Below are 72,089 nucleotides of genomic sequence, written 5' to 3' on the forward strand. Positions count from 1 at the left end.
GAAGGTTAGGAAGTGTGATACTGGACCTCACATTCCCTTTCTACCGGGGTGTTAATTTGGCCCTGGTGATATGTAGTACTTCGGATTTCTAATCAGCGAAACATTTACAGTGACTATGCTCGTGACAGTGATGCATAACTCAAGAATTTCACAACGCTATTTCCGCTCAGCGAATTGCTACTCTAACACAACATTACAATTCAACCGTTTACAGTCCCATCTCGTGGCTATTTCGTGCTGCACATTCTGATGTGATTAGTACATTTACAAAACACGAACGAGGCTGAGTAGCTATTTTCCTAAATACCAAATTATATCTTACAAAACGTTTTCGTTTAGAAGCAAAATCCCACGTTTAGAAGCCCTGTCATTTAACCTTTATATCCACTTGCAGCTCCTTTCTAATTCAAATGCTAGCGCTTACTCTGTTATTATTACATTTCGTCTCGAGATGCTGGGCTTTCTTGATGGAGCAAAAAATATGTGAGACTGTTCTACATTACGTTTGATTTTTCTTTGTCTGTGGTTGACGTGGGAATTCGATTACAAATAAAAAATATAGATTACAATAGACTGGTCTATACAAGGAAATTTTTCAAAAATATTATACAAGGTGGTCTGAAACAACGTGATCCGGGTATATGAGCATTAGAGGGTTGGTCATACTGATAAATAATTGGGAATAAATAATTAGATATCTCACGCTATCGTCATTTTATCAGCTTGTGAAGTTAGCTAGTGTCTTGTCCGGAGGAAACGGGTTCGATCCCATGCCAGGTCAGTGATTTTTACCTGGATCTGAGGGCTGGTCTGAGATCCACTCAGCCTACGTGATTACAATTGTGGAGCTATCTGACGATGAGATGGCGACCCGGTCTAAGGAGCATGCTGACCACACGACACCCCATAATCTTCAGGCCTTCAGGCTGAGCAGTAATCGCTTTGTAGGCGATAGTACGTCGGGGGCTGTTGCGCCAAGGGGTTTGGTTGTGGTTTGGTTTTTCTGAAGTTAGCCAATCAAATCGCTTCGCGGGCGACTTCAGATGGGTTTTGAGAGGCGGTGTTGCTAAATATTTACGTGGCGTATGACCGGCTTGAGACCGTCAATACAAGAAATGAACTTCTCCAGGGGAGGTACTTGAACAAGGACCTCCCTGTTGATAAGCTCGGGCCATAGTAAGCACGCTACGGTGACACTCGCCAAAACCCATGGTCTGTAGGTTTCAATGCTCATTTCTCGGCAATCTCTTAAGCCCAACCAAGCCACATGTTGATTCGGCAACACCACCTTGTGAAGCCCACTTGAATTCTCCCCGAAGCGATCTGATTGGCTAACTTCAGCAGCTGATAAAATGATCACGGCGCGGGATATGGACGTATTTTTTTTAAATTACATATTAGCATGACCAACGCTCTAACGCTCATTTACTCAGTTCACATTGTCTCCGACCAGCCTGTATGTATTGAGTCAGTCGAATGACTTGTTGGATCCTCAACAGGTGTACCATCAGCAGTTCCACACAGCAAGGCGTCACTCCATCGACGCGCTAGGGGCACGAGAAATGAGGTGATATAGTTTCCCTTTGAATTCCTCACTGAGCCGGAAGGTATTATTCCATATCAATGCGCAAACCCCACAGAAACTCGCAGATCAACCGCACCTATAGATGACATTTCCATACAACTCATCGCAGGGATTGGTTGCATAAGAAATGATATTACCAGCATTGCTTATTCCTCAGTCACTTCCATATTGTCAAAGCCAAGGATGAGACGGAGACAAATCAACATGAGTATACATATTTAATGGCACACACTCATGATGTAGTAACTATGTAATCATTAAGTCTTCTTGAATAATAAATAGGTACGTAACATCTAGGTTAAACACCTATGTTATATTAAATCAAAGACTTAAGAACATCTAGAAGGAGTGCAAAGAATAGGGAATAAGTTTGAAACATAGAAGGTATGCGAATGTTTTGTTCAAACTCTTCAGATATTTTCAGTCTTGAAAATACCCGTGATTCTCCCCAGTGTGTCACTGGACTGATCAGTTGTTCCGCCACACCTCCCCAATGCCACACTAAGGTTTTGCTGACAATATCAAAACTGAAAAGCATAGAGATGCTGATTACAACACGTATTCGCAAGTAGTGAAAGTGAATTATTGTTCAATTCCGAAAAAGAAAATTTAAAGCCAAAGACAGGCATTTATAATAAGCGGAGGTACATAATATCCTTCCTGGTGCACTGCCACTGAATGTGCTCCGAGTGAGGGTTGCATCAGTGTCTCATCGGTGCACTAGCTGGCAACGTCATGGAGAGGTGTGGAAATCGAACTCATCAGCCCAACGCCACACTGGGATAAAAGACCGGTAATATCACGTTTAAGAAAGTTAAAGAACTTGAATAAAATAAGGAAATATTCAATAAAATATAATTTTATTTGTTTCCAATTTAGATATTTTATATTTTATTTGAGGGTAAGCTCTAGTGTAGCAAGTATAATACAGTAGTGATATATCATCACTGCTGAGCTAAAACCACGAATGTGACAATGCTCTTTCTATCCATTATTTCCCTTAAGACTGGTCACGCCTCCCCGCCACATATTGATATGCAGTTCTGAGGTATCTGTGGAACAGCAGAGGTGAAAGAAGGTGCGGGGGTGAACAGGTCTCAGGCTACGAAATTAAAATTAATTTAAAATTTAACAAGGTTATATTTTCTTTTCAAAATCAGGAAATAACAAGCATGGCAGGTACAGAGTAGCAAGGCAACAAAAGTACAATTACAGTATTTACCGGATTTGGGCTTCGAACCCCGAACTCACAATTCTTGGGCAATAAGCCCCACTTTACTCCAAAATAAGTTTTAACAGAGGGGCAGAAAACCCCATTCATGCCCAGGAGCACTTGCTCCAAATTACACAGAAAAGCCTCCTCGAGGCATACAACACTCAATTTTCAAGAGAGCCACTCGCTCTCAAACTTTAAGCCTATCAAAGGCCACACCAAACTCCACCTTCAAGTTGTCCTCTAAGGACATAAACACAGGGGTAAAATACCCAACCTACTGAGGCCTATTAAGTGAGAAAAGGATAATTACATGGCCTCTAAAATACCAATTTGAGAGGAGGCGATCTGCACTCCTAATACATTTTGTTTAAAACCTAATCTGGCTCTAGGCCGCTAATGCAAGGGCTAATCCCATACTAAAGAGGTGACTTTAGAAAGAAACAATTTACATTACGTTAAGGAAGAATCAGTTGTGAAAAATAAGTTCACCTCAAAACAATATGAGTGGGAGCTCGAGAGGGTTAAGCACTCTCTATCCCAATATGTAGCTTTAAAAGAGAATAGAAGCTAAGAGACTTCACATTTTAGGGAAAGTTACATGGTGGAAACGCTTCGGACCCGCCCCGAGAGTTAAACTGCTGAGCTAGCAAGAAAAGAAGTTATTAAACGGCCATTACCTTGTTCTTGAACTGCTGCCCGAAGAAAGAGGCGCTTCCCGCCCCCTGCTACGTACTTTACACTTTGAAAGTTGGTACTGAAGTGGCGCAGAGACCCGAAAATCAGCAGTTTATATACTCTCGTGGAAAGTTCGAGGCGTTTCAGAAATGAGAACACCCGCCCACAAAAACTTTATTGGCTAGGGTTAAGCAAGATATTCAAGTTTGAGAAGATACACCTGATTGGTCAGAAATTAATTAAAGAAATTCGGGATTGGCTAAATTCAAAACCAGGGGAAAGAAAGGGTTATACAGCCACCTTAAACAATAACAGAAAGAAATTTAACAAGGAACAAACTTTTGAAATAAAAATTTCTCCAAAAAAACAGTTCTTTCACTTCGCACTAGGGTGCACCATTGTAGTTCTTCAGTAGAGTCCTCTAGAAGAGAAAGTTCACACCTCTTACTACAGGTAAAACAAAAATACATCGAAAACGACCCAGTTCAGAAACTCCAAAATTTCCAAGTAGTGACATCTTCTGAGAAACTTGAAAATTAACACCTTAGATAAAGTTCAGACTTCCTCCAGTAGGGGAGTTTCAACTGGCGCAAAGTTTGAATTAGCGGCGTGGAGGTGTACCGCCCGGTACATTATTTGTTTCCAATTTAGATATTTTATATTTTATTTGAGGGTAAGCTCTAGTGTAGCAAGTATAATGCAGTAGTGATATATCATCACTGCTGAGCTAAAACCACGAATGTGACAATGCTCTTTCTATCCATTATTTCCCTTAAGACTGGTCACGCCTCCCCGCCACATATTGATATGCAGTCCTTCTTAACAATTTTCGTTTGAGTTCATTTTCCTATGCGCGTGTGTAAAGGAAAATGAACCTTACTCTACAGTACTACATTAATGTATATATATTACATAATTACCCACTCCTACAGTATGATGTTTTTAAGGTTCATTTTCCTTTACACACATAGATAGGAAAATGAACTCAAGGAAAATAATTGTTCTGAGGGACTGCATATCAGTATGTGGCTGGGAGGCGTGACGAGTCTTAAGGGAATTGATGGATAGGAAGAACATTGTCACACTCGCGGTTTGGGCACAGCAATGACGAGGATATGTTCTTCAGTAAGACATCTCATTCCAACTCAGCGGTTGAGGTCGAGGGTGCCCTAATGCAGCCCTGTTTCTGCCCTCTCTCGCAGGAGTGTGACGATGGAAGAATGCAAGCCCTTGATTCCTGGCATTGCCTCCTTGCTCGATATGAGTGATTTAATTGTTTCTTTGCAAGGCAAACCTATGTTGGCCGATGCTGTATGGAATAGAATTCATGCTCTTAATATGGAAATGTTATTCTTTGTAAAACAAACACAGGAGAAATATTATGAGGATTTCCCATCTTTAAGCCATGTTGTTACACGGTTAGTTACTGTGAAGCCCTTAAACAATTCGACAGTTTAGAAATATTGAAGATATGTCAACTGAATTAAACGTATTTTGAAGCACATATTTGTACATTTTGAGTAGTTTCTGGCTAAATATCAAAGATAACTGATAAGGTTTCAGTATGACACAATGTTAAATGACAGATAATAATATTCCAGGTGGATTCCATGAATTTTATATGAACTTGGAACAAAAGTCATTGGTATGAAAATTAGTTAATAGGTCACGCCTATAAGAGTTGTCCAATGTTGTGTTGGAAGCAAATTTAGACATTTATATGATTATTATTATTATTATTATTATTATTATTATTATTATTATTATTATTATTATTATTATTATTATTATTATTATTGCTGGTGTCTTATCCCAATTTTATAGATCGGTTCTCGATATTTGAGTTTTACTACCAGATGCCTTTCCTACTGTCAAACTAACGTAAGGAATGTAATCACTCATGCGTGTTTCTGTGGTTATTAACAGTATGATGGTCTGTATGTAAAAGAAGAGAAGTGTTTCAAGGTTAGCACAAAACTCCAGTCCCCTAAACCATAAGGATTTAAAATCTTCATCCCGGTCGGAAATCGAACTCAGGACCCTGCGCATCGAAGACCACTTCGTTGAACATTCAGCAAAGGAGCAGGACTGTAATTACTACAGTATGCGACAAAACAAACGCCAATTAGTCTGTCTGGTTGTCAGATTCGACGTTCCGTCTTGGTCTACCATATGCGAGAGTGAATAGGATCTTTGCCGGGTGATCAATCGCAGATATTTAATTAACTTTTTCGTGTAAACACCAAATGGATCACCAGTGATATTTTACATGCTGACATCATACGACATGGAGTGTCTAATGCACTCATTTCCGCCATTAAAAATCCGACTACCTCTGTCGGTTTTGAACCACGAACTTTCGAACCGAAGACTGAAACTATAATTTATTCACAGAGGGAGATGAACTCACTCTAGGATGTTACTTCATAGTGTTCATATACGTCAGTCTCGTGTTGGTAGATTTACTGGCACGCAAAAATCTCCTGTGGGACTAAATTCCAGCATGTCGGCGTCTCCGAAATCCGTAAAGTAGTTATTGGGACGTAAAGCCATTATTATTATTATTATTATTATTATTATTATTATTATTATTATTATTATTATTATTATTATTAAAATGATACGACTAGATCAGTTCAAGTATCTGGGAGAAATTATAATGAAAAACCTCTCACGGAAAGAAGCCTTTACATTACGAATGAAGAAAATGGAAATGGCGTACCATTTAACCAAAGGCATCTTCAGCAATCTTTCAAAGCAATGCAGAGGCATTACTGCAGTGTCATCCGTCCAGAGGTTCAGAGGTTTTAAACGCTTCAGAATGTCTTCCAATGAACGAAAACGGCCTGATTGAGAAACTGGAGGCTAAAGGAAGGATGATTTTGAGAAAGATCTTAGGTTCCGTCAAAGAAAATGGGGAGTACAGAAGACGACATAACGATGGCATATTACCGATGTCATCCGGAAAAGAATAATTATCTTTTATGGGCAAGTAACACGAATGCACTCATCAAGACTGGCCAACCGCATCAGCCGAAGAAAATCAAAGGATCTTGGTTCATTGAGGTGGATAGAGACCTTGAATAAGTGGGAATCACACGCAATTTCATCCAGGAGCGTGTCCCATTTAAGAAGAAACTTCAAGCGTTCCAGGGTTTCCGAGATAAGTCAAAATTAAAAATTGGAAAGGCATGGACACAGGGGAGGAAAGAACGACAGCAAGAACGCAACTGGAAATATTGGGCAGAATCAAAGTCAGGAGTAACCAGTTGAAATGACGTGGTCCAAAGTTGGCCGAAATCATGGAACGAATTATTATTATTATTATTATTATTATTATTATTATTATTATTATTATTATTATTATTATTATTATTATTATATTACTTTGTTAAAATTCCTCTCCTCTTTTACAAAAAACAATGGAGCAACAACCTGCTAATCACGGTACTTAATCCTTTCTCCAAGTATTCTGTCTTCTGTCGCATTCAAACATGCTGCATGCTGGCCAGATTTGAACACCCCTAGCGGCGGAGAGCGGAGTTGCGGTAGCAGGGTGCTAATCGCCGGCTCCCGTGCTGTGTGCCCTGATTGCTCGAACTAGGAAAATTAGCCGCGCCAACCTCGCTTCAGGCAAGAGCTACCGCGGCTTCACAAGGACACTCGGAAAGTTAATAGCAGTTGTTAAGAGCTATAATTTATATTTCCTATTATGTACAACCAGCAATAGCTTGTTCATGATTGAAAAGGCTTCACCTCCGATCCAAATTGCGCTCGAGAATTCAACTTGTCAGTCATGTGAAAAGGATGAGTGATATGTTATGGTTGAAGGGAGAGAACGGTACTGTTGATTCAAACTGTTTCAAGTGTCATGCAATAGACTGTGTTTTAATATGAACAATGGAGTGTACAGAACGACTGTAGCGTGGAGTCCGATAAACCAGCAGTCTTCAGTATTTGGTGAAGACATACATACACACATACATGGGCTCTGTCGCCATGACCTTCCATTCTCGAGATAATAGGTTTAAACTTCGTCCCGTTAATGCGATTTTTGTTCCACATGTTGACTTAGCCGTGCTTTACTGCCGGGTGTCCCGGGGGCACCGGGTTCGATTCTCGGCAGGGTCGGGTATTTTAACCATAAATGGTTAATTTCGCTGGCATCCTCATCATGACACGGGCGTCAAATCGAATGACCTGCATCTGGCGAACCGAACTTGTCCTCGGACACTCCCGGCACTAAAAGCCATATGCCATTTCATTTTTTTTACTGCCGGGTATCCTTCCGTATGCCAACGCTATGGGGATGGATGCATTTAACCCTTACTTGTTTCTGTGGTGGTTGGTAATATGATGTGTTAAGCGAATGAAGAGGGTTGTTTGAAGACAAAAGAAAACAAATACTCAGTCCCCAAGCCAGAGAAATGGAACCCTGGAGTTAACTATCATTTTTGCTGCATATTTTGGGATTACTCAAAACGGACAATGCATGGCGTGAATGCTGTGTGATATTTTGAATATGCAACGTTATACAGCAGAAAAGAATTTAGGTTGCAGAGTCGTTTTAGAACCCTTCTTCTTGAAGTGCCATCTCCTCTCAGAAGGTCGGGTACCATAGAGATTCTTGCTTTAGATTATTCAGCACGACACAGCTCAATAGTGGAACACTTGAACGAAGTTTCCAGACTATCAGTCCAAGATATACGACTTCTTCCTGTTCTTCTTTTGCCTTGTATCTTCCCTTGAACGACCTGCTGCAGTCGATGATATTTCTGAGCTCGCATTACATCACCGAGACACTGCAGCTTTCTGATTTTGACAGTATTAAATATATCCTTTCTCTTCCCCATTCGCCTCATTACCTTATCATCTGTCCAATTCAAGCGCAGTATCCTTCTGTACGTCCACAGCTCAAATCTGCCCATTTCTCTTTTCTTTATGGTCCAGGTCTCAACTCCATAGAACAAGGTGGAGAAGGCGTGATATCTCAGAAGTATAATTTCTAATTTATTGAATGCATTTCTGGCTTGGTCGATCCTAGACTTTATTTCCTCAATACAGTTCGCATTTGAATCCCATTGTGTAGACTAAGAAGTTTCTATATCGATACCTTCGTATTCAGCTTGGTAACCCGTCTTCCGGCTTTGTACTGAAGTTTGATATTCAGAAGATTAATGATGTGTCTGATAAGTCTCGCATACATCAATAAAATAAATAATTCATCCTCATTGTTTTTATTCTTCTAGATTGTTAACGTGAATTTATTTTATATGGTTATGGATTAGCCCTTGTTTGATTAGCTGGCTACCGAGTCATTGATTGGCACTCAAACATGACTGGTCCTTAGATAAGAAAAGGACACTTGTTCAAACTGTGCAGTTAATCCCTACATCGTACAGCCTGTTAGATGAAGTTATAACCACCCTGGATACTGATCAGATTAATTCGAATAATGCCGTAAATTCGTGGGAGCATCACTGATCCACAAACAGATAGTAGATCCATCCAACATCACGTGACGCACACTGAATACGTCGCTCCGTAACTGTCTACTTCTTTTCTGTACACGGAATTCCTGTTACGAGTACTAAGTTATTTACCTGCTTTAGACAACCAGCACTTTCACTCTCTGTGAAGCTAAAGTGCCTGTGCAGGCTGATATTAAATTTGAATAACGTCTATCTACAAGAAAAGGATGGCTGGCAGCAGCAAGAAGCGAAAAATAAACATGAATATGTATTTTTAAATAACCCGCATTAACCCGCTAGGAATGAAAAGGTCTGACCTATGACCAGTTTACATTTCTATATTTCAAATATTGCTCAACAGACTGAGAGACGTTATGTTTATAGGGACTTTTGAGACAAGGTAATGAGCAATTCCAACATTTTATTCTGAACTTCTTCAATAACATTTTTAATTTACAAATGAAAAGCTAAGGAATTTGATTTGCTGCTGTAGAAATATTGTTACACTCTCATCATTATTATCATTCCTACTTTTAATATACCTAAAGGCAAAAACGATTAAACATACTCTGAATTTTAGAAAAGCGTGAGGCAACAGCCCCGAAGGGCCATGGTCTACCAAGCGACCGCTGCTCAGCCCGAAGGTCTAAAGATTAAGAGATCTCGTGTGATCAGCATGACGCCGTTATTCTTGGATTTCTAGACCGGGGCCACCATCTCACCTTCTAATAGCTTCTCAATTGCAATCACGTAGGCTAAGTGAATCTCGAACCAGTCCTCATATACAGGTAAAAATCCCTGACCTGGCCGGAAACCGAAGTCGGGACCCCCGGGTAAGAGGCAGGCAGGCTAATTGAATATATTAATACACTATCAAAACTACCATCATCTGTAAAATTTAAACAATATCTCGAAGTTGATAATCAGCTTTAATTTCACTTCATGTTTTCACATTAAAAATGAAGAAAGCGTTGACATTTGTATTTCAAGGAAGTCTCACTATTAGCTGATATATTTAAAATATGAAGCTCAGTTTGACAAATACTCGTGTTATTGTTATCGTGGTTTTCGTAAAGTTAAAAAATATACTACATGTCACTATTTGCTTTCGTTGCCGCGTACTGTGTGATGACCTGGATAAAATAGTGTGTTTATTCATGAATTAATGGGGTAGAACTTAGAAACAGTCGTGACCAGTGATATATATCATCCCACCATTCGCCTCGAACTGAAGTGGGAATCCACTCTGGATGACGTCAGGTTACGATTTTTATTATTAAAAAAAAAGCCGATTTTGGTTAGCTATGGACCACGCCAAATGCTCTTCATTTTTCAGTTTTATTTTGCACCAGTGTTCCTTTATTCTCTTTAATACTGCTTATTTCTTTCCTTTCATCCGTTTAATGTTGTTTTTTATTGGTCGCTGTTTCTGGTTTCTGGAACCACTGTAATATTTGTGTTTCGGAATGTGGTTTTGACGTGGATGTCATCTTCGATGATGTTCATTACTTGTAGGCCTTTCTTCTTCTTCTTTTCTTTTTCTTATTATGATTCATTCCAACGAAGGCTTGAATTCTTTATTTTTTCCGGTCAGTGTACCTATTTTTATTGCTGTTATTTTTAGCTTAATGGCCTTTACCGCTCGGAATGTCCTCGGAAATGTTCGGCTCGCCAGATATATAGCTGCTATTCCCTGTACTTCCCATGATGTGGAGGAGCTACATGTACAGCTGTTGTGAGAGTGTTGTCTCTTAGTGGAGGTGTGATTGTACGGGCTAGGTATGGGAAGGAATCGGCCTTAGCCTTCGAGCTGAATACTCAAAATACGTTTCTATTTCTTCTTCTTAATATATTATTTATTATTATTTATTATTATTATTATTATTATTATTATTATTATTATTATTATTATTATTATTATTATTATTATTATTATTATTATTATTATTATTGAGGCGTGCTTAGCGCAGCAGCTTAGCCGCGCTGCCTTTCCACTCGGAAGGCTCCGGCATTTACATTGTGTTGAAATGAAAAATTACGGGAAACCATTTTTAGTATGGCCGACGGAGTGATACGAACCGGTGGTCACGTACGAACCCACCTGTCTCCCAAGTACAGAGCTACCAACCTATTGTGTTATAATGGTTATTGAATGTTGTACGTAATGGATATCTATTGAAGTAAATTGGTATATTTACAAATAGTCACCGAGCGAATTATCGTGTGGCTGTGGTTGCGTAGCTTTGAGCTTGCATTCGGCGGATGGTAGGTTCGAATCCCAACGTCGACAGCCCTGAAGATGATTTTCCGTGGTTTCCGATGTTTACACCAAGCAAATACTGGGGCACCACCTTAATTACGGCCGTGGCCACTACCTTTCCAATCCTAGCCCTTTCCCTTCCTTGCGTTTTAGTGTGACGTTAAACCATTAGCAAAAGGAAAACACAATTAGCAAACTAAATAATTAGATAAATATATAAATAAATACTATATGAAAATGTGTGTTTAGAGCAATTTTAGCTATTGGTTCCTTTGTTAAAACCAACCAAATCCGATGGCGCAACAACCCCGAAAGGCATGGCCTACTGAGCAACCGCTGCTCACCCGAAAGCCTTTATAGACCGGGGTCACTCTCTCACCGTCAGATAGCTCCCGAATTGTAATCACATAGGCTGAGTGTACCTCGAACAAGCTCTCAGATCCAGGTAAAAATCCCCGAGCTATCCGGGAATCGAACCCGGGCCTGCGGGTAAGAGACAAGCACACTAACTCTATACTGTGGGGCCGGCATTTCTTTCTTTGCAACTGTTTATTGTAGGTATTAAAAAGGAATTTTTGATCTCTTGGATAATATTATTTGCTTTACGTCCCACTAACTACTTTTTATGGTTTTCGGAGACATCGAGGTGCCGGAATTTATTCCCGCAGGAGTTCTTTTACGTGCCAGTAAATCTTCCTACACGAGGCTGACGTATTTGAGCACCTTCAATAATGACTGAGTCAGAATCGAACTTGCCAAGTAGGGGTCAAAATGCCAGCGCCTCAAACATCTGAGCCAATCAGCTGGATAATACTAACACTAGAATCATTCGTTTTACGGTGTCTCTCTAAGTAGGCTAGCTTCAGTTTTAAACCACTGTACAAATGCAGCCAGGCACGCCTCTTCCTCCCAGGTCTAATTCCGCGTCTGGGAATTTGTTCCGGTGCTACTGGAAAGGAATGAAATGTAGGTCCGGAAAATGAGCATACCTTAATAAAATGTTACCACAATGATCTGTGAAGTCAAGCTTGACGTGTTCTCTGCTTATAATAACGGGTTAGAATCCTCAGTAAGCTTGAGGCAACCATGAAATGACTCGACTGCACCGTTTAACACGCACGACCCACCACCAAAAATGAAGAGAGCAGTGTTGTAAACTTTACTCTAAGGACCTTTGGGCTATAAAACGAACATTTTTATTAGCATTTCAATCCCATACCAATTGTATAAAAGCATGTTATTTCGAATTATGACGATTTAGTTAAACGTATATATAAGAGAAACTAGACTTTTGCTCTCAAAACTCACGCCCATACAATTAAATCCAAGTAAAACTAAATATAGGTATCAATTGACTACGTAATGTTAGTGTTAGCCTCAGGAAATTCACGAGGTAGCCGGTTGAAATTCTCAAACTAATTACACAGCGTAATAACTTTAATTGCAATTGTTCATGGAATGTACATACCGGTACTGTGGATTCTTCTGTTTCCACACCCTGACGAAGGAGTTTTATCATTATCTTCTTAGACACCCTTCTGCTTCTCTAGTCCTCAGTAATCGACTGATTTAATGTCCAAGATAATCCACTCTCCACTATTCGATTAATGTTATTGTAGAGCGCTACTTCAAAGAGTGAACAATGACATACTCAATACATCTGTAAATTTTAATCCAAAAAAAGAACAGGCAAACGTCCGCCGCGTATTGGGGCGGAGAACTTGGTTTTTTGACATAATTTTTTTTTTTTTGCTAGTTGTTTTACGTCGCACCGACACAGATAGGTCTTACGGCGACGATGGGACAGGAAAGGGCTAGAAGTGGGAAGGAAGCGGCCGTGGCCTTAATTAAGGTACAACCCCAGCATTTGCCTGGTGTGAAAATGGGAAACCACGGAAAACCATTTTCAGGGCTGCCGACAGTGGGGTTCGAACCTACTATCTCCCGAATACTGGATACTGGCCGCACTTAAGCGACTGCAGCTATCGAGCTCGGTTGACATAAATTATGGTTGTGCATATTTAGGTTTCATTACGAAAGATTCTGTTTATTGGAGTGGAGAACAATGTCGTAACGCTTAACAGGTGCCGCAATAACATGTTTTTTAATTATTAATTATTTTATTATTAATTGTTTTAATTATTAATTCGCTTTAATTAGCCTGCCTGGGAGTACGCACGAATCGGGAAATAATATTTACATTAAACACTCTGCTTTAATTTGCTTGATTTTATATTCAAGTTACAATACTTCTGCATGTAATGTAAAAGGAAATACTTCGCATAAAAGGACGAGTAAATATGGTTTTCAACAACCACTTCCTCATATCTCTAGGTGTCCTGAAGTTGCGAAAACCAGCTCATCTGTAGACTCTTACATCCTATCATCTTCTATTCGTTTCGATTTTGTCATCAGTAAATAATTGCCTTGGGCAGCCCACAACACTTCGTTTGGAGTTTTCGAACTAATATTTCTTTTGTTTTGTGAAACAAATCCATCTGCTCTACGATAAGAATCCATCATTTCTCTGAAATGTGAACGGAAAAGAGTGAAAACCTGATTCAGCTTTGGAAGCTTATTTTCTGGGCAACCTGTAAGTTCTATTAATAATTCTGTGGAAATGTTCTAACTTGTCTTCCGTTTTCTTGGCGTAGGAGGTACGAGTTATATTCAAAAATTCATAATTAGAGAAGAGAATAAAAGTTTCCGAACCGGAACTTGAAACAATACAACGAAAATGACTTAAAGAAGCTGACGGGTTTTAAAAGAAATTTCTCAGAATAGTACTAAAATATTGCAAACTTTTACTTTTGCGTTTCAAATTTAGAGAAGTACTTAACTTTTTTCTTTGCAAGTGGTTTTACGTCGCACCAACGCAGATAGGTCTTATGGGGACGATGGGATAGGAAAGGCCTAGGAGTTGGAAGGAAGCGGCCGTGGCCTTAATTATGGTACAGCCCCGGCATTTGCCTGGTGTGAAAATCGGAAACCACGGAAAACCATCTTCAAGGCTGCCGACAGTGGGACTCGAACCCACTATCTCCCGATTACTGGATACTGGCCGCACTTAAGCGACTGCAGCTATCGAGCTCGGTATAACTCAATTTTTAGGGTAGTTATTCCAATATTCTTCATTCGATATTCCTCTTTGTAATTAATAATACCCTTGAACTAAAAGTGATTCGGCGTATCCACGTATGGACAAGCTGATTAGTTGCTATATTTGGCTCTACATATTCTCAGTTATAGACCTAAACCTGAATAAAAGGAAAACTAGCTCTTCTTTGTCCGATATTGTGTTGAGAGTTGGTGGTGATTATTGTTTCATGAGGAAGTTCAACAAGACAACCATCCTCCATTAACACGAATCCTAGGTTAAAAAGTGGAATGGGATTACCACTTCGAAAAATGGACGTATCTGCAAAAGGAAGACAAGGACCACGCAAAGTATGAAAATGGACTCCGTTTGCTTCACTGACACACATGGATTTTATAGCAACGATGGGATAGGAAAGGACTAGGAGAGGGGTGGAAGCGATCGTGCCCTTAATTAACGTACAGTACCAGCATTTAACTAGTGGAATAATGGAAAACTACGAAAAACCATATTCAGCGCTGCCGACAGTCCGGTTCGAACCCACTATCTCCGAATTGCAATGAAGGACTACCTAGACCTATCATCGGAATCAAAAAATAATAAGAGTTGACCGAGGGAGGTCGGATAGAACAGAGGAACGAGAGGAGCCTGGCAGAAGTAAGAGGAGATAATGCCAGGACTAGAGATGGTCACTATCGACTGATAACTATCGAACTAGTCGATAGTTTAAACTATCGTAACAGTCGACTGCTTTAAAAAACTAGTCGACTGAATTCAGTCGCATTCCCGTCACGGATCTCCCACGTTTTGTTCTCCAGTCAGCACTACTAAACAAGTCGACTGAATTCAGTCGCACTCCCGTCACAGCGAATGGAACTATCGGTTTATGGTCACTTCGGATATGTAATTTATAATATGTTAACTTTATAGGTACCTACTTAATATGGCGATTTTCTCAGTAGTTTATGTGCTCTTTATTTCGTTGCATATTTGTTTATATTAATTACGTTATTCATTTATCATAACTATAATAATAATCTAGAAAATATAGTAGTACAATAGTGTGTTTGGCTATTCTCAAATATATCTCGATTGTGTACTAGCCTACAGCAACAAGTTTTACATATTATTGTTAGCATTGTTCAGGGATAGAGCCTCATTGTCGTCTTTCTACGTTTCACTGTCCATTTAGCACCAAGAAAGGCCATTCGTATGATGTTGGTTCGTATTAAGGGCATCTCTATATTTGTGTACGGACGACTGCGTAAACCGGTTTTTAATCTGGGCAACTGTGAATTCCTCGATAGTGTGATTATATAATCCGGGATTGGAGTATGTGCCCAAGGTTCAGTACTATTGTGGCATTTGCCAGGAAAACCCCCATGGAAAACTGGTATCCGCTGTCCGTGAATGGAATACGGAACTGGGATATCCAAGTGGTGCAGCTTCTTATTCCTAATGTGGAGCGGAGTGGACTTCTCAGCTGCGATCGTGGGTCCCTTTGAATAAATTTGTAAGTCACTCAATATAACATTAATTTTTTTCTAATGGGTGTCTATACAAGTGATTTCTAATTATTGGTAAATTGCGTTAAATTGAGTCAAATTCGTAAAAGTACGACTCTCCACTTTTGATACGGAGAGTTTCGACTGGAAACATTGGAATATTTTTCATTGAATGACTACTTGTGTGATATGAATACTTTCATTCGACTGAAATCATTCGACTGTTCAGTCTTCTCAACAGGAAGTAATGAATACTTTTGTTCCACTGAAAACATTCGACTATTCAGTCGATAGTTCGAAGGGACTATCACCCGAGTAGTCGATAGTGGTTTTCAGTCGATAGTGCCCATCTCTAGCCAGGACTCCTGTAAGGCCCCCGTGGTCGCCAGCCTAAGCTCACGTGATAGAGCCGATGGACCCCTTCGAGTCCCCTCTTATGACAGGCAGAGGACACTGTGAATGTTATTCTACCGCTCCCACCCACAGGGAGATGTTGCGTTGAGAGCAGGGTATGCATTCATTCTGTTCAAACTTAACTGGCAACATTGAGTTGGCGAAATATCACTAATCTATTATTTAAAGGGTGAGTTTTATTTTGTCGAATTATTTTTAAAGGCTGATTTTTGCGATTCTTCAATTATTTTTTTGTCTTAGAAAAGGTGCCATCTATACACGCTCTCAACCGTGAGATACCGGAGATGCCTACTTTGAATGGCCTGCCTTTCCCCATTTAGTCATTGCACAGCATTCACTGCTATTTTGAAAATGATAAATGGTGCAATTCCAGACGGCAGTTCTAGCCTTGCGATTCTGCGGACCATTTCTCAACTATAATGCTCATGTTCGCACAACTCCAGAATTGCTCTATAAACTACTTTGAATGACATTTCATGTAATGTTACAGCTGATGAAACATTACTCCTTTCACGCGTACTCACAGTACACCACTCCTCATCTCAACACCTGTGTCGTTCCCCTAGCGTTGTCGTTTAAGGAACGCGTAATTCAAGCATTATTGATTATAGCTCCCTCTGTGAATCAGTGGTAGAGTGACGGAATTTGGATCGAAAGCTTACGGGTTCAAATCCGGTAGAGGTAGTCGGATTTTTGAGGGGTGGGAACAGACCATTCTTAAATCGTATGACGTTGGCATGTAAATGATCTCCAGTGACATATTTGTGTAATTATACGAAACAAATTAATTGAAACTCAACCATAGATCGCCCAACAGAAATCCGATTTATTCTGCCGTCTGTTAGAGGGAAACTGAACGCCCAAACTGACGCACAAGCAGCCAGGATGGCATATTATTGAAATGTCTTCACATAGCAGCTGAGTTATTATTATTATTATTATTATTATTATTATTATTATTATTATTATTATTATTATTATTATTATTATTATTATTATTATTATTATTATTATTATTTAGTCATTTATTTATTAGTCCATATAACCCTCAGTATTCTTTCTTCCCCCGGACTCAGCGAGTGACCCCACCTCCACCGCCTCAAGGGCAGTGTCCTGGAGCGTGAGACATTTGGTCGGGGGTACAACTGAGGTGGTGGTGGTGGTGATTATTGTTTTAAGAGGAAGTACAACTAGGCAACCATCCTCTATATAACACTAATCAGAGAGAAAAATGGAAGGGAACCGACACTTCGAAAAATGAAGATATCGGACAAAGAAAGGCAAGGGCCACGAAGGGCGTGAAAATGAAAGACTCCCTAGCCCTCGCAAACCTAATAGCGTCGGGGTCGGAAAAGAACAAGAGTTGACCAAGAGAGGTCGGATAGGACAGATCAAGGTGAGGAGCCCGGCACAAGTAAGTGGAAGCAATGCGAGGACTCAGCTGAGGGCCCCGTGGTCGCCAACCCACGCTCCAAAGTTCAGAGCCCTTGGGGCCCCTTTTAGTCGCCTCTTACGACAGGCAGGGGATACCGTGGGTGTTATTCTACCGCCCCCACCCACAGGGGAAGTACAACTGAGGAAGAGGAGGACCAGTACCTCGCCCAGGCGGCCTCACCTGCTAATGTGAACAAGGGCCGTGTGTGGGGGTGGAGGGAGAGATTGTAAGGGATATACAGGGAAGAGGAAGGAATTGGGCGTGGCCTTAAGTTAAGTACAATCGCAGCATTTGCCTGGAGAAGAAGTGAGAAACCACGGCGAACTACTTTGAGGATGGCTGAGGTGGGAATCATACCCCCTCTACTCAGTTTAACACCCGAGACTAAGTGGACCCCATTTCAGCCCTCGTACCACTTTTCAAATTCGTAGCAGAGTTGGGAATCGAGCCCGGGCCTCCGGGGTTGGCAGCTATTCACACTAACCACTACACCACAGAGGCGCCTATTATTATTATTATTATTATTATTATTATTATTATTATTATTATTATTATTATTATTATTATTATTATTATTATTATTATTACAGTAAAGTGATCAATTCATTTTTAAAACCATGTGAGTTCCAAGTCTGGCCCCTTGTTTGAATGGCCTTCGGTTCATAGGGCCCGAGGTTCGATTCCTGCTTGGCAAGGGTTTAAACCGCGCACGGCTAATTTCTCTCGTTCGGGGTCGGGATGTTTGTATAAATACACTTTTCTTCATATGCACGCACTGCAACAGATTACCAAGCTCCTCAGAAAAGTGCAATACTGAACATATCCCTCCACATAAGTTTGGACCGAGCTCGATAGCTGCAGTCGCATAAGTGCGGCCAGTATGCAGTATTCGGGAGATAGTAGGTTCGAACCCCACTGTCGGCAGCCCTGATGATGGTTTTCCTTGGATTCCCATTTTCACATCGAGCAAATGCTGGGGCTGTACCTTAATTAAGGCCACGGCCGCTTTCTTCCCAGTCCTAGCCCTTTCCTGTCCCATCGTCACCATAAGACATATCTGTATCGGTGCGACGTAAAGCCAATAGTAAAAAAAAAACAAAAAAAATTAGCTTGGCGTAAGGAGGGGTATGCGGTCGTAAGACTGGGCCAAATCCATGCCAAGTGCCGATTCCAATAGACTGAGATAAGGTCAGGAAGAAGAAGCAGAAGAAGGATCTCTAAAAATAAATGTATGTTTTACTTCTACTTTATGAACCGGGCGTTTTAGAATGCGGTTTGGGGCGCGCAGCTGTGAGCTTGAGTCCGCGATATAGTGGGTTCGAAATCCACTATCGGCAGCTCGGAAAATAGTTTTCGGTGGTTTCCCATTTTCACCCGAGGCATATGTTGGGGTTGTACCTTAATTACGGCCAAGCCACTTCCTTTCCACCCCTAGGCCTTTCCTATCCCAACGTCGCCAAAAGACCAATCTGTGTCGGTGCGACGTGAACCAAATTGTAAGTTAAGAAAGAAGAAAATACTTTACGAAAATAATTTTCATGTCATACGGTATAATGATCTTGGAAACCACAAGTTCGTATTTTGTCCCAATGATTATTTATTCGGGTATCCCGAAAGAACGGCAGGGATGCTTTTATGAAGATATACGTAAACACTATCTACTGAAACATATTCGGACATGTAATCGAAATTGTCCTTCAAGTGTTCTTCATGTAGTGAACATTGAAACGTGACCTTTATTTTAGAGCGATATCTGCAGTACAGACCATCTATCAGACGTCGGAAAGTCTCCAGGGGAATGCCAGACCTTTCTTCTTCTTGTTATTGATGTTAGTTGTTGAGTTCTCGAGTGAAGATGCCATTCTAGTTCATGCTGCATCTGTTCGATAGGTTTGAGGTTGATTTTGTAGGCTGGCAACATTTTATTGTCCAAAAGCCACTCACGAGCGGATCCCACTTCATCGCAGAGAGCTTATCGTGCTGAAAAGCACAGTGATCGGATCACGTCTGAACTGTCTTCTACTGTAGACAACATACTTCAGGTAAAAACGCCCTCAGTTACTTTGACATACTATGTGGTATTGCGAAAGGACCAAGTCGCTTCCATGTAAGATAAAACGATTTGCTTTACGTAGAACTGAGACCGATATGTCTTATGGTGACGATAGAATAGAAAAGGGCTAGGGGTAGGGAGGAAGTGTCTCTGGCCTTAATTAAGGTACAGCTCTGGCATTTGCCTGGTGTGAAAATTCGTTACCACGGGAAACCATCTTCAGAGTTGCGAAGAGTGGGGTTCGAACCCGATATCTCCCGAATGCAAACTGACACCTACGTGACTCAAACCGCATAGCCATTTGCTCGGTCTCCATGAAATACATCCCCATCACCTCACCTCCACTAAATTTGGGTTAACTGTAGATTTTTACAGACAATGACGTAAATTAGGAAATAACCTAATTGTCTGCTTTCTTCTAGCCTATAACGTCAATAACCGGGAATTTTGGTATTTGTTCAAAGAGATTAGGCTATCCTTGTAAATAGCAAATGAAATGAAGATATTATAATACATTGCCCGCATAATGAAGTCAATGGCTAATTGCAACTAGACAGTGTTGGTAAATAATGAAAATTAGCACATTATTTTTTCAAATACTATTCATTTCTTTTGTATGGCATAATAACAATTATTTTCAGAGCACGTACCACCATGACACTTCCTATGATTGTTCTCATCCTGAGTAATATAGAATCTGTTATTTTTCCACGTGTTTTGTAGTATGCAGTGCGATTGTTAGTAGACAGTGCTGAAGTAAATAAAACTCTAGCTTAAAAGTTCTGTTGTCATTGTTTTATTACATGAATTAAACATAGTGACAAGTATGTACTTCCTAATTTACGTTAGTATGTTTCACGCTTTAACAAAGTACACAGCATTTACTAATGCCAGCTCCTAAAGTTACGAGAGTTTAGCACTGGTGTTATTTGCTTGCTCTCAGGAAAACAGAAAAATGAAATAATGGTTGGTAAATAATGCTTTCGAAACTGGAGAAGCTATGTTGCATGGGTTGTATATAAGGCTTTGCGCTGTCATAAGGAAAAGCAAGAAGGATATACGCTCTCCTGAACATTCGAGAAACACCATGTTTTCTGACCCCCATACGATTGACAGTAATCGTTGAAAAGAGAAGGACTTTGAAGGAATTTCTGTGTCTCTCAACCTAATGTCGCTGAGGTTTGGAAAGAACAAGAAGGTAGGTCGGATTGTAAATATGAAAGAGGGGACCCTGACAGGAGAAATAGAATCAGTGTCTAAATTAGAAAGGTTTCGCGGTCATTAAACCACGTTTTGAAAGTTTCCCTGATTAGAATGGTTGTCCTGCATTGCAGCAGCGTCTAACATCAATATTACACACACAGACGGATCTTTCTCGGAATGGTCAGCTTAGTGCTCTTCAGATCAGAGATCCCCGCCTTCGATTGACAGCCGGCTTCGAGGATAATTTCCTTGATCCGGGCACTGCGTGTTTGTACTATCCCCAACATCGCTGTAACTCACACAACACTATCCTTTACAACAATAACACGCAGTATCCCATAAACCGTAGATGCCGCCCACCCTCGTTGGAGGATCTGCCTTAGAAGGCTAGAAATAACCACACGAATTTATGTGTATTATTATTAGTAGAGCTTGGGTGTATAATCAGATATAGGTTAGAATGCAAACTAACTGAAGCGAATAACAAGTAGGCCTATTCTCTAGACAGCACAACGGTTATCCTATGAGTTTTAAACAAACATAAAGGGTTCGTCCATTAAAACGCCTAGAATTTATGTAATCCTCTCTACATGGCGGAATAACGGGCTAGTCGAAACTTCCTAATAACCAAATTAGGTTACATTCCTTTACTATTAAAAACACTCAGTACCATTAATGGTGTCCTCCTACGACGCTTTTCCCTCACAGTGCTGAGGTCGTGTGTGTGATATACTGAGAACTTGTGAATTTGCCAAGTTTTACTGCGGATACCATCCCGAAAGCCATCCCTGTGTGGATCGATGTATTTTTCTGTTACGGTTCTGTATATTATTATTATTATTATTATTATTATTATTATTATTATTATTATTATTATTATTATTATTATTATTATTATTATTATTATTATTATTATTATTATTATTAATTCACGATTTAGTTCACGTATCTGCATTCGAAAGATGCTGCGTTTGAACCCCACTGTTGACGGCGTGAAGATGGTTTCATAGTTCCTCACTTTAACACTAAGCAAATGCTGGGGCTTACCTTAATTAAAGCCATGGATTATTCCTTTCTGGATCTATCCTTACCTAACCCACTGTTGCAAAAATTATTATTATTATTATTATTATTATTATTATTATTATTATTATTATTATTATTATTATTAAAGTTACCGTGTTTTGGTAGATCGCAGAGGTGAAGTAAGGTGCTGGGTAGAATGGGTCTAACTACAATATCAAAAGTTAATTTAAAACTTTAACAAAGGTTATGTTTCTCTTTAAATCATAAACTTAACAAATTTTTCACTCAGTGAAATAATGAAGTTACAGGTACAATGACCATTTCAAGAACTGGAAAATCCAAGATCCAGACCTTTAACAATTTTGGGCTTCAAGCCCCTAGTTTACAAATTTACAATTTCGTAAATGAGGTATAATTTAGGCAAGGGTAGAAATCCCCCAATTCAAGAGCACTTTGCTCCAAAAGTTACAATCTCTTAGCCTTCCAGAGGCACCCCTTACTGTTATAGAAAACTTAAAAAAGAGCTTACATGCTCTCCAACATCAACAAATTTCTTACAACCTAGTCAAGGCAACATTACATAAAAAATCTTACATTCTCTGGCCTCTCTAGGCACAATTTACAATTGAAATTACTTTTACACAGGGGTATCTGTTACTGAAACCACTGGGCCTTCGTGGGAAAAGAACAGGTTAGATTACTGGCCCGAACACAGAATGAATGGAAGCGAACACTTTCACTCATAGATAATGAAGTATAAACTCCTAACTGGGCTCTCGACCCGATTACACAGGGGCTAATCCCAGGCTACTGAGGTGACTCGAAAGTTTAATTTAATGCATTACAGGAAAGAAAAACAGTTACGAAATCGTAGTCACCTCAAACCAAGTTGAAGGGGAACTCGAGAGGGTAAGGCACTCTCTATACCCGATTTTCAGTCTTAAGACTTTATGAAATTTTACAACACTGACCGAAAGAAAGTTTACATTTTAGAGAACAGGAGGTTACATAATTAGAAATTAGGACCTCCACCTCGTGTAAGTCTGCGAAGGTAGCTACAGAAAAATAAGTCTCGTGGTCATTACCTTAGTTGCTGGACTGCTTTGTGAAGAATGAGGCACCCCGCCTCCTGTCTTAATACACACACATACTCAGAAATATGGTGATCAATAGACAAGGTAGCCAGGAAAGTCGCAGCTTATATACCCGAAGGGAAGGTTCGAGCAGATTATGGACTAATCCGGACACACCCTCTCAATTTTATTGGACAATTCAGAAAGCGACAAGAAGCCTGTGATAGGCTGAAAAATAATTACAGAAATTTCTAATTGGCCAGACTCAAAACTGGCGGAATGAAAAAGAAGGATTGCCAACCCAAAAATAAATGAATATTGATTCAGTTTTGAAAACCTAGTAACACAAATCTTCTTGAAATTACAAGTTCTTCCACCTTGCACCAGAGTGCATGACCAGAGTTTATTGTAAAGACATCTATGGAGGAAAGTTAAAACTTCCTTAAGTACACCAAAACAAAACAAAATAAATCCAATCAGTTTAGGAAACTTAGAAATGACAAACTTCTCAATTATTTAGTAGTGACATCTTCTGATTACTGTCCCAACTTCCTGCAGAAGCAGTTTCACGTTTTGTTGGATAGATAGAGTTCATTAAGGCGCTTCTTTTGAATGCGCGGAGTTGAGGTGTACCTCCCGATAAAATTATTATTATTATTATTATTATTATTATAAGAAGAAGCCTCCGTGGCTCAGGGGGCAAAGCGCTAGCCTCTCACCGCTGGTCCCGTGCTTCAAATCCCGGTCACTCCATGTGAGATTTGTGCTGGACAAAACGGAGGCGGGACAGGTTTTTCGCCGGGTACTCCGTTTTCCCTATCATAATTCATTCCAGCAAGACTCTCCAATATAATTTCGTTTCATCCATCATTCATTAATCATTGTCCCAGAGGAGTGCGACAGACTTCGGCAGCCGGCACATTTTCTATCCTCGCCGCTAGATGGGGCTTCATTCATTCCATTCCTGACCCGCTCGAATTACTGGAAACAGGCTGTGATTTTCATTTTTCCTTATTATTACTCGTATGGCCTATGTAGGCTGCCTGCATGTCAGTGAAACTGTTGATTGACCTATTCTTCTTCTGCTTCTTCTTCTTCTTCTTTTTCTTCCTAGCCCTTTCTTATTTATCTGGGCTTGGCACCTTGTATGAATTTAGCCAAGATTTACGGCTTGATGAATTTGCTGACGACAGCCCTATGTGATGAATTTTCAATAAGGTGTTCCTGTACGACGGAACGCTGACCATCCAGCCAAGGAGCTGGACATTTGCATTTAGAGATTAATTTTGGATTATAGACGTAGAATACATCCACCAGTACATGCCTGGACGGAGGGACGTTCATCTGTCTGTTCATAATTTCACAGTGCATTGTACTGCACTACTAGAAAGGGCTTGTAACAATACAAAGGAACTGCACATATCCTTAGTGTTACGTGTTCTTAGAGGTAATGTCTGACAGACAGGAAACCTTTTAGGAGTCTAGCTGGGTGATAAACGTTCACCCGTCACGGGACTCTAACTCAGTACACGAAACGAAATAACCCACTGTTCCAATAAAAAAGAGAACACGTCATCCGTCTAGATTACACGACTGACAGGTTTCGTCAGGTATTATTATTAGGCCTATTATTATTGTAGTTTTTCGTTTTTAAATACACACTATTTATTACTGCAAAGCCTCTGTGGCTCAGGTGGCAGCGCACCGGCCTCTCACCGCTGGATACCGTGGTTCTAATCCCGGTCACTCCATGTGATATTTTTACTGGACAAAGCGGAGGAGGAACAAGTTTTTCTCCGGGTACTCCGGTTTTCCCTGTCATCTTTCATTCCGGCAACACTCTCCACTATCATTTCATTTCATCTGTCGGTCATTAATCATGCCCCAGATGCGTGCGACGGGCCTTGGCAGCCGGCACAATTCCGATCCTCGCCGCAAGTTGAGGGCTTCATTCATTCTATCCCTGACCCGGTCATTGACTGGAAAACAGGTTGTTGGTTTTCATTTTCATATTACTACAACTATATAGTACAAAGATCGACACCACATGTTGGCTGCGTTAGAACCAAAGAATAATAGAATATAAAACTCGGAGAAAGTATGGAACAAACAACATCGGTCAAGGAGTTAAATAGTTCATGAATCAATCACTGACCGCCACATACTACTCCCTCCTCAGCGACAACGTAGATAAATCTACTTGGGAAGCGTACTGTGTTACCAAAACAGCTAATCCGCTTTCTGGACTGATGGCTATCTCCAGGGTTAATCATAGAGCTGGGTTGCAAGAGCGTTGAGGACTTGGGTGGTGTAGGTTCCACGTTTTGCTGTAGAAAGGTTGGTTCAAGTCTGTAGATTGAGACTGTCTGTTGACCATGGGGCTTTTCTTTTCAGAACGTTTCATTACAAGATACGGTCCACTGTAAATCTGTTGGAGAGGTTTTCCAACTCCATCTTGTCTGATGAATACATGAGAAGTTGTCATAAGTTCTGTATGGATGTAGATATATTTTGCAGAGTGATGTCGAATGTTTATTGGCTTCAGTGAAGCCATGTACTGCCTCAGGTTGAATACAAACGAATGAATATCGCAGGCCAATGTTGTTGAATCAAAGAAACCAGTAGGAAGTTTGATTGTAACACCGATAGTCATTTCTGCTGGAGTGATATTGTATTCTGGAATCACATATGCATGGAGGCCCAATAAGATGTGCGGTGTATTCCCAAAGTTCTTGTGAGGTGAGTGAACAGCTGGCAATCGAACTGTCATCCTCTGTCGGTGGTGATGAATTTAGAGACATCGAAACTTGCAGTCCATGATGACAAGAGAGTACTAGCAACAGATTCTACAGTAATGTCCTTAAGTGGTACTCCTTCTGGCCAAAGTGTGAATCTGCCTATCATCGTGAGTAGGTATGTGAAGCCCTGAAAACAAAGTAGTGGTCCTACTATGTCCACATGGATGTAAGAGAAGGTACCGATAGCACTATTTGTGTGTTTGAAAACTTTTGCTCTTTGGCAAGGAATCTTGTTTCATTGAAGGCCAAAGAAAGCTTTGTCGTATTAAATCCACTGTTCCTTTGATGCCTGGGTGAGCTAAGTCATGCAACGCGTGGAAAACCTTCACTCTGTAGAATAACGAGATGTACGGTCTGAGTTTCTCTATATAATTATCACAAATCAACTTAGATCCATCAGATAAAACCATGGTGGTGAATTTCAACGAACTGGTTTCTGTTTTTTAAGACTTTCCAATTCCGTATCGTTCTGTTGTGACTTAGCTATATCTTCGTATGGAGTACTTGTTGGCAACGTAATAATTGCAATCCTAGAGCATGTGTCAGCAGGGTTATTCTCTCCGCCTGGGAGATATCTAATATCCGTGGTGAACTGTGCAAGAAACTCAAAGTGTCGCTAGGTGTTGCTTTGTTCAAGCGTTGTTCAAAAACAAAAGATAATGGTTTGTGGCCTGAAAATGTTGTGAACTGTCTGCCCTCTAGCGGATAACTGAAATGTTTCACAGCAGAACAGATAGCTAACAATTCACGATCCAAGGTGCTATACTTACGTTGCGTGTCTGAGAGAAACTTGGAAACGAATGCGAGTAGTTCTGGCGTTTTCCCCTCAGCTGCTGTAGTGGGGCTCCTATTGCATAGTCCGAAGCACCAACCATTAGGATTAAGGGCAGATCAGGTGATGGGTGAGCAAGCAGGGCTTCATTAGCCATTTCTTCTTTCAACTTGGTGAACGATGCATCTACTAAGTGATTCCACGCAATTGTGTGGTTATCTTCCTTCCTCGTATTTGTATAAAGGTCAAATAAGGGTTGCTGAGTTTCTGCAGAATGTTTGTATAAATTCACAAGTCCCAAAAGTCGTCAAAATTCTGCTACTGTCGTAGGACGTGGGAAGTCTTTGATGACCTGTACTATGTCCACTAGAGGTTAAACTCTTCGGCTTGACACAAGGTAATCCAGAAATGAAATTTATTTTGCAAAATAATGCACTTTCATACATTGATATTAAGGTGATGTTCATCTAGGCGTTCAAAAAGTTGTTGTACGTAGACCATATATTCGTACTCTGATGATGCTATCAGGATGTTATCATGATAAGAATAAACAAAAGGCAAATCCGACATAACACCACGAATATATCGCTGAAATCTTTGTGCTGCGTTGCGTAGTCCAAATGGCATTTTCAAAACTTCAAAAAACCAAATGGACTAATTATGGCTGTCTTTGGGATGTCTTCTGGTGCAACAGAGATATGCTGATGAGGTCTAATGAGAATATGGTTGAGAGTAGACTGTTGAAATGGTGTAGATGAGGAACTGTGTACCGATTGTTTACTGTGATAGCAGTGAGTGCACGATAATCCCCACAAGGGCACCATGTTCCATCTCGTTTAGGGACTAGATGGAGAGGACTGGACCACCAGCTTTTAGAAGGTTGACATATACCGAGGTTGATCATCTCTTGGAATTCCAGTTTTACTTGTGCCAGTTTATCTGGTGGTAGGCACCTAACTCGTGCATGCATTGTAGGTCCCGTGGTGATGATTGTGTGATTAAAAGTAACTTCAGGGGAGTTTAAATTAGGCTTCTAAATGAGGAGGTTAGGAAATTTCTTCAATAAATCCCGATACTTGTGCTGTGGATCTATCAAGAGGACTGATTTGTGACTTGTTGAATTTATAAAGTCTGTGCTTGAGAGTTGAGTTTGTCAATCAATCGCTTTGACGTAACATCTAACAAGAGATCAAAATAATCCAGAAGGTCAGCTCCAGTAATAGGTTGGCGTACATCACCTAGAACAAATGGCCATGAAAATGTTCTCTGAAGGCTTACTTCAAGGTTCAGTAGGCGTTCGCTATACGTGTATGTTGTGGAACCAAATGCTGTAGAAATTTGCCGCTTCTGAATGTTGTTTCGTTCTAGTGCAGTTGCAGGTAGAACTGAGACATCGGCTGCAGAATCCACTAAAATATTAGCCCTTTGTTGTGATCTGTTATGAACACGCTGCGCGATTTTTCAGCCTCCTCACTGTGTGCAGCGCCAAGTGATGGCTCTAAAAGATTTCCGGCAATGTGTTACTACTCGTACCTGGTTGACGGACGAACGAGCAATGTAGTGTGCACTTTTTAGCATTCTGCTTGAACTTGTGGTGGTACCAGCAGATGGAATACTTGGGGATGCGCCGAGGTGATTTGGATCTATTCCGTGATGGTTACTTGTTACTTCAGAAAGTTGCTTCTCAAGACGTGAAAATCTTTCATCGTGTGATGATTGAGCAACTACATCAGTGCTATTCATGAACTGGCTGGGATGTGTTATTTCTACAATTTCGTCGGCTATGAAGGCCATAGAATCGAGTCTTAGATCTTGGCTAGCAGCTAGAATAGATCGTGCATTGGTGGGAAGTCGTTGTAAAAAAATGTTTTTTTTAATCGTCGGTTGTTCGAGAACCTGCGAGAGTACGCATTTCTCTGAGTAAGGAGGTTGGCTTCTTGTCTCCTAACTCTACTTCCGTAAGTAACTTTTTTGCCTTGAGGGTCTCTGAATCGTGAAATTCTGCAATAAGGCGTGCTTTAAAGTCCTTATACGGTGTAGTCGACAAAAGGTTTAGTTATGTAGTCGGATATTAATTCTGTAATTTCACTGTCGAGAGATCCTAAGATATAATGATATTTAGTTTGCGGTAAAATGAAATGAAATGTATGGCTTTTAGTGCCGGGATATCCCTGGACGGGTTCGGCTCGCCAGGTGCAGGTCTTTCTATTTGACTCCCGTAGGCGACCTGCACGTTGTGATGAGGATGAAATGTTGAAGACAACACATACACCCAGCCCCCGTGCCATTGGAATTAACCAATTAAGGTTAAAATCCCCGACCCGGCCGGGAATCGAACAGGTGACCCTCTGAACCGTAGGCCAGTACGCTGACCGTTCAGCCAACGAGTCGGACATATTTGCGGTAAAAAAACTGGGATTCAACTTGTAAAAACTAAACCTTGAAGTTTTTACGCTAAAACTGTGGTATTCTTCCCGCTACCCGCGAAACTTCCATGCCGGCGCTTGTTCCGTTGTTTACGGTTGGAAGATTGATGTACTAGAGGTACGATACCCGGAAAACGCCCTTGTAGAAGGCCAAAGAAGAAAAACCCTTTGGAAACTTTCTTTACTAGTATATACCTGAAGAAGTATGGGAAGTTTAATAGAACAGCCAAAGACAGAATCGCTCGGAGGACACACATAGTAACGATTGATTTATTTATTTATTTAATCGTATCAGAAACATACATTATACTTACAATTATACAGGACAATAACAAATCTGGTACTATAATCATTAATCATTTCTGATGATGGCAGATAACGATGTTATTTAAGCATAGGTTGTTGTAATTGAATTTCCATTACCTAACTGAACTCCAGAAACAATACAATTCATAGTGACGATAAACCAGACTGAATACGCATTATTATTATTATTATTAACATAAATAAGAACAGGGTCTAATAAATATTTTATTTTCCTATAGTAAAATAGTTTTTTGTCCGTCCTTGTGGTTAATATGACAATATTACAATAATGACAATATGATATGACAATATGACAGGATATCCATGTTCGATTCTCGACTCTAACACGAAATTTGAAAAATGGCCGAAGGATTGGAATTGTATCCACTCAGCCTCGGGAGGTCAATTCGATTCCCGCCTAAGCCATTCGCGAAGTCGTTTTCCGTAGTTTACCACTTCTTTTTCAGACAAATGCCGGGATAGTATATAACTTAAGCCCACGGCCGCTTCCTTCCTCTTTCCATTCCTCCCACCCCACAATGCCCCCGTTCAGCACAGCAGGTGATGTCATGTGGACGGGGTATTGGACCTCCTCCCCAGGTTTATCCCGACACAAAGTCTCACGCTCCAGGGCCCTGCCCTTTAGACGGCAGAGGTGGTATCCCTCGATGAGACCGAGGGGAAACCAACCTTGCAAGTTAAACGGATAATGATATCAAATGAAAAGAGTTTTATAACATAACTAGCATATACCCGAGGTAGTGTGGCGGTGCGCCATCTTGCATGAAGTGTATGCTGAGTTCTTGGTCATCAGCGTCAATCTGCGGGATTAAAAAGTTTTCCAGCATATCTAAGTACACTATTCCGTCGATAGTTATCTCATTGAAGAAGAAAGGCACGTAAACTTTGCTCTTGCTCAATGCACAAAACATGTTCAATTTTGGGCTATCAGGTTCATGTTCTAGCAATTTCACTGGATTTTCCCTGCCCCAGATCCTACAGCTGTGTCTATTAACTTTACCATTTAACTGAAAAATTGCCTCATCGCTAAAGATAATCTTTCCAATGAAATGTGCATCTTCTTCCTACCGATGTAACATGTCCACACAAAACTCCTTACGAGCAATCTTATCAGTGTCTTTTAGTTGCTGTGCCATTGTGAACTTGTATGGCTTGAGATGTAACAGTTTTCTCAATACATGCCAAATAGTCGTATGTATGACCCCCAGCTCTCTACAAGCACGCCGTGTCAATTTTCGACGAGTATGCTAAAAGCGTTGTCTCACTTGCTCTACGACATCGTCAGACGCACGTGGACGACCTGAGGATTTCTTATGGCTTTCCGAACATCCAGTTTCAATAAAGCACTTATGCCACTCATAAATAGTAGGCCTACTGGGAGGAAAATTACGTTGCACAGTTGTCACCGATTTCGACGCTTCAAACCAAAACACACAGCGAGCACGCTCGGGACCGGTGAAGGCAGCCATCTTTTCTGCAACTGCCACTAACGCTTGCAGTGGCGCGATTCTGCACTAGCGTACCACGCGAGTCAAAACTTGATCTATTGTCAGTCAAGATGACACCAAACCATACCTGTAAATGAAATGAATAAATAACTATGAGCTGTCAAATTTGTAAAGTCCTTTTCGAAACACCCTGTATTTCCTCTAAATTTATAGCCTACATGTCGCGGTTTGGGTATGAAGTGAGATGAAACTTCGTAGCGAGTTTTTACGACCGGATATCTTTCATGACGTCAACCTAATCAGATGAGTTAATGAGATCAAATGAATGGCATGATATATGATAGAATGAAGAGGATGAAACGCGGCGCCGGCACATAGCCCACTCCTCTCGAATAGCTCAAAACTTTACGTCGCCATCCGACGGACGAATCACCATCAACAGCGTCATATGCCCTCACACCATATAAGACCAAAAACGGCTTCCTACGCCATGGACGTAAAATGGCTACTTGAATTGTCTTCTCTACCTATCTTATGTACGTTGCCTAGCGACAGTGACTCTATGCATATAATCTTGATGACATCTCGTCGTTGGATTTTCATATCACAATACACGTTTTCCGATGGTTTTTCGTTCATAACTCACCAACGAAAGCGAAAATGAAAATCTACCTAAGTTCAAAATGTCAGATCTCTGCGTGCTGTAGACTTTGCTGGGCATCGCGCACAGACAGACAGACAGACAGACAGACAGACAGACAGACAGACAGACAGACAGACAGACAGACAGACAGACAGACAGACAGACAGACAGACAGACAGACAGACAGACAGACACTTCATTTTATTATAATAGATATTACGAGACGTTTATTCACCTTGTCCTATTCAGACAACACACCACACTACCAACCACTAGAGAAATACGCAATAGTGATTACATTCCTTCGCATAGGGTTGGCATTAGGAAGGGCAATCGGTCGTGAAAGAGGGTCAAATCCATATGTGCGACACAGTTAGCACTCGCGACCCCACAGGTGTGTGAAAAACGATAGAAGAAAAAGAAGAAAATTATTCAGACGGTTTATAAAAGGATCCCCATTTTTAGGGATATCAAATTTCATATTTTTAAGAATACAGCTGTAGTACCCGCCACTGACGGTCAATAATAATTTCGTGTGGCTATTTCTAGCCTGAAGCAGCTCTTATCAGATCCTCCGTGGGGCATCTGCCGTGTATAGCAAACTGCGTGTTGTTACGGTGGATGATAGTATTGTGTACAGTGCATGAGCTGCTGGTAATGCGGGGGTTCATCTCAGGCAGCCAGTCCCCGGACCGAGGGAATTAATCATTCGAGGTTAAATTCTGTAATCCTGTCGGTAATCGAACCCAGGTTCCTCCGAACTAAGAGCCACTACGCTAACAATTGAGCCAATGAGTGGCACGCTGACGAGTTATTAAACCACTTATAACCGTAAACTTAGCAGAGAAATTAAATACACATAACAGTTGATATGAAACATCCGGCTTCTTGGCCGAAAGGTCAGAGTAGCTGCATTCGGTTCAGAGCCCCCGGGTTCAATTCCAGGCAAGGCCGGAGAATTTAACCTTAAAAGTTAATTCCCCTTGCTCGGGCACTGGGTGTTTCTACTGTCCACAACGCCCCTGCAACCCATACACCACACACACGACACTATCCTCCATTGCAATAACACGCTGTTTCTCATACCCACCCTCGTCGGAGTGTCTGCCTTACAAGGGCTACACCGGGCCAGCAACCGCTACACGAAATTTACATTTTTAGCTGGTATAAAAGTAATTTGCAATGACAAAATGGTACATTTCTGATTAAGCAATGATGCAGGAAAGTAAAGTGTATGTATTTTGGCGTCATGAAGGGCATTCAGCCGTAAATCTTGGATAAAATGTAATCAATTTCTGATTCCCAATAAATTGGGAATAAAGCCAAGGAGAAAATTATTTTCTACAACCCCATAATGTGCCATTTCCTGTCTTTGTTGCCGACTAGACTCAGGGTTCGGTAAAGCGGTGGTCCTGTTCTATGAAATTTGGGCGACTCAAAATCGAATCTAAACTTATACTAATGAGTATATTGACAGGAAGAATGGATATATATATCTTAAAATGAGAAACTTTATGGGGTAAAACGGATTTATTAATCCCGAGAAAAACATATAAATGATCCATGCTAAATGGAAGAATATAAACATAACAAAAATCCACCTCAAATCAGTCGTGAAAAAAATTAATTGCACTGCGTAAAGCGCTTACATGAAATACTTCCTTCTAAACAAGCAAACAAAAATCGGGTTCAGGCACGTTAAATTACATTGAAACCTTGTGATTATACAGGGGAATTAGTCGTCAATATCGTTACGATGATCAATTAAAATTTGAACAATTACAAGTTAAATAATTACAAGCTGATCATTCAACATCTGTCATACAAACGGTCAACGACCTGAAGATAACGAGTAAAACATCTGGCGACAAAAATTGCCGATTAACATAAATTTGACGACTAAAATAATTGACCTATCGTATTTGAATGGTTGACTATTCCGGACGAGAACCATAAATTCAATATTATTGCCCGTAGGCATCGTCGTAAAACAACGTCACTATAATGAATCGGTAGGACTAATACATTCGTAGAATAGCTAATACAAATATTTACAGTCCGTCTAATTGCGGATACAAACATATAAAAACACTATGGCATTGGGTGGTTCCCTAATTCAAACTTGTATACTAACACAGGCTCGACTATGAGCTTACGGGCTCATACAAAACACAGTCCAGGCAGAACTGGATAATAACGAAATCATCTGGCGAGCTGATATGCCCCAAATTACACAACGTGACATAGAATTTGCAAAACACACAAGAAAAGATCACACTGTGGAAAGAAACACACAAAATACATTTACATACACCAAGGATGATATCTGGGGAGACGAACTCGTTGTATGTAGGCGGCGTCAGATTTTGAGTCTTACAGACACAAAGTTGTCAGTATTATCGGCTCTTTAACTACCAGCTGCAGAGGAAAACAAATGCTGAGCTGTCGAGGGAAGGTGCCCTCAAGGCGACTTTCACATTCACACAGAAGGGGAGACATATTCTCTGCCAGTAGTTCACTTGACTAACGGTACTGCAAGTAGTCAGGTCTTGGCCTGCTACACAAAATATTCTCGAGGCAAAACAAATGAACAATACGTTGTCTACTTATCCGATGCATTCTTTACATATCTCTGCTGACTAATTACCACTCACACATATACAGCTCCCTCAATTATCAATGGCATATCTTGCCTTAACACAAATATTAGGTCTCATTTTAACCCTCTGGCATATCAAGCCTCTTATTGCAAATATCCTCGGTTCATCCCCAAGTTGCATCTCTGACTTGCCTTCTCGCAATTTAGAAAGAAACTATTCTCAACGAAGGACAGGCTCCCACACGAATTGTCGAGAAAGCTGAAATAATATTAATATAGCACGCATAGAAATACCTGACTAACATTATGCTACTAATTACGTGAATTACCCAACGCTGATGGCGGGTGGACTTTGTTCATAGCAATGACTCTCTTCCCCAAATAACTACAGCAAACGTGGAATAACATAACATACATACAAGTAAAAAACAATAAACAAACAGACTAAATAATCCTCAGGCGTGACCCTTTCTCCCTTCTAACTAAAAATAAATATGTATAGTAATTTAGCGATATCTCGACACGCTAAGCAAAAACCTGTGATTTTTATCATGCTTTCTTTGTAAAATATTTCAATTACTTCCCAGGTGATTTTGTACACGGTTAGTTTATATTTTCTATTATTTATGAAAAAATAACAATTCATAATGTGTTAAATTATCTAATAAATAAAGGATGCAATAATGTCCACTTCTCCCGCACTTAGGGAGAATCTGACACTAGGTAGGACCTCCGAATTGTTATGCAACTATTGCACACAGTGGGTACATATAAACTGCTCAACACCATTCCTCTGAGTGAACCTAAAAGCCAGTTCTCGTAAGTCGGTCACTGTTCGTCCAAACCCTTTAAAATCGGGATGGTTGACTACCTGGTCCTCCACAGCTTTGTCAATTGTTGGTCCTTTTTCCAGTTCTCTATTGGTACGTATACCAGATAGTATTCTGGACCTGAGTGTATTCCTTAGAATACTGAAATACTTCGCAGCTGTTGGTAAAGTAGTTTCATTTTCTTTCACGTCCTTAATAGCAGCAGCCATATCTTCTGCATTCCATCGTCCAAGAAGACATTCTGTACACATATTTCCGTGGCATCCTCCACCTATAACCATTTGGATACAAAACTATAAATGAGAACTTCTACTTTATCATCAGTCTCCAACCTTCGTAATTTGAGTTTAATTTAACAATACAAACATTATTATAAAAATATTGCATTACAAAAATATCCTAATACACTACATTGTCATCATTTATTACTCCTACTAAATTGTAGTAAAAACGCATCATTAAACCATGTCCCCAGAAATGTATCCCGGTTTGGAGATTCAGGGAGATCTCGACAGCTCGACACTGTCGAGATCTCCCAGTTTATCTTGTCTAGATCTCCCCGAGTTTCATTGGTAGGCAAGAGGTCGAAACACTTACCAAGCTGAAGGTTTGACGATTTGGAAATAACATAACCGCTTCTCCGAAACTTGCTTAGTGCGCATAACCTAAAACATTATCTTAAAATGATCGCATATCTATCTATTTCGTTACACAACATACTCATATTATTATAGCAAGTTACTTTTAAATCATATATCACTTACTCACTCACCTTCAATTATACGTATGCCTTGTATTTATAGTGATAACCTTCAGCTAACAGGATGACCATGAGCACAAAACCATACGGCTCCAGTAAATGTAGTTGCAAGTTTGACCTGTGCAGTACTGTGGTAACCAGAGGCGCTAAGCTTAAAAGTGTCGAGTTCTCCCTCATGTCGGGATCTCCCTAAGTTACCTTACAAGTGTCCTGGGCATAAAGCATGCACATCCCCTCTGCCAAACATTTAACGTTACATGAAAACACAAAACTACGGCCATAATAACTGAAATTTAACATTAAAGAAATAGTAACTAATTTCCCTAACCAGAATGTATTTTCCCTACACTAAATTCATGCCATTTATTATTGGATTTAGGTAATTATCTTTCGTAGTCGGTTGCCGTTCATCCCAGTTTCCACAGCCACATGCCTAGGCTGTTTAGCTGCTCATGGTGGCACTGATGTACGTTCGTTGGAAGGTCCTGGCGTTGATACGACGTTCATCCATAATTGTCTCCTGGGTTACTGCAAAAACAAGTAGATTAACACCAATTTCTTCGCCGCTTAATGTGTACGCTATACACACAGTCGATCCTGATGTTAAGCTGTAATTGGCTCAACCTATACACAGATTTTAGTTCAGACATGTGTATCATCAGATTAAGGGTTCAAACCCAATCGACCCCAGTTTATGTAGCTGCTAAATGAGTACGAGACGCACAAGATACACATATAACCCGTACGTGGACCGTTGTGATACCGGTCACAATTCGAGTGTTCATCAACCACACGTGCGGAGCTCGAGCTGTAATTAATTTGCATTTATAAGTCTAATATTCGCGTGACCACGGCGAATAAGAATTTAGGACATTATATCTGCCCTGTAATTGTCTTGCTCGAGATGAATATAACGTTAAAAATAAACGCGCACAGGCGTATAACGGTCTTTTATTAATACGAATAAAGTTTTCCGTTCTCCCACTACGTGTTTTCAGCACCACCAAGTTCAGAAGAGTGAGGACACTTTCCCCACCAGGGTTCCTTAAATGATTTGCCTCTCTCTTCGTATCACGAGTTGCATCCCCGGCTAACAGCGGCTGGGTGACGGTTGACCAGCTTTCTCCTTCTCAACGACTTTTCATTCAAATGAAATTATTAAATAAAGACTCAAGAAGGCATTATTAGGATCCAGGAGTGAATGATAATTATAACTGCAGGTGATATTTAGTTTGGAACTGTGGAATTCTAGCTCAGTGAGGAAATGATCGCTGAAGATCTCGAGATGCATTACTGCGAATTCGAAGTTGGTCAACCTGGCATCTTGTTGTGGAGTTCCCTTCGTTTGAAACTAACCACTCTCACACACAAATCAGTTAAATTTGGAAGCTTGAGCGCGGGTAGCGTGCCTAGTAACCCTGGCTACGACTCGCTTTGAATTCAAACTGGAGAGCTACCCTCTGGAAAATTCCACTCCATACCGCTCCCAGCTTGCCTATACCATAACATCAGAGTTCGTACCCTGCTTCCTGCATGTGATTGATAATGCGTTGATATGATTGCCATATTAAATATATTGAGGCATTCAGGGAATGGCTCAATAATTATACCTGTTTTTCGGTATATATAGTTATGTAATAATCGTGAATATCTCTGCAATCTTTCCTCGCACGGTAATACGCATGGAATATGACGATCAGAAATTATATTTTGTTCAACTTTTATTATGTACCTGTAGTATTTGAACATAAACACGGAGACTCGAGAAATTCTGCCAATCCACTTTCCCGTGATTTTATGGCAACCTTACAAGCAAACAGATGACTTTGTGTAATACGACTGTCAGCTTTCTTGAGTATCTGGAAATGATGAATGAGCCAGACTGGGTAGCTACGCCCCGACCTAAGGTTACGGCCTCCCTTTCGTCTGGTGTCTCAGTGGATTTTCTGTAACGTGAAACTAGAACACTCGTATTCTAGCCTAGGTCCTAGAAATTCATCACCAAATATATAAAGGCAGGCTCACTTCGAAGAGAGTTGTATTGTGTTGTTGTCGAGTTGGGTGTGTTGCGTAGTGAGTTATGAGTCGTGAGCGGAGAGTTCAGTGTTTATAGCGGTCACGTGAGTTGATTGTGCGAGTTATCGGTCTTGTCTGGAGTTGAGCCAAGTGTACAGTCGTCGTGCGTTCTGACAGCTAACGGACGTGTGTTCAAACCTGACTGCGTGGAACTGCTGCGTGGAGTGACAGTGATGCGTGTGCAGCGAAGCGAAGGGTGAAACCTGTCAATCAACATTATGGAAGGGTCACCCGTTGCAGGTAAAGACTTCCAGCTGAAGATCCGCTGCGAGGACAAGAGGCTTTTGTAAATAGTCGGTAATAAGTGAAGTATTGTCGTTCATTGTCGAGTATAATTATGTGTACACTGATCATTAAAGCAGTCAATGTTTTATTCTTAACAATGCATACAGTCGAGGTAAAAAATGTTGAATGAAGCAGAAATTTATAGTGAACAGACAAAAGAGACAATTTTATTGACATAGTTGCATGACATTTTCCATACATCTTAATAAATTCAGACATGAAAATTACTTCAATTATATTGCATATTGCTAAGAAGTAGACGGCAGTGGTATACGGTTGTGCATTACGTGTGAAAAAATGAGCATACATTTGTTCTTTATAATACTCTACTCCTGTACGTAACATGTCATTTCCATGCCACTAATTCATCATTTTGTGGCATGTTCCTTGTTACTTGACACTTTATACGTGCACTACCTGACACCAGATTTATTTTCTCAAAGCTTTTCTTAGTCATTGGCGACTGTCATTTTCTCGCCACTCCCACCTTCTTTTTAAAAGATAATGATGCGTGTTATCAGAAACTACAACAGTTCCTACTTGTGAATAACAAAGGATATTAGCAAGATGATTATGTTTACGATATCGATAGTGTCAATGCAATATCTCGAATCTGGCAATGCACTTTCTCTCTATTATTCTCCTTAAGAATTGTCACGCCTCCCAGCCAAATATTGGTATGCAGTCCATCAGTAAAATTTTCGTTGCGTTATTTTTCCTATTCTAATATGTAAAGGAACATAAACCTTAAATACATTATACTGTACTAGTGCGTAATTATGGCATGCAATTATCCATTCCTACAATGTGCTAGGTTAAGGTTCAATTTCAGTCGTGACCAGTCTTCAGGAGAATAGTGGTTAGGAAGAGCATTGTTACATACGAGGTATTGCATTGACTCCGTCGATATACAGAACTGCACCCGCCCCCTAAACCTTAGAGTCTCCGGCGATAAATCTACAGGGTCGTTATCTGGGTTAAAATCAAGTGGGCATCAAAAATATATAAGTAACTTTGCGGCATGAAGGGTAGGAGAATACGGGTATCGTATAACTACAACCGAATAAGAACAATATTTTATATTTTAAAATCAAAGGAGTTTTTGATAATCCTGATGATGCAGAAAAATGACGCAAATATACTGGGCAAATACATAATCGAATTTCACATAATCAGACTTTGGATTACGTTGAGCATTGCTTAAACTTTGGGTATAAGACCGAGTATAACCATTCAAGAAGAATCTGTTTCATGACTTCACGTGTACGGAATATTAAGTATTAATCGCTGAAGCTACACCCAACTTTAATGAGCAAAAAGTCATAAGACTCAAATATAAAGAAATCTGAGTGACATCTAATCTAACATTAACCGATTTCCCAAAGGAATAACCTTAAATAATATAACATAAACAAACACGAACTTCGGATGCCTTGGGTTCAAGTCGAACCCCCAACCGTAATGCACGAACCCGTCGAACCATTGGTAGACACCAGTGTCGACGCTGAATGACATCACAACACAATTAAACACATAAACACTCAAGAGAAAAAATATATTCACAACACAGGTGAACGCTAATCACCAGTCCCAACATTTGCGAGACTGCCAGTTGCACATCTTCGACGTTTGCAGAGGACCTGAAATATCTACTTGATAATTTAAGATGAACAAAAAACAATTAAAAAGAACCGGGTCATTGATTTCTGACATTTGTTTAAGTCGGCTGAGGAAATTACTCAATTAGAGTTCCATGCAGGAACAAATACAAGAAACCATTTACATGTCAAAAATATGGACCACAATTTCACGGTGTGGGAGTCGAAGACACCAAAAAGTACAAAGGCACACACTTAAGAGGCAAGTCTCACTTCAGTCATCCTCTCGGCCGTTTTCGTGGCGAACAGGGCATAACTAATGCTGACAAGTGAAGACCACACGTTCCTTTTAAATATAACTTTCAACCATCAATTCGTTTCATAAATAAACACCCTCATTTCAACGAGCTGATTCATAGTTCATTTTTATTTATCAATTCAAACAGCCTTCACATGTGTCCACCCACAATCTGATTTCGAAAATTCACACCGTGAGTCCTGCCTTCAAATTCATTCTAATACCTTCGCCTGACGCATTTTCATCAGCTTATTTCCTCCACACACACTCTTTTACACAGCTGGTCCGATAGTAACCCCGCAGACACAGAAATCTAAATAACCAAACACAGGCTTCTATTATTATTATTATTATTATTATTATTATTATTATTATTATTATTATTATTATTATTATTATTATTATTATTATTATTATTATTATTATTATTATTATTTCGAATGGGACACCAGAGGACCGCGTGCCAATTTCAATTCCTTCTTCTTTGTTCTTTCCTTTTCTTCCAGTACGCTTTCATCTGTTCACTATGTTTTTCTTTCTGTCTTCAGACCACTTTGAACCAGTCTTTTTTACTTTCCTACCTTGGAATCCTTCTATTTTCAATACTTTTTTCTCGAAAGCCTTCTCTATTATTTATTTCTTCTGTTGTTATATTGTTTTTTCTAAATCCTTTTTTACTTCATTATCGTTGATTTCTTACTCCACAAATATCTGAAAATCTTACTGGTTAATCTACTATCTTGCATTCGATATAAATGTCCAAAAAACATAAGTCTCCTTTTCCTCATTACATCTGATATATTTTCTATTTTTTGATATATTTCAGCATTACTTCGTAATTTCCAACCTTCTGCTGTGTTTTGTGGGCCTAATATTTTCCTCATGATTAGCCTTTCTAGTATTTCTAGTTTATCTAAATTATAGTTTAATGCCAGACATTCGTTTGCATATAGGCATTCTGGCTTCACTACTATTATTATTATTATTATTATTATTATTATTATTATTATTATTATTATGAATCTTTTAAATGGCCTAATACCTACCTGGTGGGCTTACATGGTCACTAATTCCTTACTTTACACTTACTTTATGAAGACAGAGACTCACACGTTAATTACAAACATGCACCAATGTAACTCTACACAACTCAAAGCATAATTAGGGTCCTACTGTTATCGGAAGAACACGTTATAGTTGTTCATAATGAAGAAATGGGACCTAGCTATATATTTCATTGGAGGTTGTCGCTTTAGCTCTCTGGGTAATTCATACAAACAGGATAATCTACACTAATGTTACCTGGCATTCATGATAGGTCAGCCGGTTGAGTACCAGCCCCCTTACACAACCAATCCCAAGAACTAATGATACTCGCCATTATATTCAAATCAACTACACAGCAAGGTAACCCCTATGGATAAGCAATATTTCCAAAATAAAAGGAAAAAGGAAAACCTTCCCACAAACAAATATTCCTATACCTACAAATTAAGTCACTCAGACTTGTTACTAAAATAAACTCCGTGCCATGCCTTCTCACTATTACAATTTAACTACCTAAGAATCCCTATAGTTACTAGCTACAGCATTATAACATGAATTCTCCGTACTCCTTACGTCCTGCGTAATAGAATGATATTACTCAGCCTTATTATCGCTCGATGACACCTCGATTAGCTAAGGGGCGTCCATCCTGGTTTAGTGTTGACTCATGTCCACGTTGATAGCAGTTGATTCCATCTGCTGGCTGCGACTGCTACGGCTAAACTCCATAGTCCTAGGCACTGAAAATCATTAATATCTATATCACAGGTACACTGTGGTTTTCCTAACTCGCTGACTAATTTTTACAAAATAATATACAGTATTATAAAACTGCATTTAACTTGAAAAATCTGAATATCTGCATTTAAAATGGAAATTATGAAAATTAATATTCATTAAATAAAATACACACTCGTCGGACCTTGTACTCACACTTACTTGTTACCTGCTTACTTACACATACGTTATTTGAAGGGCGCCAGCTACCACTCAGTGCAGCAATAATAGAATGGGACTCTTGACTATCTCTAGGGTGTGGGGGTAATAAGCTTACTTTGACAACATACCATGTAAGTTCTGGGAAAAGGAGATTGGCGTTCGGTTTCCCCATTAATTTTGAGGTTAAGATATTTTACTGTCATTTAAATAAAACTATGAATTCGTTTGATAGAACAAAATATATTCTTAGAATAATATATAAAAAATAGTGAGTCTTATTGCGATAAAACAGATGAGAATATGAAATTATGACATTGCAACTGAAAGAAACTAGGCATGAATTTGAATTCTTCTTGACCGGACATTTAACAATTTATACGAAATATTTCCCTCACTGATTCACTTGACTGTACCTTCAACACTTTTAGTGTAATTACGACGTATTCCTTTGATCTGGTGTTTACTGTAGATGTGTCACGCCTAACTTGGTGATACATCCTTGTGACTGCTTCTTCTCCATATCATCTGACTTCTTTGTAAGTCAATATGGTATTACCTCTTGGCAGGTCCACGGCTGCCCTCTCTGACTCCATGGTAAGCCCTTGCGTCCGTGTCTTCCACTAAGTGACGGACCAACTTTGTCCTCACTCTCTCAATGACCAATAATTAATGGCTCACTGAGTCTTCTCCATCTCTCGTTCACACTCGTTGACTGACCGACTGAGGCCTCTTCATCTAGTAGACTACTTCACTGTTCAGCTTCCGTTTAACTAATGACTGACGCTACAATATGCATCCACCTTTTATAGACGTTGGTTGACACAGCTAGGTAATCTCCAGAAATAACAATGGCATACTCCCACAACGCCTCAAACTGTTGCATGTAATGGTGAAATCCCCCGGGGCTCCCTAAGAAAATCAAAGGAACAGAGCTCAGTGCTAAGTGAGCACGATGACGTAGCCATGACGTGGCGATGACTTGGCAGAATCGCCAGTAGTGCAAAATATAACAACGTCACATCCATATCTGATATATCGAAACTCTCACTGTACAGGTATTTAATGTTAATCTACATATACGTATATATGCATACACTCAATTACAAATACGCAAGCAACAAGCAATGCATAATCGAATTGAATAATAATTATAACAAAATAATAGTAATCTCACAGATATAATAATAATAATAATAATAATAATAATAATAATAATAATAATAATACAGATGAAATAATAAAAATACAGATATCATCTTGTAACGGGATTTGAACCGTTACAACACACACCGTTAATAACCGTTCCGTTTGTCTGCGTCACCGCGCACTAATCGACCCGATCTTTGATTCAATGTCTCGGAATCAAACTGATTAATACAGGGTATATTTAGTCGTATCATACAGCGTATTGATAGCACGACACCGAATTAGCCCCTGTATCACTACTCATTATAGTGTCTTCTTTTCCTTCTTTGTCTCTGGCGACGGAACTAATAATAATAATAATAATAATAATAATAATAATAATAATAATAATAATAATAATAATAATAATAATAATAATAATAATAATAATAATAATAATAATAATCGCTCTATGAGTTCAACTTATTGTACAAAAAATAGTCAAAATAATTACACCGCGCACTTAATTGTACCCCCTACATTAGTTCAACCATACACTGCTCGGATTAAGTCGTTTTGACTAATCTCTGCATTAACGGTTCCCACACAAAAGGGACTAAGAGTCCAATACCGACACACATCTGTCCCTCGCGAAATAAAAACAGTTAACCGCCCCAGGTTGACGCTTCCAAAGCGAGATATTAGCTGAGAAGTTTCCCCCTCTCAAATTTCCTATACACCCTATTCTCGGTGTTTTTGAGGCGCAATAGTGTGATAACCAGGTGACCAGTGATCTTATAATATGGTTAGAACTCACTGGGACGCAATCCGATCGCAGAACCCCCTGTAATTATTAAATAATTGTCTTGAAATTTTGGCTCGCTCACGGGAGTCCCCCTGTCACGTGGGCGTCAAGACATTTAACACATGGCCTCTGTAACTTTCCACTGTTATGTAATCACATATTCCTTCTTTTAAGAGGAGATTATCACCATAGAGGACAACACACACACTAAATAAATTCACAAATCACGAACAGCTCTTTTGAATCCTTATATAATGCAGTATTATTAAAATCGTTAATTTCTTTAATGTAGAAAACGAAGTTGGTCATGTAGTTTTAAAGATGGTTCCCAGATTACGATGCTGAAAAGTTTACCTCTCCCCACTCACCAAATCATGTGGTTGGGATAACTTTTCCCTCCTTCCCATCCAGGGATTCCCTAGCTCTGCTTGGGGGAAATACGTACTAGCCTCACTCATGACGTTACAAGCTTCGAGTTCCCGCGAACTCGCTACCAGACAAAGAAATTCGCGTATATTTGATCACTAGTCATTGGTTCATGTCGCTGTCGGGTACAATAGAAGTGGTCGGAAACAACGTGAACAGAGTATATTCCGTGTTCTAACGTTGGTCATATTACAGGTAATTTGAAAAAATGTCGATATCTCGTCCCATTGTCATTTTATCAGCACCTGAAGTTAGCCAATCAGATCGCTTCGCGGGCAAATTCAAATGAGTTTTACTAGGCGGTGTTTTTAAATCTACACGTGGCTTGGTCGGGCTTGAGAGCCATGGTGATAAATGAGCATCAATCACTAACACACCGTGGGTTTCAGCCAATGTCACCATAGCGTACTTGCTTTGGGCCGAGCCTATCAGCAGAGAGGTTCTTGTTGAAGCCCCTCCCCTGGAGAAATTTATTTCTTCTATCGGTGCCTTCAAGCTCGTCACAGGCCACGTGCAGATTTAACAACACCACCTCTCAAAGCAAATCTCAAGTCGCCCGCGAAGCGATCTGTTTGGCTAATTTCAGCAGCTGATATAATGACAACGGCGCGAGATATCGACGTAATATTTTTAAATTCGCTATCAGTATGACCAACCATCTAATGCTCATATACCTGGTTCACATTGATTTCGACCGCCCTGTATATCTTCCACTTATATGAATAGACTGGATCGTTATAATCTTCTACGTAGTAATATGGCGTGTGACTGAAGTAATGTACATATTTTTGGAGATGTATGGGATAACGATATACGATATACGATTCACCCGTTCCACGTCGAAGTTATTCATTTTTATGTTACTATTTTAACACAAAAGAAAGTAATTTGAAAACAATTTACAATATTTACATATGCCTTTATGTTTCAATCTAAACATATCTTTCCCTTAGAATACGTTTCTCCAACAGCTATGAGTCATTTTGAATATTGTAGCATTTTATTAACGTACTGTATATTAAAGGGAGAGGATAATATATACTGAAATTACATGTCTCTCGCATAATTTTGATTGGAAACGTGATAACTGATTCCGTAAACCATTTCAACAATTTCATATTTACTCTAATATACCGTTGTTGCCACTGTATTCGTTAATATGTTAATACCATAATTACAAAACTTTATTTTATGTAAATACAAGTAAACACCCACTTGTTGAATACAGTAGTTAATTGTAACGTTATATGCTTCAGACTTTCATCTATATTCCATGCTGAAATCATGGACATGAATTACAATAATTAAAAGGCTGCAGATTTTGTATGAAAAATAATTTTCCAATAATAATAATAATAATAATAATAATAATAATAATAATAATAATAATAATAATAATAATAATAATAATAATAATAATAATCATCATAATAATAATAATAATAACAATAAAACCGTTCGGCTCTTTCGGGAAATGATCTGAGTTTGCCTTTGGTTCATAGGGTCCCGGGTTCGATTCCCGGCCGATGCAAGGTTTTTGATTGCATATTATGGATCGAGGACTGGATATTTGTGTTTATCTTAATACAATCTTCACCTACATGCAGTGCACCGATACACTACAAAACCACTACAGAAACTACTAGAAAATAATAAATACAACCCTTCACATAGGGTTGGCTTCCGGAAGTGTTTTCGGCCGTAAAACTGCGCGTATCCATATGTGATGTTGACCTCAATAAATTGGAAAAAAGATCAGGACAATTGATGATAATAAGAATGTCCGCCTCTGCGGTGTAGTGGTTCGTGCGTTTAGCTGCCACCCCAGGAGGCCAGGGTTCGATTCCTGGCTCTGCCACGAAATTTGAAAAGTGGTATGAGGGCTGGAACGGTGTCCACTCAGCCTCGGGAGGTCAACTGAGTAGAGGTGGGTTCGATTCCCACCTCAGCCATCCTCGTAGTGGTTTTCCGTGGTTTCCCACTTCACCTCCAGGCGAATGCCGGGATAGTACCTAACTTAAGGCCACGGCCGCTTCCTTCCCTCATCCTTACCTATCCCTTCCAATCTTCCCATCCCCCTACAAGGCCCCTGTTCACCATAGCAGGTGACGCCGCCTGGGCGAGTTACTGGTCATACTCCCCAGTTGTATCCCCCCACCAAGAGTCTGAAGCTCCAGGACACTGCCCTTGAGACGGTAGAGGTGGGATCCCTCGCTGAGTCTGAGGGAAAAGCCGAACCTGGAGGGTAAACCGATGAATAATAATAATAATAATAATAATAATAATAATAATAATAATAATAATAATAATAATAATAATAATAATAATAATAATAATAGGGAGTCTCCCTGGCTCAGGCTACAGCGCGTCGGCCTCTCGCCGCTGGGAACGGTGGTTGAAATCCCGGTCACTTCATATGAGATTTGTTCTGGACAAAGGGAAGGCAGGGCAGGTTTTTCTTCAGGTATTCAGGTATTCCCTTTCATCTTTAATTCCAGCAAAACTCTCCAATATTATTTCATTGGATCAGTCAGCAATTAATTATTGCCCCAGAGGAATGCAACAGACTTCGGCAGCCGGCACAATTCCTATCCTTACCGCTAGATGGGGACTTCATTCGTTACATTCCTAACCCGGTTGAATAACTGTAAACAGGCTGCGGATTGTCACTTTAATTAATTATATTAAAATTGATAATGATAATTAAGATTCGGATGTTAAGCAAATGTCATGTTTCATAACTGAGCTTATTTTAAGCGAAATCTGAAAATTAACTGTGAATGACGGGTCCCTGACCCTGTTGAAAGCAATTTTGTGTTGCATATAAAAACATATTTTGGACGTTTCTATTGTTTTGGTCATATTTTGCTAATTTTATTTGCATAAGTTTATATTTGGTTAAATTAAATGTTGAGCTTTTTTTTATTGAGGCGTCGCTTTTCACAAGTTACGAGTGCATGTCGTCTGCGTCGAGTTTCAAACACAGGATTTCCAAATACTGTAGTAGATGTATTTTACTTTCTTTTCCCGAAACAGATAGGCGGTATGTGAGCTCGTCCCTACCTGCACTGCACTCGAGTTTTAGTTGTTTCATATGATCTCGTGTGCCTGCCTGTTTACCTCTTCAATACTCTCACTTAATTTTCTCTGTGAGTGTCTAATGTTCTCATCAGTCTTTTCCTGCACCCGTCTAATGTTCTCTAACAACTTGCTAATTTCCTCTAAATTAGCCATTACTACCCACTTATTATGAAACATGTGGGAATGGCTGGTCTTCAGCGTAGCGACATAATGAATCAGTAGGATGAACAAATAAATAGTGAGTGCCGTGCTCTCACGCAAAAATTACGCTTACTTACATTTTTTTTTTTTTTTGCTAGGGGCTTTACGTCGCACCGACACAGATAGGTCTTATGGCGACGATGGGATGGGAAAGGCTTAGGAGTTGGAAGGAAGCGGCCGTGGCCTTAATTAAGGTACAGCCCCAGCATTTGCCTGGTGTGAAAATGGGAAACCACGGAAAACCATCTTCAGGGCTGCCGATAGTGGGATTCGAACCTACTATCTCCCGGATGCAAGCTCACAGCCGCGCGCCTCTACGCGCACGGCCAACTCGCCCGGTACTTACATTTTAGTTTAGTGACTACGATTACCTCCCGAGGTAACCGCATACAATTTGGAAAATTAAAAAAAAAAAACTTTGCCACGTAGGTTTTAGCTGAAAGTAAAGAAAAATGTTGAAATCTACCTCGCTGCCATAAATAAAATTTTCCTTCAATCTCAGACATCACTTGAAGATAATAATAATAATAATAATAATAATAATAATAATAATAATAATAATAATAATAATAATAATCCGCCTCTGTGGTGTAGTGGTTAGCGTGATTAGCTGCCACCCCCGGAGGTCCGGGTTCGATTCCCCGCTCTGCCACGAAAATTTGAAAAGTGGTACGAGGGCTGGAACGGGGTCCAGTTAGCCTCGGGAGGTCAACTGAGTAGAGATGGGTTCGATTCCCATCTCAGCCATCCTCGAAGTGGTTTTCCGTGGTTTTCCACTTCTCCTCCAGGCGAATGCCGGGATGGTACCTAACTTAAGGCCACGGCCGCTTCCTTCCCTCTTCCTTGTCTATCCCTTCCAATCTTCCAATCCCTCCACAAGGCCCCTGTTCAGCATAGCAGGTGAGGCCGCCTGGGCGAGGTACTGGTCATTCTCCCCAGTTGTATCCCCCGACCAAGAGTCTGAAGCTCCAGGACACTGCCCTTGAGGCGGTAGAGGTAGGATCCCTCGCTGAGTCCGAGAGAAAAGCCGAACCTGGAGGGTAAACAGATGATGATGATGATGATGATGGTGATGATGATGATAAGAGTGCTTGTGACCGAATTCATGGAACCTCCCCAGAGTTTGACTGTGTCAGATGCAGGATGACACTAAGTCAAATGCTGAGGCAGGGTGTAGACTTACGTTCCTCAACAACGTGTATATAGAAAGAAAAAATTAAATCGCTTTTAGTGTTAGGGTAGAACGCGTATATCGCCCAGAGTATTTTAGATTATGTTTAATGTCTCAACTGACCAATAAAAGAAAAGGCTAGGCCTACCTGTTGCCAAAAAAGGTCAATCCGTAAGTCATGGCAACTATTTCTTTCTCGCGAACAGGAGACAACACGGAAGATCTAAGGTATGCATTTAAAAACGTACGGTATGTCTTTGCGTATGATGCCACTAGATGGTGTATGTAAACAACAGTGTGAGTCTAAGCATGCCCCAAAATTCAATGTGTGAGTGAGAGCGTCGCAAAATGGAAGTCAACAAGCAAGAACAACGATCGTACAATAAAATAGCTGTTCTCCGCGGCAGAAATGCACGCCAATGCCATGCAGAGCTGCGGGAAGCATTAGGTGGACAACAGTTTGCTAACAGAGAGGACACCGTAACGGCATTTTGGACAGAGGTGTCACACGCTAGCGATGCACATGCAGCGAATGGTAGTCAGCGCCTGCCCCACCGCTGGCAACGCACAGTGGAAAACTTGGGTGATTATTTCGAAGGTTTGTAACCAGTGGAGACCTGTCCTTTGTACATAGTCTTGTGTATTTGCTGTCTATATCATAATTAAACAATGTTTACCAATGACCTGTGTTCTGTCACTTTCCCACGAGAATCCCCTGAAGTCAGAATTTGTCTTCAGGCACTATGCATAAGTACATACCCTATATTTCCAAATGCATATCCTAGATTTTCCGTGTTGTCTCCTGTTCCATGACTTATGATTCGACCCTCGTATCTGAAACGTATTTTTCATGAAATAGCACTTCAAACTAAGGCAAAATATGTGACGTCACACGCATACTCTGTTACAAGATGGCGCTGTGTTGACTCATACCCTTCAAAGGATCGAACCCTTGAATATGTGATCGTGAATCTGGCTCTCCACTGATCTTCCTCCATTGGAATACATCTACGGTATCCTCTGCCTGCCGTAAAAGGCGACTGAAAGCGTACCAGGGGCTTCGAATTTAGAAGTGACCACTGTTCCCCTAAATGAGTCTAACATTTGTTCCACTTAGTTGTGCCAGGTTCCTCACTTTCATCTTCCTTATCCGACGTTGTTTTATGTACATTGGGTAACTTACTATAACTTATCTGAAGCGTTATAGAGTCGGTGCGACGTAAAGCCCCTGTGTTGTTGTTTGAGTCATCAGTCCATAGACTGGTTTGAAGAAGCTCTCCATGTCACCCTATCCTGTCCTAACCTTTTCATTTCTACGTAACTATTGCATCCTACATCTGCTCTAATCTGTTTGTCATATTCATACCTTGGTCTACCCCTACCGTTCTTGCCACCTACACTTCCTTCAAAAACCAACTGAACAAGTCCTGTGTGTCTTAAGATGTGTCCTATCATTCTATCTCTTCTTCTCGTCAAATTTAGCCAAATCGATCTCCTCTCACCAATTCGATTCAGTATCTCTTCATTCGTGATTCGATCTATCCATCTCACCTTCAGCATTCTTCTGTAACACCACATTTCAAAAGCTTCTATTCTCTTTCTTTCTGAGCTAGTTATCGTCCATGTTTCACTTCCATACAATGCCACGCTCCACACAAAAGTCTTCAAAAACATCTTTCTAATTCCGATATCAATGTTTGAAGTAAGCAAATTTCTTTTCTTTAGAAAGCTCTTCCTTGCTTGTGCTAGTCTGCATTTTATGTCCTCCTTACTTCTGCCATCGCTGGTTATTTTACTACCCAAGTAACAATATTCATCTACTTCCTTTAAGACTTCGTTTCCTAATCTAATATTTCCTACATCACCTGCCTTCGTTCGACTGCACTCCATTACTTTTGTTTTGGACTTATTTATTTTCATCTTGTACTCCTTACCTAAGACTTCATCCATACCATTCAGCAACTTCTCGAGATCTTCTGCAGTCTCAGCCCCTAGCAAAAAAAAAAAAAAAAAAGCGTTATAGCAGAAAATAAAAGTAAAGGGAAATTTTGGTTAATCATCATTATTTAGATTTCTGCTCGTTAATTAAAACCAGGAGCCGCGTAAACACTCTTCCAAGGTATATGTAAAGGATACACGGTATTAGTACAATTTTGTACATCAGTTTCCGAGGGTTCCCTTATAAGGAAGTGCAGTTCGCTGGGGATTCAGTGAAGCGCAGAGTAGTGTAACAGAACACCCGTTACAAATCGGCGCTATTTGCATGATTAACAAAGATCGGCATTCGTTTGTATTTGTTTTAGTTAACAGAGCATGTAATATGCTTTGCTCTAGCGTTAATGGGCCGTGGTTCTGCGTTGCGTGTCCTAGGCTCTCTCTCTCTTCTGAACTCCGCCCAAAGCGTCGTATAATTCCAAGTTCGTGACCTTAGTTTGACCAGCGGAAACTTATTGGGAATGCACTCAGTCACGCTCGGAAAAATGACGGAGAAGCATTTTGGTACGTATCCAAAGGATTCAATATGGGATCCGTTGTAGGCATTTTAACCAGCCTCCTAACACATCGATGTGGGGGACAATCTAGACAGGTAACCAAACCAAACCCCATGCAGCGACAGCCCCGAAGGGCCATGGCCTACCAAGCGACCGCTGCTCAGTACCCCTTGTGGGTGGGGGCGGTAGAATAACACCCACGGTATCCCCTGCCTGTCGTAAGAGGCGACTAAAAGGGGACCCAGGGGCTCTGAACGTTGGAGCATGGGTTGGCGACCACGGGGCCCTCAGATGAGTCCTGGCATTGCTTCCACTTACTTGTGCCAGGCTCCTCACTTTCATCTATCCTATCCGACCTCCCTTGGTCAAGTCTTGTTCTTTTCCGACCCCGACGCTATTAATTTTGCGAGGGCTAGGGAGTCTTTCATTTTCATGCCCTTCACGGCCCTTGTCTTCCTTTGGCCGATACCTTCATTTTTCGAAGTGTCGGACCCCTTCCATTTTTCTCCCTGATTAGTGTTATATAGAGGATGGTTGCCTAGTTGTACTTCCTCTTAAAACGTTAATCACCACCACCACCACCACCACTACCGCTGCTCAGTCCGAAGGCCTGCAGATTACGAAGTGTCATGTGGTCTGTACGGCGAATCCTCTTGACCGGCAGTTTTTTTTGTTTTGCTTTCTAGACCGAGCCCGTTTTTTTACCGTCAGATAGCTCCTCAATTGCAGGTTTGATGAACCTCGAACCAGTCCTATGATGAAGGTAAAAATCCCTGACCTGGCCGGTAATCGAACCCATGGTCTCCAGATAAGAGGCTCTACATAAATAATGTTATGTGAAAATGAAAATCCACAACCTGTTTCCAAGTCACTCACCGGGTCAGGAATGGAATGAACATACCCCCATCTAGCGGCTAGGATAGGAATTGTGCCGACTGCCGAAGCCTGTCGCACTTCTCTGGGGCAATGATTAGTGAACGACAGATGAAATGAAATGATATTGGAGATTGTTGCTTAATGAAATAGGACAGGGAAAATCGCAGTGCCCGGAGAAAAACCTGTCCCGCCTCCGCTTTGTCCAGCACAATTTACATATTGAGTGACCGAGATTTGAACCGTAGCGTCCAAGCTCCACTTCACAATATAGTATACCGAGCAAGTTGTCCGTGTGGTTAGGAGCGCGTAGCTGTGAGTTTGCATTCGGGAGATGGTGGAATTCGAATCCCACCATCGGCAGCCCTGAAGATGGTTTGCTCTGGTTTCCTATTTTTGCACCTGGCAAATGCTGCGGCTATGCAGTAATAAAGACCATGACCACTACCTTCGCAATCCTAGCTTTTTCCTATCCTACCGTCGCCGAAAACATTCGAAGTGTAAGTATGACCTTAAACAAAATAACAGTCCGGCTCCATGGCTAAATGGTTAGCGTGCTGACCTTTGGTCACAGGGGTCCCGGCTTCGATTCCCGGCAGGGTCGGGAATTTTAACCATAATAGGTTCATTTCTCTGGTACGGGGGCTGGGTGTATGTGTTGTCTTCATCATCATTTTATCCTCATCACGACGCGCAGGTCGCCTACGGGAGTCAAATCGAAAGACCTGTACCTGGCGAGCCGAACATGTCCTCGGGCACTCCCGGCACTAAAAGCTATACGCCATTTCATTTCATCAAAATAACGAAACAATACAGTAGAGTGCGACAACTTTCTTGGTATCCAAGCTGATATGTTTGCTGGTTAATTATCAGCCACAGCCTTCAACAAGTTTCAGCCCCAACAGTTAGCTGGTGAGAAAATGAGAAACTATGGAACACTATCTTCGACAATTGTGAGGGCCGTGTTCGAACCCACTATATTCTGAATGCAAGCTTTCAGCTATACTACTTGTGCCATGCACACAACTTCCACAACTTTTAGTAGTTGGAATTTGTGTCAACACACACGCGATTTTCAAAGAAAACTTTCGGGTGTTCTATAGATCTTGTGTAACGTAAGACTGTAAGTCAAGTGACTTCAAGATTAGCAAGCGATGTATCACGTAAAACCCCACGATTACAGATAACAGGATGTTTAATTGGCCACTCCCTATATTACAAGAACCGACCCAATTAAATGTCAGTAATCCATTTTCGAGAGATGGACTGCATTGGAGTAAGCGATGTAAGCGGTACGGCACTCCTGCGAGCCTTGGAATAATATTATCATTTATTTTGTCATTTAGTTACATTTCAGTTTGAGCCTCCGTAGCTCAGGCGGCAGCGCACCTGCCTCTCACCGCTGGGTACCGTGGTTCAAATCCCGGTCACTCCATGTGAGATTTGTGCTGGACAAAACGGAGGCAGATCAAGTTTTTTCTCCGGATACTCCGATTTCTCCTGTCTTATTTTATTCCAGCAACACTCTCCAATATCATTTCATTTCATCTGTCATCATTAATCATTGCCCTAGAGGAGTGCGACAGGCTCCGGCAGGCGGTACAATTCCTATCCTCGCTGCCAGGTGAGGGCTTAATTCATTCCATTCCTGACCCGGTTGAATGACTTGAAACATACTGCGAATTTTCATTTATATTTCGGTTTACCTGCATGCGTAAACGTTCAATTTGTAATGCATTTGGTAAATCTATTTTGAAAAGTAGTCTGAAGGACACATTCCCTTGCTCCCATTCATTACCAGTCAACGGCCAAATGCACAGATTGGCTCTAATGTTTCATAATCTGCATTTTCATCGGGGTTCCATGCGTAAATCAAGAGCTTTTATGTATCTACTCCACTTACTCCTAACATGTTTCAAGTTTTATTGAAAAGTTATAGAATTTTAAGAGAGTAAAATATTATACAATTATTTCACACAATTACAAACTCTCCTTTGCCGATTAAACAAACAATGGCTTGTTTTTACTATAGAAAAAATTTAACATACGTCCTTCGATATTTGGACTTCAAAGAAAAATAAGCAAATGATAATTGCATGGTTTCTTCCATTGTCCAAAAAAATAATCTGTAGGTTACATTGAAGCAAAGCAATACAAAGAAAAGAAACATTCATTGATAGATAATTCAGAATATCTGACCATTTATTTTATTTAATGATACATTCGGATGATTTTTCATATCTAGTATCTCGTGCGTTGAAATTTTAGGCAAACTTTCTCTTATTTAATAACAATTTACTCCATTTCATTCTTTCCAGAGCCAGAAATTTTGGGCCCTGTCAAGTTCCTAGTCCAACCCGTCTCCTGGCACAAGCATAGAACTGAAAACACACTGTTATAGTTGGCTGAATCTGATTGAATGTTTTCACCTACGTTTGAGCGACTTTAAGCCACGTTCTATTCGTATTCCATAATAATAACCTGTAGTAAATGTTTGTGTGCTTTCATTCCTTACTTGGTGACATTGAGCGTCAATTTTGGACGAGGCTTCTCCTAACACATTCTTTCAAGGTGTAAGCTAGGAAGTTATACAGTAGAGAGATTTTGGGCCTCAGTATTGCTAAGGGGTTTTACGTCGCACCGACACAGGTAGGTCTTATGGCGACGATGGGATAGGAAAGGCCTAGGAATTGGAAGGAAACGGCCGTGGCCTTAATTAAGGTACAGCCCCAGCATTTGCTTGGTGTGAAAATGGGAAACCACGGAAAACCATCTTCAGGGCTGCCGATAGTGGGATTCGAACCTACTATCTCCCGGATGCAAGCTCACAGCCGCGCGCCTCTACGCGCACGGCCAACTCGCCCGGTCTTCAGTATTGCAGTCCGTGAATCGTTTGTTTGCTTCTAAGAATGTGTTTTACGTTGCAGCTGAGGTCATTGAGAATATCAATGTGACAACTCCGCATTTTTAGCTTCCAGCGTGTTAACGGGGTTATCAACGTCCTATCCTGGTAATGTTAAATTTAATAGATTTACATTCCGTTTTCTCTGGAAATGTCAAAGGTAAGAAGACGAAATTATGTTAAGCTGTAGATTAGTATCTAGTACATTTATTGGTCTATTTTCTTGGTTATACCTTTATTAGAAATCAAGATATGGATTTTCAATTTCTTAAAATTTTAAATGACTTTTTTTAATGTTGATGGTGTGGTATCTCTACCATTGTAGATCCGCATAAAAAGCTTAAGTCGCTTCCGAAAAAAGGGAAACATTCCCCAAAACATGAAGTTTTTCAGAAAGTGTAATGCCAATTAAAAACCTTGGATGCTACCATGTTTCTTAACACATAAACATCATACAGAAAGTGGTATCGAATGATGTAGTCAACTTATTATAAATAAACAAATTACCGCCTTCTAGAGCAAATAGTTCCACTGATCTTGTCTTAACTGAACAAGTGGTCAGGAAATCTGGAGAAATGGCTTGTACAGGGATTGTTTTTAAATTATGAATACTTGCAGTCATCTAAAATCAATAAAACATACATCAAATTAAATAGGAAACAAAAAAAAATTTTTCCACAAAAGCTAAAAATCGACTTTTCTTTACCCATACAATCTTTTGTACTCCCATTAAAGAACAGCGGGGCAAACTTCCGACACGTCCAGCGTCTATTAAAATCTATAGCAATTGAAGGGGAGTCAAACAAATAATATTACTGTATAACATGCCGATTATGTCTGGTTGGATCCTCAACAGCACCACCAAAGGCTATGCGAAGATACATAAGACTAAAATGGTTACACTTTGGACTGAGAAGATTGGGAAGTAAGGAGACGATGAGATAGGAAAGAGCTTAAAGTGGGAAGGAAGCGGCTGTGGGATTAGTTAAGGTAGCCCCAGCATTTGCCTGGTGTGAAAAAGGGAAACCGCGAGAAACAAACTTCGGGGCTACCGAAAGTAGGGGTTCGAACACACTATCTGCCGAATCCAAAACCACAGCTACGTGACACTAACCGCACAGCCAACTCACTAGGTACGCGAAGACTAAGTAAAGAACTGATAGGGAATCAACAATCTGGGTGACTGTTAAGGATTGATTGATTGATTGATTGATTGATTGATTGATTGATTGATTGATTGATTGATTGATTGATTGATTGATTGATTGATTGATTGATTGATTGATTGATTACAGACGAGTTGAGAATGAAATATTTTAGCTAAGATTTTATTAACTGGGGATGTCTGTAAAATTAGTCTGTTGGTGTGGGGATAAGACTAGGTTTCTGTGCATCAAGTTCCAGAATGTACTGTACATGGTGACCCCAAAGTCTGATAATATTTGACGAGGCAATACTTCACGAAATTTTGGGGGTATAAAGGTAATAATTGACGCAGATGATTGACATGACATGGGGTTTTATCAACACCAAAATAAAGTACACACAATAAACAACAGCTGGCGCTGAACAGCAACATGTCAGGAACAAATGGCCACACATGCTTAACATGACATGAGATTCCATTGACACCAACAAAGAATGCACGAACAGGCCGACAGATGGCGCTGGACAGCAACACGTCAGCGATGTCACATGAGATCCGTGTAAGGTATAATAATAATAATAATAATAATAATAATAATAATAATAATAATAATAATAATAATAATAATAATAATAATAATCGTATGGCCTCAGCTACCGTTTGCAGACATTTCGATTTGACGCCATCTGGCTGTCTGCTCGTCAATTTCGACGTTCCGGTTTACTCTGTCTGCCATCTAGCGGACCTAGAATAAACCGGATCTCTCTTGGGCGTCTATGGCTGAGATTTAATTAATTTTGTCGGGTAAATACCAAATGTATCACCAGAGATCTTTTACATGCCGACATCGTACGACATGGAGTGTCGATTGGGCTTTTTTCCGCCCTTCAAAAATCCGACTACCTCTGCCGGGTTTGAACCCGCTATCTTGGGATCCGGAGGCCGACACTCTACCACGGATCCACAGAGGCAGAGGTACAACAGAAGCTCCATGAGAGACAGCGTCAGATGCGCCTGCAATCGCGGTATGTTGAATTTAACCAGAAAAAGGCACTGTAAGTGAAGCTTTAATTACTTTATTTTGGTGGCAATAAAATCCCATGTTATGCGAATCATGTCTGTCAGTTATTTCCCCTGTACCTTCGATATTCCGTGAAGTATTACCTCGTCAAATGTTAACGCAAGTTAAGATGCACTGAACTTTGTGACGGTCAGCAGCAGTTTCTTAGCTGGGTGAGGATGCCAAATCAATCAGTTGGTACATCTTCCATAGCTTTTTCCGTGTTCTGCTAAGGAAGAACCAGATCTGACGGTGTTCTTCAAAACTTGGTGGCATAGTTGAGATTCTGGGCAACATGAGTACATTTGGGGTAACACTAATCTCCCATATTTTCACTCTCGGTCTGTTACACAGACTCCATTGTTACTCATAGTATGTGCGGTTTGTAGAGGTGGGAAGCGGGATCTAAGCCTGGTCTGATTCATAACAGGGATGTTTGAATGTTTGAAAAAAGCAGCTATTTTTTTAGTCGAACTGTAAATGAATCATCTAATTATGAACTTACAACAATTCTCCTGCTCGTCCTCCTTTTTCTCATCATCATTTCCCTCTTTGTTTCATGCAGCGCTTTAATGGAGGGTAAACTCAGCTAAACTTCACTCAGTAGAGAATGTCTTCTGATTTTTAATTTCTCCATTCTGTTAGCGAATTTTAACACTCCGGCCCCATAGTTATATTTTAAAATGACATACTTTAACACAATCCGAACACAGTCCCAATAAATGCTAAACAATTAATTTCAGGTATTACAGAGAGAATGAATTCCAGGTTATGTACTGATTCAAACTCCGAAAGTGACCAACCGTTGCAGCACTAGATCCCACACAAACCAGAAATGGAGATGTGTGTCGCGGTGAAAATAAAGTACGTGGAATGTGCAGACCATTTACTGTAAATGAATCCCCTGCAATACAAGTTGAAAAATTCACTTTCGGGCATACTTATAGTAGATATCTTGAACCAGGTCCAGTAGAAGTCTAAAGTGTTTTAAACTAGCATGTATGTTTAAATTTTTGCATTATCCATCTTAAAATGCCTTGTTTATTCCTTATCATAATCAACTACCAAAGGCAATGCCTTATCACTTTAGCAACATCAGACGATCTCCTGCTAGCCTCTCAATGTTGCTATATGAATCACATGCCAACTCACTGACGGAGTTCCCGATGTATGGCATTCTTGGTCATCCCCTGGGTCTCTTTCCAGGTACTTTAACCTTTCATAATTGTTTGGAGAAGAGAGTCATGTCTCAGTTCGTGTCCTGTATGGAAAATAAAGGGACGTTCGTTGCATCCGAGACCCCATCCCTTAAGTATACTCCCCGGAGCAATCTGGTATCCGTAATTTGACTTAGAGCATACCCTGTTAAAATTCCTCCTATTGATCATTCTGATTCTCTTTACTCATATATCAAAGGTGATATCTTGGGATGGTATTAAAATTCATATCTTTTTTCCCGATTTTATAATATTTGTTAGTAAATTTACTTGTCTTAGATGAGTATTCTAGCATTACTGCCATTTATATTGTGACTAATATTCTTATACAGTAAAAAATATGTACATACGATATACTGCATATTCTATTTCATTTATCTTTAATTATTTTGTTAGTATTATCACTTTTAGATTATTATCACATATCTTTAATACAGTATTATTATTATTATTATTATTATTATTATTATTATTATTATTATTATTATTATTATTATTATTATTATTATTATTATTATATAATAATAATAATAATAATAATAATAATAATAATAATCATATAAGTTACATTCATAAATTGTATGTATTATGTGTGCTTATTACAAGTATGTTCGGACTGATTAAGTGTAGAACAGGAAATATATGAGTAATATTTCCAAAATAAATCCTCTCTTAAGGGAGAATATTCATGTTGGAGGAGATCAAAGTGTTATATGGCTATGGATGAGCAGCCAGAAAGATGGGGTTGTTCCTAAGTGTTCCTGTGATAACGGTCTGGTAAAGGTTATGAATTCTCCTTGTACGATTCTATGAATTTTTCTTCTTGAATGATGGAAAAGGAAAATGTACCTTCATATGTATCTAGCAATGTAGCTGTTTACAAGTCAGGTTTATTATTTTACCTGTTGTATTCCAGGGATGTTTATTATACATAGTACAATAGTCGACTGCTCACTGATTACACTTCTGAATGTTAATATATGGTTATAATGAGATCTCCGTTTGTTTACATCATCTCTAACGACGTCTCCGTACCCTACCAGTACAACGATCTTGCTATTCTATGTATGTCTGTTGTAAGGGAAATCTGACTGCCAGCAAAACACATGTATTTCTTTTATATATCCGCCTGAATAAGAGGTCTCACGTTATTTGAAGTAGAAAGGAATTTACTACATTACATTCCATAAAACTCCATTATATACATCCTTCAAACAATACCGCAAATACTCGAAAGTTACCTTTGTTATTTTAGGGTCTAAATGATTACTTACTACTTATATAAACATTACCGCACAGTGATTTAAAATTGTGTTATTTTGAATACTCTACTGGCTAGTGATGTATTCGAATGAAGGAAATAACACAGCAGATCATGTTATTTATTTATTTATTTATTTATTTATTTATTTATTTATTTATTTATTTATTTATTTATTTATTTATTTATTTATTTATTTATTTATTTATTTGTGGTGTATGCGTGTAACATTGTAGGCAAACTACAATAGGCGTTTTTTATTTTAATTTAACGATCTGTCTCATAGTGAGCTTGCCATTGAGACAAAGAATAACAGAGTTAGGCTTCAGCACATACATTTATTCAAACAAAGGTAGTTTGTTGCGCTATGCAGATTATATCTAAGGATAGCAACAGAGTGCTTTCCTTATTTATTTTCTTACAATTTGCTTTACGTCTCATTGACACAGACATATTGTGGTGATGATGGCATAGGAAAGTGCTAGCAGGGAGAAGAAAGCGACCATGGCCTTGATTAAGGTACGTCGCCAGCATTTCTTCCCCTTTCAGCAAGTCTGTCCTTAATAATAATAATAATAATAATAATAATAATAATAATAATAATAATAATAATAATAATAATAATAATAATAATAATCGTATGGCCTCAGCTACCGTGTGCAGACATTTCAATTTGACGCCATCTGGCTGTCTGCTCGTCAATTTCGACGTTCCGTTTTACTCTAGGCCCCCACTAGATGGCAGACCGAGTAAACCGAAACTCTCTTGGGCGTCTATGGCTGAGATTTAATGAATTTTGTCGGGTAAACACCAAATGTGTCACCAGAGATCTTTTACATGCCGACATCGTACGACATGGAGTGTCGAATGTACTTTTTTCCGCCCTTCAAAAATCCGACTACCTCTGCCGGGTTTGAACCCGCTATCTTGGGATCCGGAGGCCGACACTCTACCGGGTATCAACTGGATGTCCTCCATTTCTGTCTGTCCTGATCATATTCTTTCTTTTGCTTGTAATTCTTCCTCTCTTCACATCTGTCAGCATTCCAAACTTTCCTTGTCCTCTCCCTCTTTTTCCTTCAACGTTTCCCTCCACGATTCTCTGTAGTAGACGATTTCTACGTAATATTTCACCAATCCACGATGTTTTCCTCTTCTGTATCATCATGAAGAAGTTCCTCTCTTCACCTAACCTGCTCAGCACCTCCTCATTTCTCACTCTATCGGTCCATTTCACTTTCTCCATTCTTCTCCATAACCACATTTCAAAACTTTCTATATATTTTTGTTCTTTCAGTCTGACTGTCCACGTTTCTGAACCATAAGACACCACACTCCACACAAAACATTTGACAACCCTATTCCTAAGTTTGATTGGTATGCTTCTAGCTGTGAGCAAACCGTTCACTCTCCCAAAACCCCTCCTTCCCATGGATATTCTGCGTCTCAGTTCCTCTGTACAACTTCCGCTCGAAGTTATCAAGCTTTCCAAATACTGGAAAGATTGAACATGTTCTAATACTATTCCAGCATTTTGCTGATTGGAAAAAAGGGAAATGACGGAAAACCATTATCACAGCTGCCGACAGTGGGGATCGAACCTACCGTCTGAATGCAAGTTGGCATTTACAATACATAACCTAAACTGTGCACCCACTTTCTCGGTGATAGTCTTCAATATTTTGTCATATAGGCTCTTTTTCAATTCGTGTTTTTTCCCTCCAATCGACCAAAATGTGGAATTGTATCTCTGGGCTCAAAGTAAAGACTAGTAACTGGTTTTAATAGATTATATTTCTCTGAGAGGTATGGTACTATAGAATTTTCAGCAAGGCAGTGAATCACTTCATGGACCCTTCGTTCGAAGATCAATGGCAATTATTTCACAAATATGGTCCAGTCGTTTGATCCTCAGAAGTTCACCCACAGGACACTTTCGCAGAATGTCAAGAAGAGTTCCTACTCAGTGCAGCCAAGTCAGCAGTGGTTTGTACTGGAAGAGCGCCCCGGAAGCGAATGCACTGCTGGTACCATTGCTGTCATTTTCAACATATTACTCCATTCAGAACTCTAGGGGCCTTCATTTCTTAAGATGCATGAGTTTGCAGGTGTAATGTTACTGAACAGTTCTACTTCCTTGCATTTATGTGGGTGGCAATACGACACGATATATACTTGTTCGTTCAGGTGATTCCTCAGGAGCAGACGCCCGGCTCCATGGCTAAATGGTTAGCGTGCTGATCTTTGGTCACAGGGGTCCCGGGTTCGATTCCAGGCAGAGTCGGGAATTTTAACCATCATTGGTTAATTCCGCTGGCACGGGGGCTTGGTGTATGTGTCATCTTCATCAACATTTCATCCTCATCACGACGCGCAGGTCGCCTACGGGAGTCAAATCAAAAGACCTGCACCTGGCGAGCGGAAGTCCTCGGACACATCGCGGCACTAAAAGCCATACGCCATTTCAATTCTCATTAATAGTTCAGTGACTGATTTTATTTAGATTCTATTTTCCTAAGAAGTATTGTAACGTGGGTTCGTAGATGGCTTTCTTTTTTTATCCACTTCCTCAGGTTGCTTACTTGAAATTTCAAACCGAACCGCGGAATCAATGATTTCTGCTTTTGCCTGCTTTCTTTTGTCTGCTTCTGGTGGATCGATAGGCATTTCAGTGACGCAACGACGTTAAGTGTATTCATAGTCCCTCATATAACTGATGTGGGGCTGGTCAACGTTTTTAAGCGTGTTTTTCGTGTTAATTTTTTTAAAAATCCTTCTTAGCGGGATCGGAAAATCGATAAGCCTTTATGGCTGATGCAGAGCATGGTGTTGGGAGTGTCGCATGACATATGGAGAATTTGTTTAGCTCAACTCCCATTCATGATCTCTGCCTTAAACAGTTAAAACATTGAGAACGATACTGACATACATCGACAAAGTCTGGCTCCCAGGCTCTGTTCAGAGAGCCTTGAACCGGGAATTTTATCCGCATCCTCTAACTCGGAGAAAGTAATCAGTAGAGCCCGTATTTTTAGGCAGTAATAAGTAAGGAGTCTCCGTAGCTCAGGAGGCAGCGCCTCGGCCTCTCACCGCTGGGTTGTGTGGTTCAAATCCCGGTCGCTCCATATGAGATTTGTGCTGGACACAGCGGAGGTGGGATAGGTTTTCCTCCAGGTACTCCTCTTGTTATCTTTCATTCCGGTGACACTTTTCAATATCATTTCTTCTATCAGTTAGTAAACATTGCCCCAGAGGAGTGTGACAGGCTTCGGCAACCGATAAAATTCCTATCCTCGCCGCTAGATGTGGGCTTCGTTAATTCCATTCCTGGCCCGTTAGAAAGACAAGCTGAAGATATCCAATACTTTAGAATGCAAACTTGCTGAAACGGGTAGCAAGTATAGTCTATCCTCCACTACTGTTATGTTATGAGCTTTGCACTCCAATTAGTGTTACTGCTTATCAGAGTCCCTAGAAGTTATGTTACTCTCCGTACATAAAGGAAGAATGAGGTAGACGCCATTTCATAATAACCAAATTAATTTGCTTTTTAACCTATTACTGCCGACAAGGTTCGATCCTGGCTCAGTCCGGTGGTATTTGAAGGTGCTCAAATACGACAGTCCCGTGTCGGTAGATTTACTGGCACGTAAAAGAACTCCTGCGGGACTAAATTCCGGCACGTCGGCGTCTCCGAAGACCTTAAAAAGTAGTTAGTGGGACGTAAAACAAATAACATTATTATTATTATTATTATTATTACTGCCGACAAATCTGGGGACTGTGCTCGTAGTACTAAAAGCAGCATTCTGACATTTCTTAGAGGGTCGTCCATTTACTGCCTGACTGGGTGGGGAGCAGGGAGTAGGAGTACGGTTGCTATGGAGATAAGCCTCCTGGCCGTCTCGTATTGCTTGGAGTTGCCAAACCTCTCACTTCGTAGCGTTCTGAACCAACGGACAGATGAGCCGAAAGGAGGGGACGGAGAAATGAATGCTGGAATGTGGCAACACTGTGCAGTGGCACGTGCAATGCTCCTCCCTCCAGCCCTACCTGTCAGAATACTTCTTTCATAATTACTGGTATAGTAATTAGTCTTAGTACGCACAAAATACATTACACAAGCATCCACCACGGAATGCCTCCATTCTCTTATGGTTGACGTCCTGACAGGCATCCGACAATAAAAGTTTGTTACCCCCTCCACCCGCGGCGCATTAGCCCCGAAGGAGCATGGCCTACCAAAGGAACGCTGCTCAGCCCAAAGGCTTACAGATTACGAGGTGTCGTGTGGTCAGCACGACGGATCCTCTCGGCCGTTGTTCTTGGCTTTCTAGAGCGCTATCTCACCGTCAGATACCTCCTCAATTATAATCACGTGGGCTGTGTGGACCTCAAACCAGCCCTCAGGTATAGGTAAAAGTCCCTGACCTGGCCGGGAATCAAACCCGGGGTCTCCGGATAAAAGGCAGGCACGCTACCCGTACACAGCGGGGCCGGCGCTAAAGGTTTGTTAAGTCAATGCATATTAACGACGCCAGTTAACTGGGAAAGGACCAGAAATAGGAAGAACAATGATATAACATGTTTAAGAGTAATACAAATGTGGGCATATATACTGTATACGAGCACGAACATGGTTTTAAAATCAGGTTTTTGTGTCATTGTAAATTTTCGACAACCCACCGTCGGAGGAGCCCACATATTACACTCAAAGGTCGTATTTCAATTGATTTTAAGTTAAAATATTTTTGTTTATGGAGCTAACACCCATTCAAACCGGTTAGGCATGGGATGCTTAAAAATAAATCATATCTAACGTATAACTCAAGAACGAAATTTATCTGAAATGTCACCTTCGTGTGTTAAATGGTTCATGCGAGTTGACCATGCGATTAGGGACGCGCAGATGGAACATTACATTCGGGAGATAGTGGGTTCGAACCTCGCTGTCGGCAGCCCTGAAGATGGTTTTCGTGTTTTCCCATTTTCGCACCCGGCAAATGCTGCGTCGAACGTGTTTGATGGAAGGGGTATTGTTCATTAAACATTTTAGGGTCAAAGCGCTTTAACATATCGTCGTTGCCGAAGCAAAACCTCCTATGTGATAATATTTTTGGAGATATACTGACCCGCAGCACATACATTATGAAGAGCGAGATTGCCTTGACAATACGCACACACTATTGCACTTTAGATGACAGAACCTTATCGGCCAAAGTTCTAAGCTAAAATATTTCACTTAGGAGGTTTTGTCCCGGCAGCGACGATATTTAAAATTTGGAAGAAGGGCGTGATGGGCACGTGACATCGAGCATGGTTTCGCACAAAGGAGGACTCGATTTGAATGTGGTCAACATTTAAGTAGATTTATGGAATTGAAGGTCATGTTCACATAGATCGGATTCCACGTAAAAGTTAAGATCAAGTACCTCCAATCACAATAAGAGTACATAAAGCTGCAAGCTCCTCTGACTGAATTTTTTATTTTATTTTTCTTCAGCTTTTTCCAGTTTCACCTGGTGTTATTAGAGCTATCCTGGCTCACTTTGTGGTTTAGTTAGGCTTTAACTTCGGATGCTTCTCGTGATGCCACGTGACTTTTCAATAGAATTCACCGGGATTCGAGCCTTAGCTGCTTGTGGAAAGACCAGCAACCAATCAACTTGTCTAATTATCCGCCTACACCAAGTTATTTGCTTCCTACATGTCTCATATGATTTATTCTACGAATTGATTTATTCTCACCATCATACCAAATTAAATCTGAAATAATTTTTACTTAACTTTAACAGAATTTTCTTAGCGGGCGAATGATTAATCGGTTCCCTCCTTTGTTTCTTATCGGACATTCAGGATTGCTCTTGATAATGGTGCATCGATTTTGTACAAAGTTCGGTGAAACGATCCCCTATTTTCTTTGGCATTCTGTGATTAATATTAATAATTCCTCTCATTTTGTGAAGCACCTTTCTTCTCCTTCGTTATTTCAAAACTGGAGAAGAGAACTTAAAACGTTTTACTACTGAAAGTTCATAAACTAACATAAAAGCACTTCTCTCCACTTTTGTTTTAGTTACGCACATTGAAAACTTTGTTACAGCCCTGTTCAACTAATTAAAGCTATCTCGCAACTTAAGTATAAAGCTTGACATTCTTGTCACACGAGGCCCCTAGCTTCTATACCGTAATTATCTGGTTGATTGGTTAATCGATCAAGTGATCGAGTCATAACCACGCCTACCTATCAATTAGACGATCTGACTGATGGTGATAAATTCAAGTTGTAATGCCCCATACAGCTCGCCGCCAAGTTAAGTGGGCAAGGAGGTATGTTTAGCTGCAGGACTGGTTGTCTACCTCCCCGGGGACACCAAGCGCTCATATATCATTGGGCCAATTTCACGATGAGGGCCTCCTCACTGCCCAGTGGCTTTACGACCACACGGGTGAACTAATGTAGACTAAAATGACTAATGTTTGCCACTTATTTTGGAGAACGTAATGGCTCAGTCGCCTTGCTGTACACCATTCGCCAAGGCACAGTGGTTCAACTCAATGTGTGATAACTGAGGTCGTTTTTATCTTACGTTAAATCAGAAACAAAAGGGTGAAGATATAAAACTTAAAAAGTGAAGTGACTTAAAACAAAAACTCGTGTTGTCAGTGAAATAAATCACGAATATAATGTTTTCTAAGACCAGTTTTTCTGTAGTTACGCGTCATATACAGTGAAACCTGGATGAAGCGGAACTCGATAAATCGAAATCCTCCTTAACTTGAAGTTTCAGTCTGTCTCGTCTACTCCGACATAAAAACATCGATAATACGAAGAGAAACCAGAAATACATTGAAATTTGGATGGCGTCAAATAGATATTCCACCTTTAATTCTGGTTCTGAAAATTAGAGCTCCAGTAATTCGAAGTTAAAGCAACGAAATATCCACAAATCGACATGAACCGGACCTCAACAAATGGAATAGATAACATTTCATACATACGTGTAACGTGTGTATACATTTTCCAATTAAATACTTATTAATTCAGGGTAGTCATAGGTGTATTTTTAATGTTTTAATAATTTAATACGGTACCTTAGCATGCGTTTTTGATTAAAGTTAACTGCTGCGCCAAGTTAAGTTCAATATTAATTAAAACATGAATTTTAAAATTAGTTATTAGAATATTTAAAAATAGACTGAAAATATCATGTAGACATTTTGAAGTAATTTTTTTTATATTCTGTACGGCAGTAAAACATAACACAAAACCTTAATAAATCCAATCTTAATTCCTATACACCTTAATCCTAAATTCTGAATCCTATTACATTTGTCGACTCCATCTTTCATACAGATGCCTCTCGAAATCGATTCCTTAGATGCAAATAAATACATCGCTATCAATTGGAGTTTCATTTATTAAAATGTATTTTTATGATCATTGGTTTTTCCCGCAGGGAAATTGGATACCACTTTTATTTTAATTTCCGCCTACCTGGACGATATTAGGTTTACTGGGGCAAAATATAAGTCTTATTTCCCTCCTTTTGTGGGCCGTTTTAATACTTCTCTTCTTCTTTGCAAATACCTGTACTTCCCTTTATTCTATGAATAACATCCAGAGAAATAATTGAAATAACCCTTAAAGCTATAATAATCACCATTACCAGAATAATATGGGTCGTCCACATTTTCAATCTTTTTCTTTATAACATGTCTATATCAATACTTTACTGGTGTGTGCATTTGTAATTACATGGGTGCGAAGTCTCTAAGGAAATTAGCTCCGGTCGTACGAGTGGCACAGCCTATATATTTGCCGAATTTAAAATAAAAAACCAGTTTAGGATGATCGAGAGTTGTGTTCTTACCTATTTCTCTTCTGAGTTGCCTGCACAGTGCAGAGTTTGTTATGTCCACTGACCTTTAAGCTGGTCTTAGCTACCAGTATAAACCAGGAGTGCCCAGTGCTAAGCTTCAGACCACACTCACAGGACCAGGCTAAATCACGCATCGTCTTTGAAGACGATTTTCACGTGTCACCGGTATGACGCAGCTCTCCTCCTTGTGTTCTACCGACGCGGTAAATGTCATCACTACCTACAATAGTCGTATCGTGAGCATTATACCCCGCAGGTGGGTATTAATGTCATTCCCGATCCCCAGTACAAAGCATAATACATTAATTATTATATTTCGTATGTGTGGCGAAATTCTCCTACAATATTCGTTCCAAAACGCAGCTACAAACTTGGCTAAGATAATAGCCTTTAAGGGAGTGCTAACCACCAGAGCAACCCTTTGACATTTGTTTGACAAAGCGATATCTCCGAAATCCTACTATAGATTTTCATGAAATTTTTACCACATACTCTGCGTTTATAGAACAATGAGACGCTTAGATCTTTAAAATTATGCAGTTTTAATTTATTTTATATATAATTTTTTCTATGGTGGGACTGATCTTCATTTTCCTGCTGTATTCTCTGTATATGGAGCGTAATCTGACCTAACAAAATGATTTGTTTTTCAATAAAAAATATGTTTTAAGTATTGCGTTTTTGTTGAGATCTTAACAATATTTTATTTCAATGTAAACTTCCTGTCACACTACTAATCCACTCAGTTCAGATTAATGCTCAGCTATGAGTGAATTTTTACTAAAAAGTCCCTGTAACTTTGGAATATATTTCACTCCAAATTTCTGCACAGAATAAATAAATTAACATATTATCGTTGCGCCACGAAATACTGTTATAAATGACTATGTTGAGGGGAGAAATAATACTGACCCGCAACACATGTGTCATTTGGAACGAAGATTCGTGGACATAGTTCATGCAACACTGAAACATACATAACAGAACCTTTCTGGTCAGAGTACTAAGCTGAAATATTATGACGCAGCGATTTTTCTAGGCGCAAGTGCGATATAGACTTATTACACTAAGTGAATGTTTGCTAAATTAACATTACCTATGTCATAACGTTTTGATATATTGTACGGAACGCTAGTTATAAAATATATTTTTGGTCATATTAAAATTGTTATGCACGTCTACTGACTCATTTAACCCTCACGGAATATTGAATAAATAACTGTTTACAAATTCATATTATTGCAAATTCTATTATATTTAATTGATAGTCAGTTTAAAAATGTAGCAGCTATAGCGGTGATAAAAATAATGCCATAGAATCGTTATAAAATGTTAAACCAGATTTAAATGATGTTATTATCACAAATATAGTGAATTAATAATACATGTTAAAGCATGTATTTTTGAAATGATCCATGAATGAAAATCACATGTTGAGCATAAATTATTCTGTTAATCGTAAGTTATATTGTTAATTCATTTGGTTTGCTACGGTTCAAGTGCTGTGTCCTAAGTACTTGGGTGAATGATTCTGACGATCTGCTTTAATGTGACGCCTACGTTTATCTATATGTATTGCAGTATGCACCTTGAATTGAAATGGAAAATCTACGGAAGTACTTTTACAGGGATGACCACCAGTGGGTTTACAAGGCAAGGAAGTGGTTCTTAAATTGATATTGGTTGCCATACGAGTTATAATTCACTCGCATACAGTGAATAAATAAATTAATAAATGAAAAATAAAATGCCACATGGCTTTTAGTGCCGGGAGTGTCCGAGGACATATTCGGCTCGCCAGGTGCCGGTCTTTTGATTTGACTCCCGTAGGCGACCTGCGCGTCGTGATGAGGATGAAATGATGATGAAGCGAAATTAACCAATGATGGTTAAAATTACCGACCCTGCCGGCAATCGAACCCGGGGCCCCCGTGACAAAAGACCAGCAAGCTAACCATTTAGCCATGGAGTCTGAAAATAAATAAATAAATAAATAAATAAATAAATAAATAAATAAATAAATAAATAAATAAATAAATAAATAAATAAATAAATAAATAAATAAATAAATAAATAGTAATAGTCATCATTATTATCATAATCATCATTATCTAAAGGCTTTGCCTTGTCGCTGCAACCATTGATCTCTTCTCTCTGCGATCCTTTTCATCTCTTCATAACCTTGGCACCTCATCATCTCAACTACCTCTTCAATTATCTTCTTCCGTGGTTTCCCTCTGCCTTTTCTTTCCCATCACCTTGCCTTCGAGCAAGTTCTTTATGAAGTCATTATGCCGGAGAATGTGACCAAAAAGTAACGCTTTTCTCCTTTTTATCGTTGTTATTAAATGTCTCTGGGTGTTTATTTCTCTCAATCCAGCCAGTTCTTGTCATCTTCCTCCACTGGCTCTAGTCGTTTCTCGTCCTCCTTCAAGAGAGTCCATCCTTCACAGCCATATAGCAGTACACTCCAAGTGAACATTTTGATAATGAATTTCGTTCAGTGTCTAAGGATTTATTAGTTAAGAACTGCTTCTTCTCCTCAAAGGCTTTCTTACACAGGGAAATTCTTATTTTTATTTCCACAGTGCATCTGTTATCATCGGTAATAACTTATCCTAAGTAGCAGAACTTGTTCACCTGTTTTATTAAAATATTTCCAATTCTGAGATGTGCCACTGGCTAAATTTTAGATTTGCTTACAACCATAACATTAGTTTTATTTACATTAATGTTAAAGTTGGAAATCTTTTAAGATGGATGTTAATTTGTTGAGCATGATCTGCATGCTCTTCTCATAATAATAATAATAATAATAATAATAATAATAATAATAATAATAATAATAATAATAATAATAATAATAATAATAATAATAATAATAATAATAATAATAATAATAATGTTAATGGCTTTGCGTTTCTCTAACTACTTTTACGGGTTTTGGAGACGTTGTGGCGCCGAAATGTAGTCCCACAGGAGTTCTTTTACGTGGAAGTAAATCGACCGACACGAGGCAGATGTATTGGTTACCTTCAAGTACCATCGGACTGAGCCAGAATCGAACCTGCCAAGTACGCGGCGGAAAGCCAGCTCTTAAGCCGTCTGAGCAACTAAGCACGGCACAGCAAATAAATAGAGTACTGTCAATACACGTGCTTTCTACCTGCTTAGCGCAACGGTTAGCGCTATGAGCATCCAGAGATTTAAGAATGGCAAGGAGGCTCGTTTGTGGTTAAAATGGCAAATGCCGCTCTAATAATTGTCTGAAGGGAGATGCACCACCTTGGGATGAGGGAACAAGTTTGCGGCTTTACAGCTCTGCATTCGGGAGGCGATGTGCTGATCATCGTTGGCTGTCCTGAGAATAGTTTTCCGTGGTTTCCATTCTCCTCACGGAGGCGAATGCCAGGATAGTTCATTTTATAAGCCATGACTGCTCCACTCTCAATTTCACCTCACCTCAAATCATCGTAACACATCTCCTGGCCTGACAAAGGACGTTATCCTCAACACCGTGCCCCATCAAGGCATGGAATGAAAAAAAATAGTAGTAACAATAGCAGTGTCTCAACGACGCAATAACCGCCACCGTCTTGAAGAGGTGTGCCAGTCTAACTAATAAGCCCAGTGCCACACAGGGGCAAGAGGCTGGTAATTTCACGATTGCAAATATCTTAGAGATTGGATACATTTCATCCACATTACATGTACAAGAATTTCAAAGGCAAATAGAGATGATTATCGACCTCATTTCCGCTACTTATAAGAGTTTCAAAATGTTTCAAAATGTTTAATTATCTGGTATTCGTTTGGGTCACCCTGTGTGAGAGCTCACACTTGCTTTTTCAGAATTCTGAAAAACGTGCAAACCTTCTATGAATATGAAAGAAATATAATAAATGAAAGTTTTAATAATAATAATAATAATAATAATAATAATAATAATAATAATAATAATAATAATAATAATAAATTATAAAATAATTTTTTGCGCACAATGTGCATATTACATCAAATAAATTACATGTCACTCAAGGAGAACTTTGTTCAGAGCAAAATTGAGTCAGAGAGACTGTTCTCTTCTTGCAATTCATACGTGATATATATCACGCTGTTCCTTGCACAATACATGTACACACTCCTGGCTGGCCCGGTGGTAGGTTTCCTTAGTACAGATACGGTGGTGAAAGACGTGTATTGCAAAGCGTGTCATCAAACGTCTCAACTCATATTTCTCTTCCATCCAATCCTTATTTATCAGTGCGTCTGTACTGTAAAAGGCTTTCTTCGATCGAGTCCTTTTTCTCTCGTAGTTCTCGTAACAGTTCCTCGTATGTTGGAGTTTGCTGTAGATGCACTTGCAGTCCCAAATCCTCTATCAAGAAGGTTTCCCGGGCTAAAAGTATACGTCCGGGATGGGATGAATTTAGATACACCTAGAACCTTCTTGAGGTCACTCGGTTTCATGCTTTCCAGTTCTCGTAGCTTTTTGACGTGTTAGGTTTTCCCATATTACTTCTAAACCGCATGTGAGCGTTGGTAGCACTTTCACCTGGAAAAGTTTCATAGCCGTCTCCAGTGAC

This window comes from Anabrus simplex, chromosome 8 (assembly GCF_040414725.1).
Source record: "Anabrus simplex isolate iqAnaSimp1 chromosome 8, ASM4041472v1, whole genome shotgun sequence".
Lineage (NCBI taxonomy): Eukaryota > Metazoa > Arthropoda > Insecta > Orthoptera > Tettigoniidae > Anabrus > Anabrus simplex.